This window comes from Coturnix japonica, chromosome 3 (genome assembly GCF_001577835.2).
Source record: "Coturnix japonica isolate 7356 chromosome 3, Coturnix japonica 2.1, whole genome shotgun sequence".
NCBI classification, from domain to species: Eukaryota; Metazoa; Chordata; class Aves; order Galliformes; family Phasianidae; genus Coturnix; species Coturnix japonica.
This window is the reverse complement of record NC_029518.1, coordinates 85,517,335-85,589,051: the sequence shown is the minus strand read 5'-3', so window position 1 is coordinate 85,589,051 and position 71,717 is coordinate 85,517,335. Positions and strand designations below refer to the sequence as shown.

The 71,717-nt window shown below is 41.4% G+C and overlaps 3 protein-coding genes across 4 annotated transcripts; 1 reads left to right on the top strand and 2 right to left on the bottom strand.

Annotated features, from left to right (window-relative positions):
- Nucleotides 1–13,467: 13,467 nt before the first annotated feature.
- On the bottom strand, nt 13,468–51,617 carry COLEC11 (collectin subfamily member 11). 2 transcript variants are annotated; one of them, XM_032443521.1, is made up of 8 exons: nt 46,696–51,617; nt 46,061–46,270; nt 31,456–31,611; nt 24,879–24,950; nt 17,621–17,692; nt 16,961–17,014; nt 15,329–15,424; nt 13,468–15,176 (listed from the first exon to the last, which is right to left on the bottom strand). In XM_032443521.1, exons 3-8 carry the CDS (start codon nt 31,583–31,585, stop codon nt 14,767–14,769), a joined length of 834 nt encoding a protein of 277 aa, XP_032299412.1. In that variant the 5' UTR covers nt 31,586–31,611; nt 46,061–46,270; nt 46,696–51,617; the 3' UTR covers nt 13,468–14,766. The 2 variants fall into 2 exon arrangements, with proteins under 2 accessions (XP_032299412.1, XP_015714843.1); XM_015859357.2 differs by lacking the exon at nt 46,696–51,617 and having other exon boundaries at nt 13,468–15,158; nt 46,061–46,652.
- Nucleotides 51,618–54,780: 3,163 nt separating this feature from the next.
- Nucleotides 54,781–61,631, bottom strand: RPS7 (ribosomal protein S7). Its single transcript, XM_015859359.1, has 7 exons — nt 61,479–61,631; nt 60,803–60,884; nt 60,338–60,409; nt 58,730–58,873; nt 57,347–57,411; nt 55,493–55,643; nt 54,781–54,896 (listed from the first exon to the last, which is right to left on the bottom strand). The coding sequence occupies exons 2-7, from the start codon at nt 60,875–60,877 to the stop codon at nt 54,819–54,821; spliced, it is 585 nt and encodes a 194-aa protein (XP_015714845.1). The 5' UTR covers nt 60,878–60,884; nt 61,479–61,631; the 3' UTR covers nt 54,781–54,818.
- Nucleotides 61,632–64,960: 3,329 nt separating this feature from the next.
- On the top strand, nt 64,961–71,321 carry RNASEH1 (ribonuclease H1). The gene is made up of 8 exons (XM_015859378.2): nt 64,961–65,131; nt 65,237–65,361; nt 66,318–66,512; nt 66,905–67,004; nt 67,480–67,534; nt 68,587–68,671; nt 69,322–69,446; nt 70,818–71,321. The coding sequence occupies exons 1-8, from the start codon at nt 65,022–65,024 to the stop codon at nt 70,902–70,904; spliced, it is 882 nt and encodes a 293-aa protein (XP_015714864.1). The 5' UTR covers nt 64,961–65,021; the 3' UTR covers nt 70,905–71,321.
- The last annotated feature ends 396 nt before the right edge of the window (nt 71,322–71,717 follow it).

Here is a 71,717-nt window from a genome sequence, read left to right as displayed (position 1 = left end):
AGGCTTTGTAACGTTATTTATCCCATGATGAAAGAAAATAGTAATTGAGGCAGAAAATATCTCACTGAAATTATTTTCAACCATATAGTTATGACAGAGTTCTGATTACAGATCAGAGAATTTCAGAATCTGTTATTACAACAGCAGTGGAATTAAATCTGTAAGTAAAAAGCAGAAAGATGTGTAATAATAATCAAGCCTTTATACCTTCTTTCCCCATTGGAAAAACAGTGACATGTAGGTAGAAAAATGTCTTAGAAGTTATCTAAGCATTTTCATTAGGCTGTTCCCTGTAAATGTTACTTAACAGAGAATAAGAGAATCATAGAATCACGGAATTATTAGTGTTGGAAAAGATCTCCAAGATCATCTTGCCCAACCATCCACCTACCACCAATATGTGCCCACCAAACCGTGTCTCCAAGTATCACATCCACACATTTCCTGAACACCCCCAGGAGCAGTGACTCCACCATCTCTCTGTGCAACCAGAGCCCAACCACTCCTTTGGATAATTATTTTTTCCTAATATCTAACATGAACCTCCTCTGGCACAACTTAAGGTCATTCAACTATAGTCCTATCAAAAAGCTAATGAAAAACAAGGCTCTCTATTTTCAGACCTATTTTATATTGTGTATTATGAATTCTATGTATTTCAGCATTTCCATTGCTATGTGAAAAACAAAACAGGAGTGTTTCCTTTTTATTTTTATTTTTATTTTTTTGTAGGTTTGGAGATCATCAGAGATTATCAGCAGCAGTCAGAAAATAACAGACTTATTAGGTTTAAAACATTCAACAGGGACATGCCAATTATTGCCTACTCCAACCTCTGAGAAAAACAATTATTCATTTTTGGTCACTCCTCCTGCCACAAATCTCCTGAGTGCCTGGCTGCCAAAGCTCTTTATCTAGCCAGCTCCTAGTTGGTTTGGGTGGGGGGGGGTGAGTTTTGTCTTTTTTAATATGTCTAACTGGCAGAGTTCTTAGCCACTATCTAAGCTCAGAAAGGGTCTGGTAACGTTTATTGCTTCCCTGGGCAGCTGGTAATCAAGACAGTGGGACAGCAAAGGTAAACTCTCTACAGCCAGCTGGCATTGGCGCGCGGTCTCATTTTGTCTCCTCTGTTAAGTGGTGGCAATCTCTGCCAGAGAAACAGGGCAGACAGGGGCAGGAACATTTAAAATTGTTGCAGCTACATCTGACAGTGTGATTTCATTGAATATAGATTTCTAGCCTGAGGTCCCAATGCCACAAGCTTGTTTTCTCATGGTTGTCAGCTTATTATATATGCAATGCAACTCCCACTTCTAATGCTTTCTGTTATTCCTCATGACATTTACTAGCAGTTCAATTCCAAAATACTTATCTGTCTATAACAGTAGCCACCTGGCCTTTCCGTGGCAGGTAACAGCTAGTTTGAGTTCTCTCTCTTCCGAATCATGAATGGCTCAGTAACTCACCGTAAAAACAATCTTTTATTTACAGCTGTAAAGAATACAGTCTCCCCTGTGTCATGCAAGGGGACATAAGCATGAGGTTTCACAACACAAAGCAATTCAGAGGGTATTATTTCCTTTTCCATTGATAATATATCCTACTTACATTACATAGCTCGTTTTACTCCAAAAACACCCCAAAAAACAGATTATCCTACCATTCTATAGCAAAAAGTAACTCCCTTTTCATGACGTCTGCAGTAAAGAGTAAAGGCCCATCCTCAGCTGACTGGAATCTTACATCTGGGTTTTCAAAAGATGCAATATATATACTTAAATGAGTTATGTTAGCAGAATTTCAACCTAAACATCTACTAAAACTCCTGAGAACCACTGCTCATACAAAGGATCTTCAATTAGAGCAGAGGAATTGGCATTGGTTTTATTTTGATCTCTATCACAGGTTTGCAGTGATGCAGTTCATAACTGATTTCTTTGTGACTAGTCTGTACCACATGTAAAAGTTGATTATTACCTGGCATGCAGAAATGTTGAGAAACTCAGCTTTCAGAGTCTGTAAATTTGTTTTTGATCTTTACCTAGGAACAGAAGCTTGCTTATCCTCTATTTTCACATGTTAAATCAGACAAATACTCATTTTTTTATTCTTTGAGAAAAGATGTATCATGGGGAGTTCTCCTAGAAAGGGGGGGAAATTGACTCTTAGATGCTTCTGACATCCATGTATCAGATGGGAAACTGGTTATGGAGATATCCATACTGCTTCTGGAATAAACAACAGGAAAAGAGAAACAGGGAGTGTTCCTTGCAGTGCAAGGATGACTGTGGGACTCCAGTGAGGGAACACGGAATACACTGCAATGGAGGGAGAAAAGGAAGAGAGGGATCTTGAGTCAGACATGGGGGAAGGTAAAGAAGGAAGGCTGGGAAGCACCAATAGCTTTAAGAGTCAGGAAGAGGATCTGACCTTGAAAGATGTCATGATACCTCTGTACTAATCAATGCTTTGCTTATATCCTGAATACTGGATGCTGTTCTGGTCGAAGATACAGAAAGGATTGAAGTTACTCCATATGAAAAAGTGAATGAACTGGAAAGAAAGAGAAGTTACAGTGGATACTGTAGAGGTCTGTGGATTTGTGTACTACAAACAGTACTGGAAGAGACAACTCTTGCCCAGAAGGGTTGTGGATGCTCCCATTCTAGAGGCATTCAAGTCCAAGTCCAAGGTGCTTTGAGCAACCCTGCTTAGAGCAGGGGGGTTGGAACTAGATCATAATGTTCCCTTCCAACCCAAATCATTCTATGATTGTAAGATCGTCTTCACAATCTCCCTCTCTCTTTCCATAATAGTACCAACAGCTATCAGAAGAAGCTAGCTGGAGTCATGCTCAGTACAAGCAACTAACACCAATACTGTGAAACACTACTTGTAAAATTTATAAGGTTTCTTAAAATTGCTGTAGAAAGTAAATATATAAGTTATGGCAATTAATTTCAGTGGAAATACCCTCACATTTGTGTGAAATGTAACTTACATTCTCAAAAATATTGTTCTAGAGATACTTTAAGAGGTCAGTGTTGGGAAAAGATTATAGAGAAACCAATGCAAAAGTGTACATCTGAACAGCTAGCAATAACTGGACCTCACATTTATTCTAAGAAGTGAAACATAACAATTTTCTTTCCTTATTTTGGAATGATATTGCATTACCGTGGCTGTATTTCTTTTTGCATTGAAAATAAGTATGGCTATTTATATCTTATTATTACAGTAGTTAGCCTGATAGGCACACAGCAGGATTTCATTTGGGACACATTTTCCTGGCTGTTTGGACTGTGTTGTGCCATGGCAGGAGCACTGGATAGCACCAGTGCTTGCCTTACCAGCCACTGGAGACTCCGTTACTATATGATTTGCCTTTGGTGCTGAGCCAGTTCAAAGGTGTAAGAGCTACAAACAAGAGCTGCAAGGCATTTGGATAGGAAATCAATACAGTCCTTGCAGCTACTGGAAGTCATGCAACATAATTGCACATCCTTAATGCTGGGCAGACATGGGTACAGCAGGCCAAGGAGAATGCTCAAAACCCTTTCTTCACAGTTTTTCATCGCACTCATTATTTAGCACTCAGTGTCTACACCATAGTATCATAGTGTCATTAAGGTTGAAAAAGACCACTAAGATCATCTGGTCCAGCTATTAGTCCATGCCTAGACCATGTCACTCAGTGCCCTTTTCTTGAACATCTCCAGGGACAATGACTCAGTCTCCCTCTGGGCAGCCTGTTCCAGTGTCTCACAACTCTCTCAGAGAAGAAACTTTGCTTGCTATCCAGCCTGAACCTCCTCTGGTGCAATTTAAGGCCATTACCTCTCATCCTATTACTGTTACATGGAAAAAGAGGCCAACACCCACCTCACCACAACCTCATTTCAGGTAGTTGTAGGGAGCTATAAGGTCTCCCTCGAGACTCTTCTTCTCCAGACTAAACGATCCCAGTTCCCTCAGATGCTCCAGTCTCTTCACAGCCTTGTTTCCCTTCTCTGCACATGCTCCAGGGCCTTGATGCCTTTCTTGTAGTGAGGGGCCCAGATCTGAAGACTCACCAGAGCTGAGTACAGGGGGATAATCACTTCCCTTGTCCCACTGCCTGCACTATTTCTGATACAAGCCAGGATGCTGTTGGCCCTCTTGCCCCCTGGGTACCTGCTGGCTCACATTCAGCCAGCTGCCAGATAACCCTCTCTGATTTTTTCCTCCATACACTCTTTCAGGAAAAGCAGTCATAGCATGGCAGCACAGAAAATTGGACCCAGAAGGAACCAGGAGAAGATACTTTGCCCAGTGGCATTCAGTGGAAGGTGTGATGACAATCTCATACAGGGCTTTCACGTTCCCAGCCACCTCTACTGGAACTGGCAATTACATAGCAAGCAGAAGACAGCAGCAATGCAGACTGACCTTTGGAAGACAGGACAAGGACAGCTGCTGGGAAACAGGCAGGGTAGCAGCTGGAGTCAGACATGGTGGGACAGGGAGGAGGAAAGAGCCAAAGGGTGGTTTAGCTTTAGTGCTGTCAGGAATCACTAGTCCATCACACTGCACACAGGAAGAAAATAAAGTTTACCTTGTTTTTAAAACAAGCTTAACAGAATTTTGTGAAACTGATGTGGAAGTATTTCCAGTGAACACAGAAATACTTCTAATGAAAAATATATCATTGCTTTCCTAGGAAGCCAGTTTTAGAGCTCAGCTATGTCTTCTGTTAGATTTCTCCTAGTATCCAAACCTTGCTGGCTTCACAGTTAGCCTGTGGGGTGTTGGGTTTTTTTTCATACCATAGTATTAGTGGGCATTGGAAGTGATCTGTTTTCATCTTTTATAAAGAACTTGCATCATACACTTCTTAACTCTTGTAGATGAAATTCAGCTCTTAGTCACAGAACCACAGAATTCTTCACAGATCATGGTTTCCAAATGTTGCACATTTTTATTGCTTCATTTTTGGATTCCCAACACTGCGTCCACATCTTCTGCTCAGAAGTGAACCCAGTGTTCCACCTCCACAAGGGAAGAGAAAATAGCTCCTTTCCATGCATTTATATAGGAGTATATTCCAGTATATCCCACGTATCTGAATTAAATGTCTTATGTGACAAACCATCAAATCTTCAAGTCTTTTGCAGTTTAGAAATAAGCCTGAACTTAAAATTTCCCAAACTTTTCCACTTATGTATATGTTTGTGTATTTTGTCGCTTTTTCTTATGTACTCTCCTTTTACCTTTCTGTTATTCTATTTCATTTTTTTTAATATCAGGCACTTTTCTATTGAGTAAATCTTAGAATCAAATATTGGTTGAAAAGACCTCTAAGATCACATAGTCCAACTGTCCACTTACCACCAATGTTGTCTACTAAATCATGTACCACATCTACACATTTCTTGAACACAGCCACGGACAATAACTCCATCACCTTCCTGGGCAGCCTGTTCCAGTGCCCGACCACTCTTTTAGAGAAGAAGCTTTTCCCAGTGAAATTTAAAACATATATATATATGGAGAATATATATATATTCTCCACTATATCATTAAACTAAGCTGAGTAGGATGGTTCCCAGGACAAATACCACATAGCTCTGACCAGAAATGCCTTCCTGGTGACCCAAAAGCACTGATAATATTTCTCTGGCAGCAATTTTACAAGCAGCGCACCCATGTTCTTAATCAAAGTTGTTGGTTATTTGGCACTTGTGCACATTGCCTGGGATCACATCAAGAAACAATTCATAGTTTCAAAGAAAAAAGTTGTCAAAAATAGAAAGGTGGGTTTAACATACCTTGTTCTGGAGAAATCCACAACAGTATACGTGACTTTGTTATTAACTTGATGGCTTAACCTAATTGTTCAACCATTTTTTTTGGTACTTCAGTTAACCTGCTCAACATGATATTTTTTTCCCTGTTTGTTAAATACAGGTGCAATGTGAAAGCTTCTCTACACCCTTGTGACATCTTGATTCTCCATAAGCACCTGAACATAATCACTGACAGTTCAGCAATTGCTTCAGCAACTTTCTTAAGTATTCTGCACCAAATTTCACCTGACACTGCTGACTAGAACTTTCCTAATTCAGTTTAATATTCTTTAACCTGCTCTTTCTCTATCCTGGCCTTCAATTCTCTCCCCTTGTTAAAATTAATTGCAGCAGAGATCTGATTGCAATTAACCTTGAGACAGTAAATCTTTCAGCATTTCCTATTTCATCACAACAGACAAAAGCTTTTTCCATCAAATTAAAAAGAAATACGTTGCCTATAGACTACCGGCACCTCAGTAAAGCATTTTCATGATACATCACCAGCCATTTGTTCTCTGGGTAGTATAGATGCAGCTGTGCTTTCTGATGATGCTGATTTGCAGATCTGAGCCCTCTCTCTGTTGATTAGCACTGGCTGCTGGGCCAGGACCATGTGGTGCCTCCATGTCCCTCTATGATGGCATTTCTTCCTGGCAGATGCACAAAAGGGCAGAGATACTACACATATGGCAGCCTAAACTCTCTTAGAAAGGCCGCCAAACTCAGACTCCTCTTTAAAAAATTAATTAATTAATTAATTAATTAAAAGTCTTATTTATGTTAAAACATTGTTTGTGTTATGAAAACAAGTTTATGCTCTGAAGATTTTATGGAGAATGTGGTAAGGAAGGTCCTTCTTGGATCTTCCTGTCCAAAGCAAACAGCATTACCCTTGCAAGACTTTCTGCTATGAGCACCTCACAGCTCTTCCAAAGAACTTTTGGGTAGCATTCTTCCTTTCTCTGATCCTAAGAGCTTCAGGACTACCCTCAGATTTTCCCATCTCTCCAGTGCTCCTATGTCTTCCTTGTCTTGCACTATCCATGCAAAAGGAATTCTTTTATAGTTTTGCCTCCTGGCTCACAGATTAGATGAGGGGTTGAAAACCTGCTTGTAAAACCCATCACACCACCCATTTTTAATACATTCAATGTGGTATATTCCCATCTGGGTGTATTGAATACACCCACAGTGCTTCTCTGCCAAGCTTTTGCTACTGAAACTAGTCAAGCAAGACACCCTGTGCATGGGAGTTTCTGAAATTGTCTCTGCCATGGCTATGTTTGCAGCTTATTTTTTCTGCTTCTCATCGTATCTCCTAAAGCTGCTGCTTATTGCATTGCAGCACAGCCAGGAAAAGAACCAGTGAATTCCCACACATCCTCAGAGGCAGAGAAGAAGCAAGGGAACTGTTATTCTCTCAGGCAAGAAGAGCAGTAAGAAGAAATTCCACTTGTCTCTAACATCATGATCATAATTGCCAGCCTGGAAAGGGAAAAAGGAGAGCTATTTTCTGCAGGCAGATAACTGATTTTCTCCTGAGTGTGAATCATGAGTCACTACAACATTGGGCTGCGTGATAGAAGGCATCTGGATCTGCCATGTGACAAACAAACCACCTGTGCAAAGTCATGCACTTCTAGCAGAGGTCAGCCTGATTTGGCTGATTTGCCAACCTCTTTGGCAGCCTCAGATAGCCTCTCTTCATAACCTTACTCAACAAACACAGCTGGTCAGCCAGGGGAACATCTGAGTGGCAGCTCCATATAATGGGAAGTGTGAGGTGAAAGCTCTTGAGATCTGGTGGGTGGGATTCATATGATCAGGCAGATGTCTGTATTTTAGCTCATCACCTCGGTCTTACCTTAGGGCAATGGAAAGAAATAAGCAAGCAGAAAAAGGAATGTTCCCATCCTAATTTAGACATCTAAAATAGGACAGATGAATCATACCCTGAATGCACTTATTTCTCCCCACAAACTATAAAGAGAGCTGGTGTGACTAGCTCCAGTGTGATATCTACAGTGCTGGTGTTTAAAATTAGAGGAAGAAAATCCCACCCAGAGAATACAAGCCAAGGGATCTGGCAAACCAGAAGCAGTGGGGAGACCTCAGGGATCTGAACACTGCCATGTAAAAGTCTCTATTTAGGTGGTTGGCCTATGTGCATGAAGCATAAACTTGCAGAGGCAGCAGAGACCTCCTGTCAATTAGTGATAATTAATAGAGGGACACAATGATGTTTGTGAGAGTCGTGCAGGCTCTTCCTGCAGTTAAGACTGCATAGAGATGGCCTCCAAGATCATAGAATCATAGAGTTATTAAAGTTGGAAAAGACCACTAAAGTCATTTAGTCCAGCCATTAACTCATCCATACCATGGCCACTAAGCCACATCCCTCAGTGCCACATCTACCCATTGAAGATGTTTGGCAAGATATGAGTTCACACCACAGCTATCTCTTCAGCAGGGACAGAGGGAAACCATAGAATAGTAGATATCCCAGATTGGAAGGGATCCACAAGGGTCATTGAGACCAACTCCAGGCTCCACATAAGACCACACAAAACTCAAACCCTATTTCTGACACTACTAGCCAAATGCTTCCTGTACTCCTGCTGACTTGGTGCCACTCACTGTCCATTTACATCTTCATGCAAAATATTTAGAAACTTACTATCTCTGAGACCTTCTGATGTACCCGGTGGAAAATGGCTAATGTATTCAAATGTTGTTAGAAGGAAAAGCAGCATGTGATCACGTTAGCCTTGATCTTAGAAAACTAATCTAAAGCTGATGACAGAACAAGCACCAAAGTTTTGTCTGTCTTTACCATTCCATTCATACTAAAGAATGAAGCAAGAGCAAGATTGGATTTGTGGCTCTTTAAATATGTAACAAATCTTTTCTTCACTAGATGGCACCCTTCTATTCTTATGAATCAACATTGTGCATGGCAAAAGAACCACAAGTTTCGTTTTCACAGAACATGAAGTCATAGAGGATCTATTCTTTACGCTGAATGTTTTTACTCTTTCTTTGTCTTCTGTGTCAAGCTCTTGCTGTACTCTCAAGGGTAAGGTTTTACAACGTGCATCTGTTTCAACTGTTAGGTTCAATATTTGTGTCACATCTGACCATAGCTGAGAAATTTCTGAGAGATGTATGCCTTACAGGAGATCAGACTTTGAATAACAATGATCAAAATAATTTATACAGCTCAAAATACTTCTCTTTCTTTCTGAAATAAGTGTATGTCTACAGTTTGTAAAGAATCTGTGCCAAACCCTCAGCAGGTATAGATCTATTTGGCTTCAATGATGTTGATTGATGTCAGGTGAGGATCTGCACCTGCATTTAGATGCTGACCTGCAAAGCACAGCTTGACTTGTTTTCTTTTTCTTAACTCCAAGGCATGATCGTTGAGCTCACTTGAGCACAATTCTCACTTCTTAGTCAAAACTGTACCTCAGCATTTATATTGGACTCAAAATCAGCACGCATCTGATAAAAATCAAAACAATCATTTCACAAAGAACAAATCTGACTAAAACCTTCAAAGCTGGGAAATCAGTCGTTTGATACCACATTAGTGGTTGAATTCAATATAACAGAAACTGATGCAAGCAGAAGCAAACAACAGTTCCTCTCATTTTATATTTATTTTCCTTTTACGGCCACTAGATGATAGTATGGTAACACACGGATATCTCAGCAGCATGCCAGGTCTTAAGTAGCTGAATTCTTGATGGAATTCATACTTATATACATAAAGAATACACAGAAGGCATCAATACTACACAGCTAGCCTTTCAGTAGCAGTGCTTAATTTAATCCCCATTGACTTTATACATTAATATATCCAAAGAGTAGTAAATATGATTGGCAATAGACTCAAACTGGGCTTTATTTAGGCACAGACATCATGTTGAATTGGTTACCTCCCTCTATTTTTGTAGATACTTATCTGGAGCTATGGCGAGACACAGATAGAAAAGGGCAGGATAATTACGTTTCCCTTCCAGGAAGCACAAGAACGGCTGGTGGTAACATTTACATTCTCCTCATGGGCAGTTCTCTCTCTTCTGGTTCTGCACATCTGCTTTCTGCTTCTCCCACCTTTTCCATTTCATGCTCTCCACCCTCAAGAGGACTCAGCTCCTCCTCCAGCTAAGAAGCTCCAGGCTAGGAGACATGCAGCCAGAACAACTCCTCCAGCACGCAGCTATCTTCTTCACAAAACCTTTCTCTCTCAGTTCACATGCTTTGTTCTTTCTTAATGCAGCAAAACTAAAAACAAACTGTTCTCTCTTTCAAGCTCCTCTGTAAATAGCCAAAACTCTCCACTGCTCCATTTTTTTCCCTAAGTAAATCTTAAGATTCCACAATAACAAGGTCAGTTCTCCTTTCAGTAAGCTAGTTTGCATCTCCTCAGCCCAGAATATGCACCCCAGGGAATGGGAGAGCATCTGGCTCCAGTGCTGCATATTAAATTTCAGGTCACAGGCAGTTTCACAGTTGCAGTTACGTTTCCAGATGTCACAGCAGACAAAAGAATATCTCCCAGTCCATAACCTGTGGCATGCAGGTTGAGTGACTAGAGTCTGCTGGCACCACAAGACAAACGAAAATGGAAGGGCAGAACCCTCAGTGACAACATACTGACTCTTGGGAAGTACTCATGCAAATGTTTATATAGAGAGCTAAGTGAGCAGAATATCTGAAAACAAAAGCTAAAGGGAAGCTGCCCAAAAAGTGTAAGGAGTAGAGCAGTATCAAATCAACAGGCTGTAGGCCACTGTGTTTACTCAAAGATTTAATTCAGTCAGCAATAGCACAAGTCACTGGCTTTTTCATCAAAACTGGAGATGGACATAGGTGTAGGAGAAACCTGGAATCTCAATTTTCCTGCATATTTGGTTACTTTGACATCATTTTGTTTTCATTCAAGATGAAGGTAAATTTGTGAGATTTTTATATTTAAAATACTTCTACGAATTCTACGTTAATTTAATGAATAGATATTTGTAATATAGGGCGTAAGCTGCTAGTTACACGGTATAACACTGAAATGAGTCATTTTCGTTATTATAAGAACATCCACTTAATGCTGATTGAGCAATGTATTGCTTTGTATTCAGAGTAGAGTGTTTACTGTGCCACATCAGTTCCTGGAGAAACTGATCCGATCCAAGCATCAACCTCTTTCAGTAAGACAAACAAGAGAACTTAGAAAGATAACTTGTTCCAATTGGAAACTAAGACATAAAGAATAAAGTAAAATATTTCAGCCGTTACACTGAGTACTTTAACTGACATGGTGTAAAACAGCTTAACAGTGGTGTAAAAGTCAAATCCTTTTACAGGTCAAAGTGAAGCTTCAGAACTCAGAACTGGAACTCCTAAAGGAAATGTCTGCCTTGAAATTTCTTAGTCCATGCTGAAATTTCATCTTATTTTACACTAAAAACATATTTAATCTCACTTTTCATTTAAAAAAAAAAAAAAGAAAAGAAAAAAAAAAAGCTTAATAATAACGAAAACATAAACATCTACTATTTCATAATTCACATCTGAGCTGGCATATCCAGAGCTTCTGTAAAATGATGCAGCCCATTTTCCTTGTAGCAATATGGATGGTCTGTATCTCATGTATAAATACTAAATTTTACAGTTCTGCTCTGTGACTTAAGACAGTGTAAAAACAACAGCCAGGCAGGAGTTCTGTGGCTACTTTCTGCAACCTGTCATGAAATAATGTTTTCAGAGATGATACTCACATAAGCTGTCAGTGTGCAGTGAGGACTAGCTGATCCATGGGGGATGACAGATTGGGAGCTGAGCGTGCTAAGGAAGACGAGGAATGGTCTCAAGTTGCACCACGGTCTCCAGATGCCGGATGAGGAACTGGCTGCATGATTACACTCAGAGCTGCAATAAACTGCTCAAGGTCCAAGTGGAGACCAGTGACATGTGGTGTTCCTCAGGCTTCAGTGCTGGGACCAAGTGCAAGGTCCTGAACCTGCGCCAGGCAAGCACAAATAAAAACTGGGCAGAGAATGGCTTGAGAGCAGCCAAGAGAGGAGAAAGATCTGGGGGGTGTTGGCTGATGACTCAACATGAGCCATCAAAGCGCACTTGCAGCCCAGAAGGCTGACATGCATCAAGAGAAGCATGAACTCGAGGTCGAAGGAGGTGATTCTGCCACTCTTCTCTGCTCCTGTGAGACCCCACCTGGAGTACAGTGTTCAGTACTGTGTGAGACACTGGAACTGGTTGCCCGGTGAGGCTGTGGATGTCCCCTCCCTGGAAGCATTCAAAGCCAGGCTGGATGGGGCTGTGAGCAACATGATCTAGAGGAAGGTGTCTCTGCCTATAGCAGGGGGCTTGGAACCAGATTTTCTTAAAGGTCCTTTCCAACCCAAATGAATCTATGATTCTATGATCAGGGTGAGGCACTATCTGGTGATCTGCTGGGAAGACAACAGAGACAAGGCAGACTGATGAATGCTTTGCTAAGGTAGCTCTTAGAAGAGGGATGTACTCCTGGCTATTACATCAGAAAACAGCACAACCTTAGCATTTAAGCATTTGGACTATAGGTGAAGAAAATACGTATTTTATGTGAAAAAGTCATTCAAGACCCTGAATGGGTGACTGTATATGTATTTTTAAAAGCTTTTATTGTTGCTTTCCTAAGAAGTGCCAACTTGTCCATTAATATAAACTAAAATACATTTGGGCTATAGGCAAACTTTTAGGACAAGAAATTGAGAATGTAGACTGAGAGTCGCACTAATCATTGATTTCTCCCTCCAGCAAGGGCCTGCCTATGCGGGTCAGCAACTGGAAGGTGAAAGAAATGATCAAGGGCTCCATCACTTCCAAGCTCTCCTTTCTTGCCCAGTTCCACACAGAGATAAGTATCAGATTTGTCGTCTTTGCTTCTTGCAGGATAGCTAGAGATCTTATGTATCAGCCTTGCTCCCCTACCCAAACAGTGAAACCAGAACTGTAGCAGCCAAGAGAATAAAAGAACATACAAGTCTCTAACAACTGATTTCCTTTCCATCTCATGTTTCAATAATTGCAAAAACATATCCTGGTGAACATAAGAGCTGAGGGAAACACCACCCCAAAAGGCCTCTTTTGATGTTTCTAAGGAAAGCAAATGTAACTGTAGAAAATTGCAAAACCTGAATGTAAAACAAGTAGCATCTTCAGTATGTGCATAATAAGGGAATTCCAGAGGCTTAGATGTTTTAATATAGATGCAATGATTTGACAGAAATACACTTGAGATTTGAAGGGGTCCTGAGGATTCTATAGCAGACAGGAAGTAACCATGATATTCAAAAGACTACTCTAACCAACTATTTTTTTCCACTGTAAATTCTGTAAAGGGTCTTGAGCACTGGCAAAACATATCCACATTAATAGATTTCAATACACAATGTGAAGAAAGCCTAATGTATAGGAGTTATGCCTATCTTCATAAGAAAGAAGGTGAAACAGTCAAAGGACCATCTGTTTCTTTGAATGGCTGCTCTGGAGCTGGGATATTCTATAGGATTTTCCTACTGGATCTTCAACGCTAGTATCATACATATGTATAATAGATTCAAATTCACAGAGTAAATACATCAGACAAAATAGCTTGTTTTATTATGTATTTAATAATAGCATCACATCAAATATTGTTAGACTGTGGATATGAACAGAATTGCCTGATCTCTGGTTATGTACCATGGCACCGTAGTTGATTTCAGTGAGAATTAGATGTTATGCAACTGGCTTCTAGGAAGATTCAAAGTAATTTATCTTTTTTTTTTTTTTGCGAAATTATGTTCTTGACTTCTTAAAATATACATCACATTTTCCATCATATGCAATTGTAAATTGAGTTACATAAATTATTTGTGCAAAATGACATTATTGCTATATACATAAACAGGAGAATCTTGGACAATTTTGCTGCTTTTCAGGTCACTCCCACAGTCCGAGTAACCATGCAGGCTGTTGTCCTGCCAAAACGATTAGCTAAACCACTTCTGTAAGATTTGTTGTCTACTTACGTAGTCTGCCTTACACTGTGAAGGGTCAGTATTTTGTTTGTTTTGTAACACGACATACCAAAATTATCTTTAACAAATGGGAAACACTTTCACTTAAAAAAAATTATTTGGGGCCTTAAGTAGTTCATTCACTGAATCATTTCCAACTAAAGATAGCAAAATACCTAAATCTTACTTTTACCTTTACCCAACCCCAGTGCTCTCATCTGGCATGGATCCCTCTTTCAGTATTGAATCCTCTGCCAGCACTAAAACTCTTCATGATATATATTTTAATAAACAAGCTGTACAAAATTGGTGGGACTCTTGATTTCTTAACTAGGCTTGGCTATTAAAAAAAAAAAAAAAAAAAGAAATAGACTTGTAACACCTTTACATCCAAAAAAAACTTACAGTAATATTTGTGCTAATTAAATGGAGTATACAAATTATTCACCTTTTTGCTGGAATATCCCTGTAGTGCTACAAGCAATTAACATCTATAACTATTAAATTTGCTAAGATAAAAGAATACTAAGAATCCATTCCTTCAGAAATAATCACTCTAAAAACTAAAAGCCAAATTCTGCCTTCCCTTACAGTCATGCAATCGCGTGTTAAACACTTTGAGGGTAGAATTTAGCCCCAAACAACAGTTTTCTCTAAGTACGTACATTCTCCTACAGAAAAAAAACAACCTATATCTTACTCATCAGTGCTCTTCCCTTCTGAAGGGTAAATAACGATATTTGAAATACCTAAGTTATATTTACAGCTGTACAACACTGATATGACTTACGTGTAAAATATTATTTGTACTCTATGAACATGGGCTAACTTATACAACCTGCTTAAAAACTTCTTACAATAAAGAGCGGACAAGCTTACACATTTTCTTTATCGAATTCACACACAAAATACATGGTAATATGACATGCAACATCATTCCACCCTCCAGATGCCACCATCTCCACACAGTCCTCCTCATCATAGGCATTGTTGGGCTCCCCACTGCGCCACTTGTTGAAGGTCTGCATGGGTGAACGGTCAGAATAGACATAATTTCCCTCTTTCTCTAGGTCATTAATCCCAATGAAAACTCTGGTGAGCCCGGCTTGGTTGATGTACGAGGCGATCAGATTGTTGGCATTCTCATCCTTGGGCATGCTCAGCGTCCCTCCTCTTCCATGGCAGTAGAGCTGGGCTTCCTTGTATCTTTTTTCTTCCTTTACCAGCAGGTAAATCTTATTGTCTGTCTCACGCACACCAGCAACAGCTGCGGGGGAGGGCAGTGCTGAAAAGTGAGCACTCGCATTTCTATAAACCAACTTACTGTACACCCCAAAATAGCTTTACAAATCCATTGCAAGATGGTGATACTCTCTATGAGCAACTCCACCATTAAAATGTGGCAATGAGAAAGGAAAATGTATAAAGTTAGCCTACCATTTTTTATGAATTTTAGTTCTGTTGTCAGCTGGGCCACTTGGATATCCATTTCACCAATAGCCTTCCTTAGCTGGCTACACTCACAGGGGATGCCTATGAAATGAAACAGAGAGCTTTTTGACTTCAGCACGTCTAAATTCAATTATTATCCACATAACTTCATGAAAAAGCCCATCAGGCAGCCCTGAGACACATCTGTTTCATAAGTAATGGCCCAAAACTTGTAGCCTTTCCTAATATTTCCTTTGTACCAGAAGAGATTTAGACTAGGACATAAGAAGGAACTTCTCTCAGAGAGTGGTCAGGCACTGGAATGGCTGCCCAGGGAGGTGGTGTAGTCGCTGTTCCTGGCAGTGTTCAAGAGGCGCCTGGATGAGGAGCTACAAGATCTGGTTTAGTCGTTTTCTGTAGGTACAGTAATGAGATGGTTAGACTAGATGATCTTGTAGGTCCCTTCCAACCTTGTGATTCTATGATTCTATGAATATGTGCCATAATGGTTCTCACAGTTGTCTGAACCTAACCATAACACCTCCTTTCCTCTGAAGCTTCAGTCCTGTGTAACTGGGGCTAACCTGAACTCAGAGAGATATCCCCTGTCAAAAAAATAAAATAAAAAAAAATAACACTAAAAATGTTTATCAAAATGTCACATTTGGATGAAATTATCATCTTCAGTCTTTTCCAAAAAGCACTTTTTCCAGAGCAAAAATCTACAGTTTCTTGTTCACCTGTTCCTCACAAGGAATCTAAAACAGGAGATCAAAAAGGCTAATGTTCCAACCACGTAATGCACATCATTAGCTGTAAAATGCAATTCCACGCTTTTCAAATACAGAAGTTACTGTACATCTTCCATTCAAAGAATAGGAAGACATCTATTATGCCAAACTGATATTGATTTGAATATCTGAATGAGAATGCTAAAAGTATAATTGTTACTTCTATGAGTTCAAATCTCAAAAAGAGAATCAATTATGGCTTCCAGTTCTGAGTGTAATTATTCAAATCTGCATTTGACTATCCAGTTACTCAGCACAGATATCTAATCCTAAGTACCAAGTAGTTGGACTACAAGACAGTGCCTGGCTCAAGAATTGAGTGACAAATTATGTTCTCATAAGAAAACTAATTGATGCAACTTTAGTGCACTCCACTAGGAAGGAACAAAAATGGGCAAAATCAGAAGCCATTTTTCTAAGGCTTACATTTCTTTTGCCAGACTTCCACCTTTTCTTCTGGAGTATATATATTCTTTTTAAGTTCCTGCAATGACACCTGATCCTTTGAGTTGTCTGGAATCCTGAGCAAGCTATACAGAGATGTCCTTTTCTATCAGTGGTGAATGTTACTGACAGTTGCACTTCATTTCCCACTGTATTCATCAAACCTGTAAGTAACTCTGAGACGCCATTTGAACAAATACACTGCACGTCCACCAACTACTGCAGCTTCAACATATGTATTTTTTAACATTACTTGAAAATATCACTAGTGGCTATGAGGAGTATCTATCTAAATATTTATTTATCATTATTTTTCTCAGTATTTTAAAAGACACATCTTTGGTGATGATGGCTGCATCTTCTAAAATCCTTCACGTTATAGACAAAGCATGTCATAGATTACCTGGGTCACCATTAGGACCTGGTGGTCCTATGTCACCGTTATCTCCCTTTTCACCTAAAAATACGAAAAAGAATATAAATTTAGGGAATCCCAAGGAAGAATAAAAACGTTTCTGCCCCAGTTGATACACAAAAAAAAAAAAAAAAAAAGAAAAAAAAAGAAAGGCAAACCAAAGTTATGAAACTTGAATGCAAAGAATATGTACCAACACATTTCTTTTTTTGTGAACTTCATAGAAGCAGTAAACATGGATCTTGTAGACAAAAAGGGCTATATACTGCAATCTAAATCTAGATTCATAATCCAGATGCTTAAGTAAATGTGGTTGGTCAAAAATGACCAAGCCTGCAGCATACACAAGATTAGAATTCAAGTACTGCAGTTTCTAGAAAGATGCCAAAATACAGTGTGTCTTCCCATCTAATTCTCTTAACTATCCACACTTACCTGTTAGGATGCAAAATTCTTTATTTAACGATTAACCAGTACTCTCAGATCTCAGTGCTGAGCAAAAAGTAAATGGTTTACAGAACTCAGTCAATAGGGAGTACCTCATACTGCAGTCAGCCAACTATGAAGTCTGAGAGCAGCTAACCAAATACAAATGATAACAGTTTTTCATCTGAAACACAAATGGAGAAGCAATTGCACTAAGCATACCTTTTGAACCAATAGGACCAATTTTTCCATGCCTCCCCATGCTGCCTTTCTGTCCTTTGTCTCCCATTTCTCCTATATGTACCGAAAGACAAAACATATTAACAGTGTATTCTGATTAATTCAGATTCCAGCATATTTGCAATACTAGTTTTTTCAGTGAAGAAATGTACTCGCAATACTCATAGAACTTCAGAAGTTCAATTTATTCCTTGTGAGGAGGAATTATGATTTGAACTTTACAAAGCAAGTGACATTAAAGCAGTATGCAGGGTCAAATGAAGACAGATCCTGTCTGAGATCCACTGGAAAAACTTTTTGCAAACTTCTGCCACATGATCATGCCTAAATAATGTTGACAGTAAGGGAGGATCCCATCAAAACATATGGATCAATGCATCATGGAGCTGAGAAGACCTAAGGGATCCAAGCACGACTAATAGCTTCATCTAACACAGTGGCCCCACTGCAGCTGAGTTATAGTAAGGCTGAATTTGGGCTCTGTTAATTATTTTTACAGTAGCAACCACATCTTCATTCTTTCTTCTTACAAAGGCTATATTAAAGAAAAATGAAAATGAATGGAAGCCATATTTGAACACAGACACACGCAGATGCTTGTACAAATGCTGAATGTTACTAATTTTAAAGGTGGTTCAGTAGGAAACTTCAAGCAGCAGCTATAGCAAAAAAAAAAATGCCATTCAAAAAATCACTTTCCTTAGTTTTAACAAATTAAAAGCAACCACCCACCTCTTAAGATGAACTGAAATTGTCAGCATATTGGCTTGAACCAGTCACTGCCATCTATCTGTATATATCCCTGACATACAGACAGTAATCTGGTGTAAGACAGCTTGACTCACTTACTTTGCCTGACTTTAGACTCTTTTCAACTAATTGTACTTTCTTATGCAATAAAGAGCAAATATTAGAATGACTTCAGGAGAAACAGAATATTCAGTGGAACAGTTTCTTTGCCATCACTGTCTTAACAAAGCAAGCAGAAGCACTGTTACCAATAAAATATGTACCACAGACCAAGTATTGATGTAACTGAGCTGAGCTCCTCCAGACCTCAAATAATAAAACTGATGAAACCTGCCTCTTACATCATCTTCCCTCTTTCTCATAAATACTGCTCAGAAAATGAACAACTTATGGAGTAATAACCAGTAAGAACTACGCGATCTGCTTAGAAGTAAAAAGTGTGCTACCTCAAACAACAAAGACATACATTAAGTCCCCTGTGCTCATTAAGGAGCTATTTGGATTAGTTTTTCTCTTACAGTGAGTAACCCCCGCTTCTACTCCAGGGGCTTGCTTATTCTGCTTCTTCTGCAGAATAAATCAGATAGCTTCAAGAGAGACCCAACTGCCTTGAGGGTTTCAAAGTTTTAAAACCTTTCAAAAAGTCCTTTTCAGTGGCCCTATGATTGCCAAAAATGGAGCCTGAAGAGTCTTAATGAAATCAGGAAGTGAGAGCTGGAAAGAAATGAGGACAATGAAAGAAATTAAGTCTCCATAGACCAAAAGTAGGAAACTTAACTGAGTGTTTGAATGGAGAATACGAAGCAAGTCACCTGTCATCTCCCAGATGAAGGTGATATACATAGGAACCAATTATAGAAGACTTAAAGGATTTTATGGGGAACTGAGGAGAAAGGAATTCTAATTGATCTTCTTGTTGGCCTTTTCAGGCTCACAAACAAGAGAAGAAATAATAACCAGAGATGAATGGTGGGCTTCACAACCGGTGAAAAGATGAGGGCTTTGGCTCTGTGCAACACTGTAAAAGGGGGTGTTCAGATAGTATGGCCAATTTCTTTAGACAGAACTAATTGGAACAGAAAAGAGGGCATAAAACTACCTTTAAAAAAGAAGGTGCCTAAAAGACAAATCCGGTAGAAACTCAAATTCACCATTTCACAGCCACATCAAATTGAGTCGTGTCAAAGGGAAAAAGAGAACAGTAGTTTACTTCCCAAACTTGAGGAATGAATTCTTTATGATTTGATATAATGGATATCACAGAGATCTACTTTGCAATATAAGCAGAAGTGTCCCAAGCCAGACCAAAAGTCTGCCAGCTCCAGTGCCATCTTTGACAGCAGCCAGCAGAGGATACTTACAAAAAGAATACAGAATAAAAAGAACAAATAAAATATAGAATAACTAAAAAAAAAAAAAAAAGGATAAAAGATACAGACATACTGCACAATATCTTCCACAGCACATTTTCTTAGTCTTGCAGCCAGTATTCCCAGTGTAAATATTTAGCTTGACTTAAATGAGGATTAAATGTATTTTTAAAGGATATAACAATTTTATTCAAGACCCTCCCCCCTTTAGAACTACTGACAACCAGAAATCCAAGAATTCTGAATACATCAGTGGAATTTTACATGTCTGGGACAAATGCATTTTACCCAGCATTAGCCACCTGAAGGTTTGGTTTTTAAGCTATTTATCTAAGTTCCTCTTGCGAGCAATGGAGAAATAAACATCTCTTAGCAATGATCCACCATGTGAGACAGGTAGTTCAGTGACAAAGTGCATCTTTAAAAGCTCCACTGAATAAATGTAGGTGGAGGAAGAGGAAACTGTTAACAGCTACCTATGCTGACAAGAGATCAGAAAGACTAGAAAATTTGTAAAGGAAGATAAAAATAGTACAACAAAATACAGTGTAGGAAAGCAGTGGAAAAGTCATAATCATTTTAAAGTACTGCTGCTAAGGATTTCAGAGTAGCATTTGAGTTTTAAGCAGCAGTTCTATTGTTTGGCATCTTGTAAGTATAAATTAAATGATGTATCCCTAAGGTCCCTGTTCTAGATATTTACTTACACTGAAGCCTATACTGAAGCCTTTTTTGTCCACTCCATTTAGCATAAGTTTTCTTAAAATCCTACTGAGTTCAGTTGGATTTGGAAGATAGTTTTGAATTAGATACCCACTCTGTGAATCCACAGCTGCCAATGTCAGGACTTTCATATGGAATTCTGCCTGCAGCACTCCTTAGCGAGCAATAAATTCCTGTAAAAGTTGACTCCAGAATGTAAGAGATTGATTGATTACATATTAATGAGCAATCAGTAATATTAAAATATAAATTAAGACATTATTACCTCTCTTTAGAATTTGATTATACAAATGACTGAGCACTCTGGCTCCAATCCAGTTAAATTAATGACTCTTCTCTCATACTTAGAGGCTATGTCAGTACTAGTAAACTAAATGCCTGGGACTCCTCCCTAGCACTGGGAACCAGCTGGCCAAGAATGGTGTACTCCATAATCCTAAATCATCTTTCTCTTTAAACTAAGGTAATCAGTTGCAAGCTGTTCATTTTGTTAGTTCCCAGAACACGCCTGAGAACTGCCTAGGAAAGCATTAGCTGACAGAAGCTGAAAAACAGCCTGGAGAATACCACCCCACGAGGAAAGGCTGCATAACCTGGGTCTGTTCAGCCTGGGGAAAAGAGGAGGGAGAAGGGATCTGATCAAAGTCCATAAATATCTAATGGGAGGCAAATGGATGAAGCCAGGCTCTTCTTGGTGGTGCACTGTGATAGGATAAGGAGCAATGTGGCCTCATACCTGAACACAGGAAGTTCCATACAAATATACAGAAGAACTCTACAGTAAAAGTGATGGAGCACTGGAACAGAATGTCCAGAGAGGTTGTGGAGTCTCCTATGGAGGTACTCAATACCCATCCAGGTGTCTACCTGTGCAACTTGTTGTAAGGTACCTGTTTTAGGAGAGGGGTTGGACTTGATGATTTTGAGGTCCCTTCCAACCCCTGCAATTCTGTGACTCTGTGAAGTCAAATCAGAGGCTGCACTAACACTGCAAAGGTAGAGACTGTTTGGTCCCATCCCAAGAATATCATACGACTGTACTTAACATTTTATTTGATCCAGCGCTCTACACTTTACATAAGGCCAACAAAGTTTTAAATTCTGCTGACATGCTATGCATCATAATTGACCTATACAATTAATTAAAAGTAATGGCAAAAGTAAGTGTAATTTAACCTTAATCAGTGCCCAAAGACATTAGGATGTCTGATGTCACCCTGAAACATCAGGACACTCAGAAACAGATTTATTTCAAGAAAGTACCAGAAAGTTTCAATGTTTATGAGCGTCTGAATTACTAAAACATGTCAATATTATGAAGAAAGAATGATGAAAACATTTGCAGCACTTTCTAATTCTGAGGTGTTCATTTCAGGTCAAACATACCTTAAAAAACCCTTTCTTACATACATTATTATTATTATAAATTAACACCAAAACAGAAGAATTATAATCTTTCCCTTGTGTAAACCAGCACTTATTCAAATAGCAGTGATATACAATGAAATGTAGCAGTTTCTATCCATAGAAGGAGACAAATACCAACCCAATAAGACATCAATTATCAAGCCTCTATAAAAATGTGCTTAAAAACTACAGGGGGCCATATGTGTTAACATAGAGACTGCAGTTTAACAGTGTACTGAACAGAAACAGAGCTTCTGTGAGCATCTAAGTGTACTCATAGAATGGGGCAAATGGAATGTGAGACAACATTATTCAGTAAGCTATGTGTTGGGTACCCGGATCACAAGTCTAAGCTTTAGACCAACTGAGATTTTAAAATAGTTGGACAAGACTATCAAGGGCATTAGTGTTACATGCCCAAGAGATCAAAAAAATTGCGCTAAAAGGCAAAGCCAATAGCAGATCACAAATGGATATTAGGTAATCTGTTCAGGAACAGATGCTGAACTGGTTATTTCTGAGAAAATCATTGTGAAATTTCTTACTATAACAGAAGGAAGGATTTACTAAACATCACAAAACTATATACATGTCAAGTCAAATTTGGATACACAAAAGGAAAGCAGAAAGGAAATGTTGCTACAGAAACAGTAAGAGATTTTGCACTGAAAGCACTGCCTGGATAAATATGATATAGAATGCATAAATATTAAATTTTCTTTCATCTCTTTTCAGTTTCACGTACATTTCTCTTGCAATGAATGTTCTTTTCAATGTTTCTTCATCCAGTCACATCCATGTTTTGGACATATTGACACATGAAAAACTGAAAAACTGTTCTAATTATTAGAACTGAGCTTCTCTTAGGATGATTTTCCAAGTAAATGCAATATTACATATAAATCTACACAAATGAAAAGTTACATCATGGAATTCATTCAACAAAATGCAAAGCTCAAAGAAAGACATAAGACTGTGCAATGGGAGAGACTCCCCAGCTCCCCATGAAAAGGTGATATGACCACTTGCCCATCTTATGACCACTAGACCATAAATGGTCATATCCTGGGAAACAAACAGGAGGAACTAGGAGTCTATTTAATGATATCAGCCACCCAGATATGATGGGGCAACAAGCACAGTGTAAGTACGCACATGAGGCTGGGCACAGAGAGAGGCTAATAAAGGACAGAATGGAAGTATTCCCTAGGTATTCATGGATGAAGTAAGGAAAGAAAAAGTTCAGCTGAAGTTTATCTTGGCTGGGTATATGAAAATAGCATGAAAAAGCAGTAAAAAGGAAAAAAACAGGAAAAGCAGCAGTAAAAATTGGACTGAGGACTAACATGGGCACTCCGATTGGAAGGAAGGAAACAATGATACAGATAGACAGTGCTGAGATACTTGATACCTTCTTTGCCTTTGTTTTTACTGGCAAAGTGTTCTACTGGGTCTTCGCTCCTGGTGACAGAACACAGGGAGGAGATGCTACCTATGTTAGAGGACAATTGAGTATACTTAAGTTGAACACACATCCATAGCATTGGTGAGAAAGCATCCAAGGGTGCTGAGAAATTCAGCTGAGCTGCTGCAAGGCTGACAAAATCTAATCAGTAGCTGATTATGAGTGCCATCCCTCAGGATGCAGTCCTGGGACCAATAGTGTTTAAAATCTTCATCAGTGACAGGAAGGAGCACAGAGCAGCCTCTGTGAGTCTGCTCACAACCTCGGGAGCAGTTGGTGTGCTGGAGAGTAGGGATGCCAGTCCCTTGATTGGCCCTAAGGAAAGCATATTTCACAATGAGACCGGAGAGCAAGCCAATCAAAAAGATTATGGAATCTACATCCTTAGAGATTTTCAGAAGTCCACCAGACAAAACCTTGAGCAGCCTGATCTAAATTTTAAGCCTGTCCTGCTTTAAGTAGGAGACTGGACTAGAGACCTCTATATGACCTAACCAAAGTTATTCAGAAGTACTTTCACTTCTCTTCATGCTGCATTACCTTGTGGGAGTTAAAATTCTAGTTTCCAAATTTTTCTTTTTATGACAGTTGTCCTTGAAGGCTACATCTCCATAAGGAAAGTACACAGACCGAACACACACACACCTCAAGGGAGTTGTAAGCTTCTCAATGAATTCTAGGGTATGAGCTCTACCCATGATTCTTGGTCTCAAGGGAAAAAGCAGAAATAAGACTTCCATATCTGCCCAAAAGTACTATGTAACAGAATACGTGTCACTGTAAGAAAGTATAAATTACCACTGTGATGGCTTCAAAATGAAGCTGGCAAATTCAGTCTGGTAAAAACTCCAATGTTCTAATGATGGGGATGTCAAATATTTCATTTTAGTATTGAAATAAAAGGCTCTGACTAAACCTAGTGTGATTTTTTTCAGAATATGCATCTCCTGGAAAACATTCAAAGGTCAGCTTTCCTTTCTTCCGAAGGAGAACAAACGCGAAAAGACAGAATTTCCTGTAGGACAGAAATGTTGTTTCTCCTAGCTCTATAACTGAATGCTGTTGAACTCTATTCCTCTCAGGAGCTCAAAATATTTTGTGAACTACAACACAGTTTTAATACCATCTTCCCATAAGCATCACTGAACTGTGATCTAAGAAATACAGAATCAATGACGGCCATCTCTGCCTATTACAGCTTAATGCCTTCCCACAATGGTTTTAATTAAGGCACTGAGAACATTCACATATACAAACAAAAGGAAACAAGGAATGCAAACCTCATGATTTCTCCCCTCTTCCCTACAAAAAAAAAAAAAAAAAAAAAAAATGACACCATTTTCTTGAAGACTTTCTGGACCTGAAAGCAAAATCTAGTTTACAAATAAGCATATAAGGTACATGGAAACATCTAAGAATGGTTTAGTTATCCAGCAAACAGAGGATTCCCATCATCAGTGCTTCACAAGAAAAGGCAGCATTAGGCAAGGAATTACTTTCAAAATATCTTCTTTAACAAAGTTACCTTTTTCTCCTGGAGGGCCAACTCTACCTGGACGACCCGGAGCACCTTTCTCCCCCTTTTCTCCAGCCTCTCCTATTGACATAAAAAGGAGAACAACATTAAAACAGAACTATTTTCTACTGGTATCAGTGACAATAGTGTCATTTTCTATACTGAAAATACAAGCTTACTAAAGAGGGAAAAAATAAAAGCAAGCAAAACATAGCTTGAGAGCTCTGAAGCACAGAGAATAACTTTCCCGCAGTGAACACAGTTACCAACAAAACTGAAGTCAATATGTTACTGAACCCTCACAGCTTTAGTCAACACAGCACAACAATACCACTATTTAGTTAAGCAGAAGCCTCAGAATAAGGCGTCAACTCAACACATAGCCTTCTATCTTCACATTCACCAAACACATCTTGAGTATCTAGCAAACACTGCCTCTTCACAGCAAAGCATAACAGGATACATGTTTAAGATTCTAGGATCACATGGGAAAGCTTCACCAAGGAAGAGTCTCCAAAGAGAGATAATTCCCCAGTGGCAGTCAGCCCTTAAATGGGGTCTAAGAGATGTGCAGCCAGACTCCACCCCCTTCCAGTCACACAGATGAATTGCCTTCACCTGTACTCCCAGGACTGACCAGGTCCTTTCCTCAGGTGACCAATCAGTGTTTCAGGCCAGAACCCAACAATTCCCATACAGTGTGCCTACCTGGCATCTTTCATTGGAGTCACTTAAATTGTTTTGTTCCCTACTGTTGTTGTTTTCTATTAATATAAATTTAAAAATCTCTCAGGCAAATAGAATTTTAAAGAATGATTGATGTGATTTGAACTGGCAGGTGGCTCATCACCACAAAGTTATCTGCTCACTCATTCCTTCCCAGTGGAAAAGGGGAGGGAAGTGGGAACAAAAAAAAAACAGAGTAGAACTTGTGTGTTGACATAAACCTATTTACTAAGATAGAGAAAAGGATAATAATTATGACTACATACATATGTTTATGCAAACGTATACAGCATTGCTCATCATTGCACAACTGATCCTGAGCTACCCACCTGAGCAGCACAAGAGAAAAAGATGAACTCCCACTCCTTTCAATACTCCTTCTGTGTGAAGGAATGGAATCCATACACATGGAATATGTGTATGGGATATCTCTACGGCCAGTTGAAATCAGCTGTCCTAATTCTGTCCCCTGCCAGCAATTTGGACCCTTTGCTGAATGGCCTCAGCTCTGTAGAACTCTGCTTAGCAGCAGCTATAACCACCAGTGTCTTATCAACATTCTTTTTCTTCTAAAACCAGAATCACACCAGGCAGTCTGAAGGAAACAATTCTGTTCCAGTTGAAAATAAGACAATTTAAATAACCACCTTTATTAAATAAATGTATGTGAAAAAAAAACGCAAACTTCTACAGCTTCCATGGAAAAGAAAATATTAAGATAAAAAATCTATAGCTAGCACAGCAGGCTTGATGCCTCAGCTCTGTAATGCAGGAGAGGAGAGTGAGCAACAGCTGTCCTTGAGGAAGATAAAGTAAGCACCATAACAGGAAGGTCAGTGGTTCTCTTGTTCCCCTCAAGCTCTCTGTCATAACTGGAAGGTACATTTTAGAGAAGGACTACAGAAGTAACACATAAAAACAAGCCAAAATTGCACATTTCAGATTTGCAGCCTCCAGCTCACACTCCTTATAGACATAGGTGGCTCAGCCCTCAACCTGTTTCCTTCTTCAGGCTGCCAGCAAGCTCCAGACCACCTCTCCTGCCTTCAGACATGCAAAAATAGGCCATTCTCTGACCTTAATGAGGACAAACTCCACATAATCCCCAGTGAATAATACTGTTAGTGTGGAACAGGCTATTATTTGGCACATTTGGGAACACCGCTTCTTTATTACCAAGTAACCAATAGGTTCTGTATGATTGTCTTTCCCTCCTCAGGGCTGGTTATGAGTTCTTTGCTTCCCAAAGATAAATCCTGACAATGACTTTTCCCTGCTCTCTGGAGGCTCAGAGCAGGCTATTACAGCCTATTGCTTTACACGTTCTTCAGAGTGAAAGCTGCACATTAGGGATCAGTAAAATAGATCACTCTTGCTTCAGGCCATTACACTTGCCTGTATTTATTCCTATAATAAGATGACACCACATTCCTTAGTGAGTGTTTAAGAAACTTTCCCTATGAGGAGATTACCCCATTACAGGTCCTGCTACAGATCACTTAGCAAGTTTTTGTTATCAGCTGTTCTAAGCAGCAAGACCTTTGCTATCAGGAACTGAGCAGTGGCCAGTTTAGCTTTGCAGTTCTTATGCCCTTGTTTCTGCTGTATGTGCACTGAGCACTGGGAAGGTGTCATGGGCCAAAAAATAAATAAATAAAATAAAATAAAATAATATAAATAATTTTAGACAAGAAATGATTTATCAGTGACTAACATCAACTGATTTAGGTAAATAAATAAATAATTGTTATTTGAGAAAGATACCTAGTCTTTCCAGTCCCTTTTTTGGGTAGTCCCTGTCCCTTCAGTGCAAGAGGCTGCAGTCATGCAATTGTGCTTCCTGCTCAGCAGCTGCAGTGTGGCCTCTTTCTCCAGCTGCAGCCATTCCACCCACTTAGCATCTTCCTTACTCCTGTCCTCTGTGCCCCAACCCTGCTATACAAATACACATCTCATTTCCCAGTGCTTTGCAGTAACAGAACAAAATGCCCAGCAATGCTGCATGGTATTGTGATGCCCCACAATCCCAGAAGAAATCTAGCCCTAGTACTGAGTGTAGCTACTAGGTAGAGTAGCAGCACCTAGGTAGCAGATACAAACCTGATACTGCACCATACTGTCACCTCTGGGAGTGATCTCTGATAGTTCATAGAATAAATCTATTGCTGTTATTTTGCTTGTGTGAATTCACTGGGAAGGGTTTGTCTCTGATTCTGTTTGCATTCTTCCTACTTTGAGTGATACAATCTACTGTAATAAAAATAGCACACCAAATATTAACTGCATGAACTGTTAAGTATTCCTTGGCTGATGATAACTGCCTTCAGTTACTTCTGTTTGAGCAGAATCAGTATCATCAAGTAAGGGTGTAAAAAAAGAGTACTGTTTTTATTTATGTAACATTAACTTTTTATGTGTTGTATGTCACTGAGTAAGACAATTATCATAGAATGGCTTAGGCTGGAAGGGATCTTAAGAACCATGTAGCCCCAACCTCGCTGTTGTGGGCTGGTTGCCACCCACCAGATCAGGCTGCCCAGGGCCCCATTCAGCCTGGCCTTGTATGCCTCCAGGGATGGGGCATCCACAGCTTCTCTTGACAGCCTGTGCTTGGGTCTCACCGCTCTTTGAGTGAAAAATTTCTTCTTAACATCTAAACTAAATCTCCGCTCCTTTAGTTTAAAACCATTCCCTCTTGTTCTATCACTATCAGACAGCGTAAAAGTTTGGTCCTCCTCCTGTTTATAAGCTCCATTCAAGAAGGCCACACGAGGTCTCCTCAGAGTCTTCTCTGAACTAAACAAGCCCAGCTCCCTCAGTTGTCCTTCACAGAAGAGATGCTCCAGTCCTTTAATTGTCTTTGTGACCTTTCTTTAGATCTACTCCAACAGCTCCTCATTATACTTTGTGCTGGGGGATCCAGGCCTGGACACAGTACTCCAAGTGGAACCTCACAGAGGCAGAGTAAAGGGGGACAATCACCTCCCTCTCTGTTGGCCACCCGTCTTGATCATCAGCATTCTGGGCTGCAAGAGCACACTGCTGGCTCATGTCCAGCTTTTCATCCATCGGGATCTCCCAAGTCCTTCCCTACAGGAGTGCTCTCAACGAGTTCTCCCTGTACTCATATCTGGGATTCCTTGGCTCAAGTGTAACTGTTTCCACATGACCTTGTTGAACCTCACTAGGTTCATGTGGGCCCATTTTTCAAGCCTGTCCAAGTCCCTCTCAATGGCATCCCTTCCTTCTGTTGTGTCAACTGAACTACGCAGCTTGGTGTTATCAGCATACTTGCTAAGGGTACATTCATTCCTACTGTTTATGTCATTGATAAAGATTTTGAAGACTACTGTTCCCAGGATGGATCTATGGGGGATACCAGTTGTGACCAGACTCCAGCAGGACATAGAACCCTTGACAACAACCCTCTGGCTATGACCATCTAACCAACATTTTATCCACCAAACAGTCGAGCCTTCAAATTCATATTTCTTCAATTTAGAGACAATTCCTGCCTTAGATTATGGACAGGAGACAAAACAAGATGGCAAAACAAACAAAAAAAGCTTTGAAGGATTATTCTGTGTAATGTTTTTTTTCTTTACAGTGTAGTGAGCAATACAGTAGAACACTGCTATCCTCTTCACACAAAATGCACTTTCCCATTATTAATATTATTGGTTTTCTAAAACACAGATAATTCTGTTGTCTGGAATCTCAGAGCCATGGTACATTTCCCTCCTTCATTTCATTTTTCTCCTTTATACAGGTGAGGTTTTGGGGGGTGGGAGGGAATAAAAGAAAGAAAAAAAAAATCAGTCCCAGACCTAAGCTGCTGACCTTACTCTCATTTGTGCCTTTTTTCTATTCTGGGCGTCTTCACTGGCTTTCTTCATCTTCCATTTCCACCTCCATTCTCATCTCATCCCCCTTCCAATATCCTTTGTTCTGTAGGGTCCTAATTGGCTTTGTGTTATTTTCTTAAGACTTTATTTTTTTCTCCAGTTTCCAGTCTCTCTGCTCATTCTCATTCTCTGTGCCCTTCCTCTCTTTTTCCCTTTATCTCTTCCCGTTCTTCTAAAATTTCTTCATTTCACTCCCCTACTTTGGATGCTTTTTCCTGGAGTCTTTCTCCCTCAGCTGCCAATTGGGCTCCACTCTCTGCATCGCCACCACCTTCTCCTTTTTCCTTTCACACATTCCATAGTCTCCATCATTTCTTCCACGTGTTCCCAGTATCTTCTTTCTCTCAAGTCCTGCCTAGCTCATGCCTAGCAGCGGAGCAGGTTTCTGTTGCTCCGTCTCTGTAGATCTTGCTCAGCCATGGAGGAGCAGGGGCAAATCTAACAACCGCAGTGAGAAAACCCCATTGTGTGGGAGCTGAAATTTGGGCACACAGCCACATCAACGTTCAGTTGTAAGGAAGGTTTGGCCACTGAAATGGCTTGGAGTTGTGCCAAGGGGGGGACAGCAGTATCTCATTAACAATGCTCAGAGCCAGGCCCCCTGACAGTATAGCTGGAGCACTGATAGCTTTTTAGAGACTTCACATCAACTGGGGCTGCATCAGGCCATTTTGTGCTTCACTGAATTTGTACATCAATCTTTCTCACTTCTGCAGTGCCTTCAATACATGAAGCAGAGTGAAATCATTGGCATATGATGGTTTCCAGCCTTCTTTGTTGTTTCCTGGCTCAGGTTTGCCTTTTGGAAAAGGGCCAAGATTATTATTATACTGCTTAAACATTCTAAAAAAGACTGTGCTACATATAATAGCAATAATGGTCCCTTCATAAAAATCATAGCTAAAGCTGTTAATTTTGACAGATTACAGAAGTAGGGAAACTAAGGCAAAGAAGTCACAAAACTTGACAAAGCCTCACAACTTCTCTGACCTGAGAAACCATTTCAAAGACTAAGGTTCCCATTGCTGTGGTTACTGTTTGAGTGATCTCCATAACTCTGGGCAACACCTTTACCTTGGTTGTATTGTTCTTTGTGAATTATATAAAGATTTTATTACTTTATGCCTATTTCACAGCAAATATCTTAGTGGAACTAATTCATTCAAGGCTTAGTCATACCTCAGAAGACTTAGATGTAACAGACCAGCTCTGTTCTTCTCAAATGGAACATTACGCTTCAGTAGAAACACCATAGCCTCCATGATGGACATCTCTCTTATTAACTATCTAATAACGCAGCTGGGATTTCACACCATAGTGGACACTGTTGCAGATGTTGATTTCCTACCTAAGGTACTTTAATACATGCTTTATTGCAGGAGGATCAATGGTTTATAATACCATATTTTTGAGGGAATATTTTGGAAAAATTCTGCTTCAGTCCCCTCAGAAAATATAAAAATTCCAAAACCTAACTTTAATTTTTTTTTTTTTACTTCTTCTAAAAGGTAATCCGGCATTTAAAACCAATAGAAATTTAGCCCAAAGGAAGACAAGCATAAAAGCAGAACGTACAAAATACTTCCCATTAGGACTTTGCAAAATGGCAATGAAAATATCTCGAGGCATAATGTATGGCCTGACTTTACAGTCTTCTTCTATCAGTCATGAGTATAAACACAGAGAAAACAAATAGGCCATGTATATCAGAAAAGCGAGCATTAATGATCAGGAGCAAGTATGGGAAATTTTGGCATGCATTCTCTATACCATTTTAATTTTAACAGACTTTAATTAATCTTAAGAACCTTAAAACTTCACATACAAGGAGGCTACAAAATGGACAAAGAGAAAAAGTACCTTTTTTTTTGTCTCTGTTAGAAAATACCAGTGGTGCAGATAAGCCCGTTAGAAAGCAAGTATTAGCATTTGAATGAAGTAGACTTCCACATTACCTTTGAGGCCTGGGACAAGAATCTGAACAGAGCAGGACTCCTCTGCAATATGTTGAGGATATCCAGACCTTAGCAGTGACAGGAAGGCAAGGCTAATTAGAGTCACCAAGAAAACCAGATCTCTCTTCATAATGAGCACTTACAGGTCACTGACTCCTAAACAAAAGAATGAATAAACAATTATGAGAATTCCACAGACTTTCAACAGTTTCTGAACATATGCAACATCCTCCTATGAATACAATATATTTTTGCATGCTATAACCCACACAGCATGAGAAGGATTTGTCAGGTCCTCCAAGCAGGTTGCACATAACACAGGCATACGTGAAATATGTAGCATCACATTCAGCAGTTTGTTCCGGTGCTAGAGTGGGTAAGATAAAGCTCAGGATGAATTTAGTCAAGAAAGAGATAGAGAGAAGTAAAGTCAATGGCAGGCAACTCCACGTTCACTATTTCTCACTGTAGGCAGGAAAAGGTCAAAGGAGAAAATCTAGTACATGGGCTTGCACTGAAAAATGTCAGCACTTAGCTGCCACTTAGGAGTGCATACTGCTCTTAAGAAGCAATTCAGTAGGTGATAAGACCAACCTGAAGGCCTGGAATTTCACATCCCATCTGCCTGCACACTGAAATTATGCCCAGTAAACTGTCTGACACAATAGAATCATAGAATGGCCTGGGCTGAAAAGGAGGACTACAATGATCATCAAGTTTCAACCCCCTAGTTTCAATATCCCTCACATAACTCAGTGAGAGTGGGAGGGAGATGGTGTTTCACTATATCATACAGCAAAGTTAAATAAGAGCCTTCAATAAATCCCCAGAAGATTCACATTTGAAACATACCCTCGCCTAAGCTTACATGTGAAATGGCTTTCCTGGTATTAGGCTGTGAAGAAATCTCTTGAAAACAACAGTATAGAAATGGAATTTGTGTGAAAAGACCATCAAAAGCTGATATTTAGGAGGTCTTTAGAAACATTCTTTGACAAAAGTGTTATTTATGTACTTCTGGCATGTTTTTCCACTCCTTCTTTCACCAAGGCTTTCTACTACACAAACAAGCTGAAAGTCATATCAGGGTTTCAAGAGAAAGCATTCATATATCACTTTTTATAGCCCTAACACAGCTGCATGCATTTTACATCTAGAACAGGAAGACTGCCCTATGTTACTCCCTACACTCTCATTTTCTTCAGAAATAAGCATTGCAGAGCTGGGCACAGGCGCAGGGTCAGTACGCAGGTCTGTGTCCCAACCTGGAAGGGTCTAAGAGGGTGGATCTGTTATTTTGGAGATAACCTGAAATAAAAGTGCCCTCCAGCAGGGACAGAACTTCGGGGTAAGAATGAGCTGGTGAAGCAGACACCAAAGCTTAAGACATAGAGAAAGAGAAGAGCAAGTTGCCCTCCAAGTGCAGCTTTATGGGTCAGCTTTCCTTTTCCAGTTATTCCCCAGCTTTCTTTCCAAAGCAAGTCACAAGAGAAAGAGCATGCCTGGAAAAGATAAGGGTATGTTCTTGGACCTGGGAAGAGCTCATAGAGCCATTAAGGTCAGAAAAGGACACTAGATCATCTAGTCCAACCATCAACCCATCAACTTCGTGTCCTCTAAGCCATGGATCTCAGTGCCACATCTCCATGATTCTTCAACACCCTCAGGGAGACAGTGACTCCACCACTGCCCTGAGCAGCCTGTTCCAATACGTTATCAACCTCTCTGAGAAAAAAAAAACAAACTCCTTATTTCCAATATTTCAGCCTAAGGCCAGAAAAGAGATACCAACTCTACCCCCATCTGAGCTGTCACAGATATAGTTACAGTTAGCAATGAAGAGCTGCTTCCCTAGGATTAAACTCATGTTCATGATAAGATTGCCACATAGCAGAACCTTATTTCCCTCATAATGAAAAATTTAAAACACTACATAGGATTAACTAATGTGATAGTTTTATTGAGATAAAGAGAGATGCTAACATTGGCGTTTTCATGTGGATGAAGAGATTCAGGAGTATATGGACCAGAAAATAAAAGATTCCACTAATCTGTAGAGCAACAGTTTTATTTTTAAACTCTCTTTCTCAATTCTGTATTATCTATAATCTTGCAGACTGCAATGCAGGCAATCTTACTAGAGATACACGTCATAACCTCACAACACTCTGCTCAGATTGCCAAGTACTAATGTCATCTGCAGAAGTCTCCTCTCATAACTTAAGGTGCTGATTCTGGAGGGACAACACTCACACATATGCAGACGTTAATAGCGTTAGTGTTAAGCTTACAGAATTTTGCCATATGCTGCCATAACGAGGATGACTGCAGTTCATGCATACATGTCTGAATCAGCATTAAAATACCTAGCTCAGGTATTGCTGGGAGCACACAAATCTCAGCAGGGGCTACTCGAATACTTAGGCCACAATAAGTTTTGTCACAGCTGCAGCAGCAGCACTTGAGGGTTCTCCAGAGTGCAGGCAAAACTGAATTTTTCTGCCCCATGAATGAGGAAGCAGGGATGGAAGAGAAAGTATATCATAAAGGTAGACATGAGAACAGAAATAGCAGAAGGTGGTGAAAGTATCAAAAGTAACAGAAATTTGTATATTGGATGGAAAGCCCTACAGAAGTAGCAACGAGCACAGTTCCCCAGGTCTCTGACTGATAAAATCAGCAGAAAAACATTTGCTGTGCTGTTGTTCTCAGCTGTCTCAGACCATTGCCTGCTTTTCCCATGCACAGAGCCAGACTTGACTGCCAGAAGCCAGGTCAGACATGGCTTATAGCACATCAGAGCACTATGACAGCAACCTTCTCCCAACTGCCTAAATTGTTTCACATACATTAAGCTGGAATCCAACCACATTTCCCCTAGAGGAAATTCCCAGCCACAGAGTAGAAGGCACTAAATCCTTATGAACCTGGCATCCCAGAGGAGCTCTTAGTATCCACAGTGGATGGCCTTGCTTTTTTTTGACAAGCCCACAGTCCAAGTCACAACAGACAGCAAGTGAAATAGGGAGCAATAAAACACAGTGAGGTGAGGTGAGGCAAATTCAGTTGGAAGGAATCTTCAGAGATCATCAATTTCAATTGCCTGATCACACAAGGACTAACTAAAAGTTAAAGCATACTATTGAGGGAATTGTTCAAACGCTTCTTAAACACTGACAGGCATGGGGCAGGAGGACATGGCAGAGGCTTGTGCCTGGAAACACAGCACCTGAACATAGGTGTTTAACTATCAGCAACATCAGCAGGAAGAGAAGAAATGGGTCCTGCCTGAGCCCGCAGCTACAGCTCCACAGCCAGGGATTGGAAAGGACCTAAAGGGATCAAGTCCAACCACCCTCCCAAAGCAGGTTTCCTACAATAGGTTACACTGGTAGGAATCCATATGGGTCTGGAATATCTCCATAGCAGGAAACTCCACAACCTCTCTGGCCAACCTGTTCCAGTGCTCCATCACCCTTACTGTAAAGAAGTTCTTCCACATGTTTGTATGGAACTTCCTATGTTCAAGTTTTAGGTCACTGCTCCTTGTTCTATCACACACATCACCAAGAAGAGCCTGGCCTCATCCAAGTGACTCCCACCTCCCCTTTGATATTTATAAACATTTATCAGATCCTCTTCTCAGCCTTCTTTTCTCCAGGCTGAACAGACCCAGGTTACTCAGCCTTTCCTCATAAAGGAGATGCTCCAGGCCCTTTATCATCTTTGTTGCCCTCTGCTGGACTCCTTCTAGGAGATTCCTGTCTTTTTTGAACTGGGAAGCCCAGAACTGGACAATGTATTCTAAATGTGGCCTCGGCAAGGCAGAGTAAAGGGGGAGGATCATCTCCCTCAGCCTGCTGGCCATGCTTTTTTTCATGCATCCCCAATTCATCCAGAAGATCAAAGAAAGGCTTGTAAACCAAGTGGTTCAGATACCCAGTAGAAAGCCTGCAAATCCAAGAAGTTTCAGCATGAGCATCCAGCACCCTGGTGACGAAGATCGTCAGTGATGAATTGCAGAATGAAATGAAAAACCTAAGATGGAAGGAATTGAAATGAGGAAGGTGCTCCAGTCTCTGCATTGGTGAATATAAAGGCAGCACTACCACTGCTGGTTTCTTTTTATGTGGCTTTTGACATATCCAGACTACAACCAGAAGATCAAAGTCTGGGGATATGTTAAATATTCATCTCCCTTTACAAACTCCCACTCAGGCATAGGACAGGCTCTGTCAGGGCTGCTTGGTGGCTCTGCTCAGCAGCCAGAAAAGAAGGATTCTCTCACCACTTGAAATATCCCATTCACCACTGCCTGCTGCTGCACAGCTTACAGGCCTCAGGGATGCAGCTCATGCTGCCTCATGACAGCTTACCTGGCACAGAAATTGGGCTGTCAGACCATGACCTTAGGGGAATCATAGCAGAGAGCAGAGCTCCTAGGTTTCAAGCAGGTCACAATATCCAGGCCCCTTGTGAATGCTTGGGAAATTACCTCAGTCTGAGAATAGCCAGTAACAGAGGAAATCTCCGAAGAGGTTGTAGATAAAGCTATAATGTCTGCTGCTGCAGTAAAGGAACAAATTAATCGTAGAAATCTGACCAGAAACACTGTGGATATCACTTTCTCCACCTTTTCCTGTTATAAAATAAAACCCCTCTTCTGCAGCTAAAATGATCTTATGTGATTGAAGTAGCAGTTTCATCTCCAGGTATTTACTACAGAAATACCTTTCATTTTAAAACCCTGGAAAGTTCCTTGCCTTTCTGACCTATCCTTAAGGCCTTTCACATCCAGATTCATACAGGCATTTAGAAAATTAAATTACACTGAAAACATTCCTCAGAAAAGGATGCCAGTGTATCTTCCAAATTCCATGTTAGTCCTTGGTCTGGGGGTAACTTCAGTGTTAAAATAACCAATGCCAGTGAGAAACCTATAGATGTTCAGCACTTGCAGAAGTACAAGTACTTCCTATTAAGCTCTCTATGCAAGGGTTATGAGTCAAATTTGTTGTACCTACAATGGCCAGTACGTCACAGCAGGTTGAAAGCTTTGAAATGAATGAAAGGAGGAAGAAGAGAAAGGATTTGCATGATTTTCCCTTAAAAACAAACAAAACAACAACAAAACAAAAGAAAAAAAAAAAAAAAAGCAAAAACATCCCTAAGCATAATAATGTCAAATCAACTGTTGAGCTCTGTGATCTCTAGGGAGTCTGCCTGGGCTGCTAAGAGATGAGGTTTACAAATCCAGGTTTCAAGTGACAAACCCCAGCAAAGTCACTGGGAAGCCCAGGGGCAGAGCACACCTCAGGCTGGCTGGGAACAGCTCAGGGCAGCCAGGCCAGCTGGCACCAGGCACTCTTGAACCACCCTGCTGCAAGTGGAAAGCCTGGAGCTCACTTCCAGCTAATGGCTCAAATACAGGGACTCTGCAAGTGCCAGCAGCTGCTCTACAAGGGCCAATGGCTTAGTCGCTCTTTTGGACCTAAAAGCAAAATGATGGGTGACCTGCCTTGTTGAATACAAATCAATGGAAAATGCAGAAGGAAAATGATACTTGCTGGCATTAATGTCCAGCCAGTCAATAACCAAAGAAACAAGAGCCCTCTATAATCCTACATGATTCTTCTTTGAGGTTACAATTCTAGCTCCTCTTTGAGATGTCTTTATTTTACTGACTTATTTTCATTCTTAGGTAATTAAAAAAATAAAGCTAAAGATCTGTAATCATACTTCACTCTCAGTGCTATCTGAATTCTCAGAATTATCTGTATGCTGAACTGCCTGCATTCCTGGTACAGAGAGATCTGCAGAGGCAGCCCACAGCTGGAAGCAGTACAATGCATTTGGGGGGTGAATTCCCCAAGCAGGTTTGAGTCAGCAGTACAGACACATCAGCACCTTTATACAGTTTTCACTTCCCTGACTTCTCAAGTCTTCGTCACCTGCACCCCAGTCCTGGAAGGTGTTACCTGGCAGCTTGTGTACCCTCAAATACCCAAACAGACTGGAAGCCACATCCCAAGGGATTCAATTTGTACCCACAAAGCAATGCCATTGAAATGCCAGGCTATAACACAGACTTCACACTTATTTCAAACACTTTGAAGAGATAAAAAGCAGAATACAGAGTCAGAAGGGTGGTACCAGGTCCCAGCACAGCCTAGGGATAAGTTTCTGGGATAAGCAGTGCCCAGAGGCTATGGATTATTCCCTGGAAGGGAAGTCTTTCATACTAGAGATGTGCCACTGACCTTCCCTTTCCCCATTACAGCACTGCTGATAATCCTAACCTACAGACGTCTTGTGTTGTTCTGTTTTTTCCTTATCTAAGCATTCTCTCATTCGTCCTCCCAGCTCCCCCATGCGTTACCTTGGATAATCAAGAGTTCTCCATTTAGGCAAAATACAAAATCAGAATCAGTGATAAGGATGTTAAAACATTCAGTGATAATTTTAGCACTTCACGTTAAAGCACTGAAATGTTGCAGAACTGTTGATTTAAAGGTTAAAGCAACAAGCTTGAAAGAGAAAATAATAATAATAAAAAAAAAGAATACCCAAATGTTAATGATATTAGAATTGTAAAAACAGGGATTGTAAGTGCTGTGGTTATGAAGTCTCTGTGAAATCTATGGCGCATGGAGAGGCATAAAGCAGCAACATAATGCATTTCAGGTCCTGATGATGCTGAAGAACAGTGAGGTTTGCCTCAGAGGACAAAAGAGTGAGTCTGAGCTGATGAGAAGCAAACGTTAACTAAAAGGCTAGCTGATGGGAAGTCATTGGTTACTCCCCAAAGTGCATTTAATTCTGGCTCAATAGAGCCATTTCCTCAGCCGATGTTTGTGAGGTATGAGGGACTATTAGCTCTGACTGTACCATGTAGGTGCCCTTGTCATGGGCAGGAATAGTTGCTTTGCTTTTCACTGAAAATAATGTCTTTAAAAATTGTGAGACAAATTTCTGCCTGATGCAGCTCTGCAGAAGTCAATGAGTTTGAGGCAGTGTTAACGTACCATCATCCATGCTGAAAATATAAAATCGGGGCTTCAGCAAGGGTGTGAGAAAGACTGGGTACAGAAAGAGGTAAGTATTCTTTCATAACACACAGCCAGATAGAGAGGGGACCCTCCTGATTTCTTGCACTGAGTGCCAGATATCTCACAGTGGCTCCGTGTGGTGGTTTTAGATGGTAAAGCAACATTCAGGGAGAATCTTAGCTTTGTATTGGTCAGAAGAAAAACAAGAAATTAATGCCTCCATCAAATGACAATCTCTCTGCCAAAGCCTTATTTGCAGCTGTAACTTGCAGAAATACTTTGTGATTTTTGGTGCTGTACTTGTAATATGTCAGAAACACTGAAAATTGGATCAAATTGCCCCCAAATCCAAAATATGGGGTTCCCATGAGGAAAATATTATTTGAGGGTTACAGAGCACTGAAACAGGCTAAGCAGAGAGATGGTGGAGTCTCCTTCCCTAGAGATGATCAGTCTTGATGCTATGCCCCACATGTTTCTACAAAACACCAAGGAGTCACCAATCAGGCACTGGAATGGACTGCCCAGGGAGGTGGTGGAGTCACCAACCCTGGGGGTGTTCAAGGAACGATTGGATGTTGTGTTGAGGGACATGGTTTAGTGGGAGCTATTGGTAATAAGTGAACAGTTGGACTGGATGATCTTCTAGGCCTTTTCCAACCTCGGTGATTCTATAATTCTATGATTCTAAGAGACAGTGAATACCTGGAGAACGCTATGGGAAAGATTTCTGTACATAAATGAATACATATTGTTGACATACGTGATTTTCATCTTATTTCTGAAGCTTTAGGGCACTATTTTTCAACTCTCCACATTCATATATGCTTAGGACTGACTGAACAAGTTGGCATATTTGTGCAGTATCTGAGTATTTAGTGCCTATTCAGTCAACTTCTGCTTTCCAATGTGTTCTTGGTGTCCAGACACCTAGAGGTTTTCCAGGAGGGCCTGATAGTTGTCTTCTTGAGGACACTGAAGAGATTGATAAGGAAAACTTAATCTGGGGAGCATGGTCCCAGTTCCCCAGATAAACTCTGAGGTGCAGAGACCAGGCAGAAAGACCCCTCCATCATCCCAACGCATCCACAGCAGTGAGTGCCTTCTTCACAACAGAAATACCACTTGTGTATTGATCCACAAATGAGAAATACCAGTTCTGGAACTGTCTTAACTGAAAAAGATGTGAGCTCACAGCTCCTCAAGAGAGGAACTGCCCCCAGGAGATGGATGCTATATATGAAGGTAGCATAAGCTCAGGCACAACAGATTAAAAGATAAGAAGCAAGGGAAGAAGAAGCATGGTGAAGAAGCCAAATCAAGCCAAGCAATCAGATACTGGAGAGGAGGGAGGGGGGAAATAAGAGGAAAAAAAGGAAAAAGAAAAAAGAAAAATGAGTGCTTTCTCTTTTCAAAATTGAATTGCGTTAACTCAGGTTAGAACAGAAGGCACCACCCTGGAGCACATGTGGACATAAGAAAGGTTTCCTTTCAGTTGCTCCAGCATCCTACCCCTCAGTCCTCATTGAGGAGAAAGAACACAGCAGGGGAAAATAGATTTTGCCTCCATTTTCTCATGTATTTGACACTGCATCAGCTGAATTTAGATGAGGGTCTAGGAACAAAAGAAAGCTACTTGACTGCTGCTCAGTCTTTCTGAAAGCAGCATGTACAGCACCTCAGAAAAGTGAGCTAGGAGATAGAACACAGCTGGCATTAAGGGATGCCTATTTATCAGGATCATTTTGCTGCCAGACCTCAACCCAGCAGAAGTTACAGACAGACCCTTGGGTGGGATTCAGTCACTCTGGCTGAATTTCTGAGTCTGAGAAAAATCATGATGAACTCACTGTATAATCAAGTCAGGGAAAAGCACCTTTCTGTGACAATTAATTTCACCCTAAAACAGATCGTATAATTGGCTCTCTAGAGGCGTGCATTCATCTCCCAGCATTGTAGGTATGTGAAGCTGGGTGAGGGAAGCCCCCCCATCACTACTAGCTAAGTCTGTCTATATGAGGGCTAACAGCAGCCTGACTCCCCTGCTGCAGGTACACATTACCCTCTCCTTCATGCTGTCACCAATCGCCATCTGATCCCATACTGAGCTAGCACGGGTAGCTAAGCCAGCAGAAAACCATTCCTCTTTTTGCAGTGTTATTTTTCAGTTGATTTAGTTGCTTGGCTCCTGGAGAGGGAAAAATGGCCATCCATTCCTGTGAAAAAACATTGCCAGCCCTTGGCAGGAGCCAAGATAGCCTTCAGCATGTTATAAAACCGTGCCCTCACATGCCAGAGGCATACAGAAAAAAAAATACATATAAGTGAAAGAAATAACAGGACTAAATTCACAAAAATGTGGGGGGAAAAAAAAAAAAGAGTGGGTACATAACTAAAGATTGGGATCTAAAAGTAGGAAAGATATGGCAACATACCAGGCTGCAGTGGAAAATGATATCCAGCACAAGATATGGAGCATTTCAGATACAGCAGAATGAGATATTTTGCAACAGTATTCAAGCCAGAGTCATGGAAATGATCCAAGAATATTATCCTCAAATGACAAGGACATGCTTCACAGAATGATATCCTCAATATAACAAATCACCACAGTACAAAATTTTGCATTCGAACTGGGGCAGCAGCATCAATGTAATTTCAACAAGAGATTGTTTTTATTCTCAAACTGAGAATCTACAGGAATCAAATAACATTTGACATGCGAATCTATGCTGATACTTTCATAATCAGTTGGGATTTCATAATCCCAGATGCTTGGGAATGGTGGGAAATAAATTATACTGGTGATTCAAGGACTAAAAGCACCTTCAGTAAAACAGCCAAGTCTCTACATAGGAGAAAAAGCATCATGGGAAAAAGCAAGCCTCACAGGGAATACAGCTAAATATCTGCACTGAAAAACAGACAGGCGGATAAACAGACAAGGATAAACTTAATAACAATAGTGCTGTTCAATAGGTTTTCACCTTTAAGATTTCTGAAACAATTTTCCAAGTGCAGGTGCAGGAAAGAAAACAGAGGAAAGGGAAGCCTACCAAAACAGCTCCCCACATTAAGTAAAAGAAGTGATTTGTACACTGAAATAATTGTAGAAACAAAAAAATAATGGGGGGAAAAATAAAGTGCAAATCTAATGTGTCCTCATAAAAGCATATGCTAAATAATGCTGTTCCTGCAGATGACTACACATTTATGAAGATCTAAGAAGATAATAGCATTCTTACACTAGGATGCTACAGCAGACTTTGGCCAATCAGTCTCCATCTTTGCCAACAGACATGATCCTGTTTAGAAGACACATCAAATGGAAGCCAACTGAAAGATCCTCAGTGGTAAACAGTTCGCAGTGCAGCTCTTACACGACAGCAATTGCACTTAAAGCCCTCTGCCACACACAAAGATTTAAAGAATTAGAATCCAAATAGATTGCATTCAGGCTAGGGGTGCTTTTGATGATCTGGTCTCATTTTGTAAAAGAAATGTGAATTCAGAAAGATATAGATAGAACGTGTAAAAAAATATTGCAAATAAGGCCATTTAAACTGAAGGTGTTACTTCCCTTACCCATATGCCAGGATGCTTCTTCTGCCAAGAGATTCCTGAATATGACAACTCCCTTTGGGAATTTCTTATTAAATTCCTTTCATCTAACCAACCGCCCTGAGAGATTCCTCTCTATTAATAAGTATGTTTCTAGGGAGGAATATAACAACTCATGCTAAGTAAGTGATAACTACTGGCATTTCTACCTGCTTTTGAGTTCAGCACATTCTCTAACAATAGCCATAGATGCATCTTCACACAGTCAGAACATGACCAGAGGCCATTCGTGTGCACATTACAAAAGTGCATGTTGGCTATTATCACTTGGACCTGCAGATACCTCCTTTGTGTATGTGTTCAGCATCTATGGGGCATTTATAACAGCAGAAACTAATGCCAGAGCTCTGATTATGCAGCAACCAGCAAAAGAAAAGGCTTCAGAGGAGGTGTTAAAGGCAGCATGAACCTTGTCCTGGCTGAAATCCCAAAGACTTGCCACAAAATTAATCAGTGCTGCCAAAGGGGTTGAAGGATCAACTCTGAACGTATCATATCCATGTATCCAGTGCTGCAATGGTGACAGTTAGCATCATCATTCCTAAAATCAAGGAACAATGTGATGTAATCACACATAAACTCAGTCTAGATGGACAAACATGTTTAAAGAGGGTTGCTTAGAAGACAGAGTAAAGATTATTACCAGACTCGACAGGCCAGCATGGACACGTGTTGTTGGAGCTGAGACAGTAATGTTCATACTCACTTCAGAATCACAGAATCACAGAATTGTAGGGGTTGGAAGGGACCTCTAGAGATCATCGAGTCCAACCCCCCTGCCAAAGCAGGCTCCCTACACCACATCACACAGGAAGGCATCCAGGTGGGTCTTGAATATCTCCAGAGAAGGAGACTCCACCACCCCCCTGGGCAGCCTGTTCCAGTGCTCTGTTACCTTCACTGTAATAAGTTCTTCCGCACATTCATGCGGAACTTCCTATGCTGTACTTTCATCCCATTACCCCTAGTCCTGTCCCCACGCACTACTGAAAAGAGACCAGACTCACCACTATGGCTCCCACACCTCAGGTATTTATAAACCTGGATCAAATCCCCTCTCAGCCTTCTTTTCTCAAGGCTAAACAGACCCAGTTCCCTAAGTCTCTCCTCATAGGGGAGATGCTCCAGGCCCTTCACCATCTTAGTGGCCCTCCGCTGGACTCTTTCCAAGAGATCCCTGTCTTTTTTGTACTGGGGAGCCCAGAACTGGACACAATATTCCAGATGAGGCCTCACCAGGGCACAGTAGAGGGGGAGGATCACCTCCCTCGACCTGCTGGTATCCTTTCTTCTTAATACCATTCTGATGAGAGACCTCAGTGAGAGACATTCTTCTATGCAGACTTCTTTTTTTTTTTGCTTCCTATGCTAAGCCCTTTCGTTTTACATTCTTGTCCCATGATTTATTTTGACTAGTCCTAACTACTATGCCATCCAATAGTGCCAGTTACTTCATACACACATTATTTAACGTATTTATTTTAGGTATATATAATGAAGACCTTTGTTTTGAATCCCAAGCAAGAGGTGATATCATATAAACCCTTCTCTGATGACAAAGTTTCACCTACATTAAAATATCTTTAGAAATGAATGGTTTATGAACCCTTGTCTTGTAAAAGAAAGCATCACATACAGAGACAAGTACTACTTCAGACATGCTTTGTTGTTCAGCCTTTGCCATTTGGACACTACCAAAATGTGCCCAGCATTCAGATCAGATGGAGATGAAATCAACTTGTGATTTGAGGTCTTTTAGACCTCGAAGGAGTCCTCTAAGGACACTTATATGCACAACTTTTATGAGCAAGTTTCAACATCTGCTAAATTCCCCACTCCCATCAGTGGAGAATTTGAAGGAATAAACAATTAAGCTTGAAAATCAACCCAAAAATCTGAGAGAGCTATCTGGATGATTTCTTATTATTAGTGCTCATTCCATAATAACAGCATCGAGTCACAGAATCAAACAATCATCTTGGTTGGAAAAGGCCTTCAAAAATCAACAAGTTCAACTATCAGTCTAACCTACTGAGTCACTCAGCTACATCCCTTAGTGCCACATCCACACATCTCAAATGTCTCCAAGGATGGGGACTCCACCACAGCCCTGGATAGCCCCTTCTGCTGTTTGATCACACTTTTAATGAAGAAATTCTTCTTAAGGTCCAATCTAAACCTCTCCTGAAGCAACCTGACACTGTTTCATAGAATCATAGAATCACAAGGTTGGAAAGGACCTACAAGATCATCTAGTCCAACTGTCCTCCCATTATCACTGCTACCACAAGCCACCAAATCATATCTTGTATCTTTCCTCACATCCATGCTTAAAACCAGGCAAAGAAAGATGGGCACCTGGAACCTAAGCAGAACTATGGACACAGCTTCATTCCTAATGGTCCCCACCCAAAAACAGGAAGAGCTGAAGCAGATGTTCTTTCTACTTTCTTTCTTTCTTTATCTATTCTTCTTCTTCATCTCAGAAGTCCCAGATGAGATCTGATCAACTCAACACTGGCAATGCTACTAATGAGGCAGATCCTCTAATCCACAGCAAATAGGGTGCTATGAAGCTCATACACAACTAGAAGAAAGCATTCAAATTTTAAACTTGCCGTTGCCTACTAGTAACTGGGGGAGCTTTTCCTGTGCTTAATTCCCTATGAGCCCAGCCTGTGTCCCTTCCACTGCACTGCATCTGACAAAACACAGCACATTGCTCCTTGCACCAAGGGGCATCACAACAGCTAGTCCCTGTGCACAGGGCCTATGGGAAGCATGGTTCAACCATAAAGCCCAGCCAGTAGTGAAAAGCAATGCAAAGCACTACAGCTCCCTGGAGACTCTGTGAGTATATTTTTGGCTAAACTCTTCTGGTTTTCAGCCAAAATACTTTGAAAAAAAGAACTAAACCACTCTGAAAAATTGACACTCCTCTTCAAAAAGCTGCTTTGTCAAAAGCCTTCCCACTTCAAAATGAATCTAGCTCAAGTTTTGGGCAGCCCTTAAGCTGACTAAATGGAGCTCTTGAAATGGTGTAAAATCTCTCAAAAGTAATCAGAAAAATAGCCCTCAACTTGATGTACAATCTGTAAACTACACTGCGCAATTCCCTGCCAGCTGCAGGACTACGCCATATTTAAAATGCCATTTTAACTATGACTTTAAGTTACATATTCTGTCTCCTTATCCCAGTTTGCACAAGACTGAAAAGCAAGTATGTGGCCCTCTGGTTACTAAACTATTGCTTATTATCACAGTTGAGCTCTTTAGACCAACATTTTATATCTTTTCACATTCTTAATCTTCATTTAGGATTCTTTTACACCACTGCCACCAACCTGATCTGGTTTTAACTGTATTAACTCTTAATTACAGTGATGTAGTACTTACTGAATCCACTGTCATCTGCTTCATTTCAGCAATGTCAGTCTTTATTCCCTGCCTTGCAGATGTATTAAAAATTCACTTTTTAAAGTGGAAAATAACCAGCTGCTGGGAAGTAAAACTCCAAGGATGAAGAAAAGTACTGAGTATTTCCAAAAGTTAAACTGAGATAGCAGTTATCTGTTATCAGAAACGTTAACAACCCCTTAATAAACTGCAATAAGTTTTAGTTAGATGAAAAACTGAAACACACTGCTTCATCCTTTGTTGCTTAAAGAAAGGAATTAACTCTTGCAGTGGCATTTTTGTATTTTCAATAGAAACACTGATCAGGAATTCCGTGCTCTAACCCACATGGGTGCTTCTGAACAGAAAGGTCCAACATTAAAAGCCTGCTGTGTTCTAGCAGATATTTCCCTTACCTTCCCCTGCTGCGTGGCCATTGCCAGTCATGTTTTGCTGCTTACAAGACAGCCAGCTAACAAACACCCAAACTTTTTTCCTTCACGTTTTTTCTAAAGAATGAAAGTATAAAAGCCACTTACCTTACGGTTGCTGAGAAGATGGGAACTGCAGAACACTCTGTGCCTGCAGGGACACTGCACAGATGAACCTCATTGCTGCTGTTTACAGAAGTCTGACAGTTTTTAATTTGAAAGAGGTTGCCGTTTGCTTTTCGACAGTTCAACAAATCAGACAACACAGTTGCAAGTGTTATCTGTAAACAGCTTCCTGTTTGAAATAGATCAGCTGTCCTGCAGGACGATAATTAGGAAAGAAGTGTGGGAAAGCTGAAGAGGTCCATGATGTAAGCTTTTTATTTTGGGAATGTACTTTTTTGGGAATGCACTCTTACTCTCCCCTCCTCCTCTCTAGCAGAGAACCCCTTTTTAACCATTTAGATCTATGCAGCTCTAAGCTATGCATGCACACTGCGCTTTTACAGTACTTTCCCTCCTTGGCTTAATTCCTAATAACTGATAGTAAAAACACACAACATGCAGCACTGAATATGATCGCATTATGTGGATAATTGACATATTTTCCTTAGTGAAACTGTACCTAATTTTGCAGTTGGCTGCAGCATTCTCGACTTGTTGAGTAAAAAACATGCAACTTTCAGAGCCCACTCAACACTCCACAACATTAACATTGCTACCCATGTTTTTTCTACAAATACCTTTTGATATCATTTGGTGTCAGCGTGAAAAGAAGAAAAACATGATCAGAAATCCTTCATTAAAGCTTCTAAACACTTGTACAACTATTTTTCCTCTTAATCAGCTGAACCACCTCATACATTCCCCAAAATAGAAATCAGAACATCAGAAAGATTTTCAACTGTGGAACTAGAGAAAGCTCTGATAGCATCATGTGTGTGTTTGTTGGCTTTCTTATTTGCTCTCAGAGAGGTACAGGCCCTCTCCATTGAGGATTTCATGCTGTGGTGCAGGTTGCAACCCCAGTCGATACGCCCTCTCCCTCTCATGGAAGATCCCTCCCAGGACTCCTCTCCTAGCCCTGGGGTATGCAGCTTCCTTCCCACCAGGGCTCCCATTTCAAGCTCCACCACTTCATCAGCAACTTTGTTGATGAGGGAAGAGTGCTATTAACAGAGCAATCCTTTGCTCTTCTGGAGGAGAAAATTTGTTCAACCAGCACATCCCCACCTCCACGGAGGCTGTAGCTCAACAGGCAGCAAGGGCACAAACAAGATGGCAGTACTGTTACAGCAGCACAGAGGTAGCAGTACCTCACATTCAGGAAATGCCTTAGTAAGGGCAGAGCCTCTCCTACACCACCCTGTTGTCAGTTTGGGCTGGAACCTGGCTAACTTTCCTCCATCACTATCAGCTTCTGCATTTTAACAACACCAAACAGTCACAAGATGTTAAGAGCTGATGTTCACTTCCAGATGACATCAATAAAAATGAGAAAATTGTAGAACAAACGTAACTATGTAAGCACTGCACAACTCAAACTTGAAAGCAGTTTCATGTGTACAAGCACTGTTAGTCGAGCAGGATCAGAAGGCAATCACCAGGACTGGGCCCTTGCAGCACTCTGTTGGCAGCAGCTTGCTGAGAGAAATGTTTGATGTAAAGAATGCAGCCAAGTGACTGCAGTCCAAGCCTTTGAAGATCATATTACGATGGCAAAGGCAACAGCCATTTACATACATATCTACTCTCCCTATATAAACAGGCAAATAACTGAGGCCAGAAACAGAATTCAAGGGAGAAAGAGCCATTTCAGGGAAAGTTAGAATGTAGAATTGAAATGTAGAATTAAACACCATGCGAACAGAAGTGAAGAATAAACATAAATGCTCAGAGTTCAAAAGTGAAGGCCAAACACTATAGATGTAATGAAGTGTATTTGTCAAAAAAATAAAAAATAAAATAAAATTAAAAAAATCAGAAAATAAATGTGCTGTTTCAACTAGGAGAATAAGAGAGGTGCACTCCTCTATACTACTGGATAATGGTATCCCTCAGCCACAGAAAGCCGACCAGAGGCTGCACAGCCATGATAAGACCTCACCTGAACTATGACTGCTATGGGCAGTTTAGGGTGCTGCTGCTCAGGCTATGCCAGAGCAGCTTAAGCGTTTACCTTCCATCTTCTGCATCTAGCTCTGTCCCTTTCCATAGCTTAGCCAACCCAACAACAGCTATTCAGCCTCAGGAGGTCTCAGTAGTTGTTGGCAGCTGACCAAACATTAACAGCCCAGCCTGTACACTGTGGCAGTTCAAGAGCTGGTTCACAAGTTTTTCAGCCACCCTTGCTGGTAAAGGGACAACCCTCGGGCTTGCATGAAACATAGATCAGCTATCTCAGCTCAGTCCACAACCAGACATTCATTCAGCCATGTTGACACAGTAATGAGAATATCTGGATTCAAATAGTTCCCCCCCTCCAAAAAAAAAAGGCTTTTTTTTTGTTTTTTTTCTTGAAACAACGGGGAAAAATGCATTTGTACATTCTCTGAGCCTTCAGGCAGATTCTTCTGCTCTCTCCACAGCGAATTTGCATTATCCCTGTCTGTAAGAGGATTAAATAGAATATTCATTGAAAAACACGATATCCATTTAAAAATATTGTTTTGGAAAGACAAAGGCCTAGAATTCTCTCCTCAGTTTGGAAAAACATCCAATAGCATCAAAGAGTCACAGAACAGCTGAGAATGGAGCAGATCTCTGGAGGCGTTCTTGTTCAACCCCTGCTCAAACAAGACAAGGGACATTCTAGTTCAGAATTTTAGGGATGGAAATAGCCCATATCCAAAGTCTTTAATAAGTCAAAAATTCAAATCCAATTGCTGGATTTAAGCACATCACAAGTTGTGTCACAAATGCTGTTCCACTCCTTGAAAACAAGAGCAGCCTCGCTAACCAGCCTTTGCTAAGACTCACAGGGCAGACTCCAAAGAGAGGCAAGAAAATGCAGCAGATCCACCTCCCACGGTACAGATGTGCACATCAGAGTGCTGTGTGGACTCCCTTCTTTACTCCTTACAACCAAGTGAAGTTTCCTTTTTCCCTTGGCTTCACCCAACAACCACTTAACTAAGAAAATAGAAAACAATTTTATTACATGTAAAAAAAAATGGGAATTAAAAAAGTCTGCACTGCTGCCCCTGTGAAGATATCCATACATACCTCATTCCATTAATGGAGCCAGGAAGGGCAGACACCACCACTCTAGTCTGATGAACAGGAAAGAAGAGAAACCATCATCCTTAATGTCTTCTCAGATATGGGTGGGAAAGTTTAGCACGAAAGCAGCAACACTGGGTTGTTTGGGTTTTTTTTATACAACAGTGTAAAATCTAGCTTTCTAAGCAGCATTCACTGTAGAAGTTGCAAGACTGCATTCTGTTGTTTCCCATCTCTTAATCTGAAAGCATCTCTCCAATGCCTGGCTCTACTTTTCTCCTTGTCTGTCCAGAGGAAAGATCTCATCTGAACCAGAAATGTAAACAAAGACCAAGTTTGTGATCACCAGAGGAATCTGAACATCCATAAGTCTACTGGTCCCAGTGAGATGCACCTGAGAGCCTGGAGGGAACAGGCTGATGCAGTTGCCAAGCCACTCTTGATATCTGAAAGGTTATGGCAGTCAGGTAAGGTCCCTGGTGACAAGAAAATAAGCAATATTTTACCCAGTTTTAAGAATGGTAGAAAGGATGACCCAGGGAACTACCTGTCAGCCTCAGCCTGGTGTCTGGGAAGATAACTGATCTGTCCTAGTTACGCTTAGACACATTGAAGATGATCAAAGACAACAAGCATGGCTCCACCAAGGGCAAGTTCTCCCTGACCAAGCTAGTGGCTTTCCACAGTGGCATAATGTCATCAGTGGACAAGAACCACTGCCACCTATCCAAACTTCAGTAAGGCCTTCAACATGGTCCCCCACAGCATCTTTGTCCCAAATTGGAAATCCATGGATTTGATGAGTGGACTGTGATGGACAAGGAACTGACTGCAACACTGCACTAAGAGTGTGATGGTCAAGAACTCAATGTCCAGATGGAGGGAAGGGACAGGTGATGTCCATCAGGGATCAGTTCTTGGACAGAAGCTCTTTAATATCTTCATCAATTACATCAACGGTGGTATCAAGCACACTCTCCCCAAGTTTGCAGATATCAAGCTATATGGTGTGGTCAACATGCCCGAGGGACAGGATGCCATCCAGAGATCATCTCAAGTAGTAGGCCCAGGAGAAGTTCATGAGGTTCAGGAAATCCACGTGAAAAGGTCTTGCACCTGGGTCATGGCAACTCTTCCATCAGTACAAGGTGAGGACAAAAGGATTGAGCACACCTTAAAATGACCTGGGGGTACCAGTGGATGGGAAGCTGGACATGAGAAAGACCAGACCAGAAAGCCAACCACATCCTGGGCTGCCTCAAAAGAAGTGTTATCAGCAGGTTGAGGGATGTGATCCTGCCTCTCTGTGCTGGTGAGACCTCACGTATGTCCAGACGGGGAATCATTAGTACAGTAGAAATATGGATCTGTTGGACAGCATCCAGAGGAGGGGCACAAAAACAATCAAACATATGGAATGCCTCACAGGCTGTTTTTTTTTTACAGTAAGCACAGTGAAGCATTGGAACAGGATCCCTCAGAGGTGGTAGATGCTACATCCCAAGAAACAGAGTCAAGCTGGACAGGGCTCTGAGCAACTGGATCTAGAGGTACCACCCCTGTTTATTACAGGGGGGTTAGACTAGATGGCCTTTAAAGGTCACTTTCACCTCAAACAATTCTACGTCAGCACAAAAATTCAAGCTGTTAATATTATGTGGCCCATTAGCTGTTAACTATTTAACAACACCTAGCTGTTAACTATTTAACAACACTGCCGTAAGCTTAAGAATGATTTTCCTGGAAAACAGAAAGAATAGCAGTAATTGATGGGTAGAGGATGCAACATCTGTACTTGCAACCTGTAACAAAGCCAAAGACTTTCTCCTCTTGATCACTAGAAATAAGATCAAGTACGTGCAATTTTCTGTAGGGAACATTGACTCATAGTGAATTTAAGTTTTTAACACACACACACAAGGCCAGCAATAAGAATCACAGCAAAACCACTTACAGAGGGATCAACAATTTGCACTGATCGATGCTGCAGTCAAGCTTGTATAGTGGAAAGAGACTCATTCCCCTAGTCTAGCCATAATACTTCCTTTTCTGTGACTGTATGGCTTTCCATAATCTAAAGGTTTTTTTTCCTATCATTCTGATACAGCTATAGAAACCTAGAAAGCCCATACCACAGAAGATCAAAGACAGTCTGGGGGCTTGGGGGTGTTTTTATTGGTATTGCTCTTTAGATGTAACTCAAAATTGGACTAAAGCTTCCTGCTTAGAAGTTTTAGGAAATGTGAAAGCACAAGAAAAAGATTCTTGAAGCTCATAATGCAACAGTATTTCTTTTAACGCTGTTTGAAGGCTGAGAGAGCTTGGGTTGTTTTCAGATTAGAGAAGGCTTTGCGGTGACCTCAGAGTGGCTTTTCAGTATCTAAAGGGGGACTGTAGAGAAAGAAGGGGATGGACTGTGATTCTGTGATTCTGTGACTCTTTATCAGGGTCTGCTGAGGCAGGACAAGGGGAAATGGTTTCAAGCTGAGATTTAGATTGGATACAAGGTAGAAAGGCTTTTTTTTTTTTGTTTTTGTTTGTGTTTCCACAAGGGTGGCAAGGCACTGGAACAGGTTGTCCAGGACATTAGTGGATGCCCCATACCTGAAGACACCTAAGGTCAGGCTGGATGGGGATCTGAGCACCTGACTGAGCTGTAGGTGTCCCTGTCCATTGCAGGGGCATTGGACTAGATAACTTTTAAGGGTCGCTTTCGGCTCAAACATTTCAATGATTCTGCAATAACGGTAGTATTAAAACTTGCCAGATACTCCTACTTAAATTCAAGAGGAGCTTATGAGACATGCTATCATGAATCAAAGTAACACATCAATAAAAGACAAGTCAAGCACTCCAAATGTAGTCTCTCAAAGTAGACCACTAACACATCTATACACCTATTCCAATGGACATCAACCAGAAGCAACTTTCCTCACAGACAGAAATATCTGAAGATATCTGCAAAATTCATATGCAGAGTCTTCTTACAAGGTTCAAGTCTTAAGAGCACCTAATGTCTTTGTTATTCATTTTGCTTGATTGGGCTACTCTAGGCAAGCATCAGTTTTTCTATACTTATAAGAATGCAATCTGTCTCTCTACATTGACATTGTCCACACACAGTTGCTGCACAGGCCTTCATGCAGAATGCCTCATCACTTTTTCACAAAGACCAATAATAAACTCCTGAGAAACCATGCTTTCAGAGTTCAAATGTGACAGCACATGAAAGGTACAGGGAAAGTCTAGCATCATCTCATTTGGAGGCTCCTTTAGGTTAAAGTAACATTTGACATTAGTATTCCATCAGCCTCATTAGCACTTGACCAGATGGCATCAACTGACTTTCCAGATTGCAGGCATTCATTTGATGCACTTGTCAAGGGAGAAAGGGAATTGTCTGACTGTATCACTGACACTAAGACACAAGGGAGTCCATGAATGAAGGTAAACTAGGACAAAAGTCTTTTGCTGAGCATGCAGCCTGGTATTTTTATGCTACAAAAATTCACCTTTACTTGTAGCTTAGTTTATGTAAAAAAAAAATTGTTTTGTGTGTTATCATTTCAAAGAATTTGCTTATAGGACCAGCATGGGCCTCTGCATTTCATGTAGTTCAAAGGGCTTATAATGACAGCCAAGAAATAAATTCTACAGCCAGCTGGCAATGCCTGCAAACATTAGCAATCTTCGTGTTCAGTATACTTGATTTCCACCCCAAGCCCCCCAGAGCTTCAAAACTCGAACTGCTACTGACATTTTTATTACTAAGAGAGCAAGCCTGTTTCACCATGGAAAAAGAAATACGGCCTATTGAAGATTGCTGTCTGAACATCACTTCTACTTGCAGATGTTACACAGCCCCAGTAGGCTCACGACTTCTACCTAAATGTAGATAACATCTGCTAAGTCTCCATACAGTCCCCTAACTGCTCCTTCCAACCCACGCTAGCATGTAACTATTTGCAAAGGATATCATCTGTGACTGTTGCAAAGAAAGTTCAGTAACATCTGACTTGAGAGCAGATTTCCTTCCCAAACCCCTTGTCATCAACCTGACAAATGCCCATTTTACTGATGAAAATCTGAATTCTATTACTCCACCCAAACAGACAGAATTCAAGAGTATACTCCAGAGACAGGAGAGAGAAAAGGGCCTTAAAATGAGAAAATTTCTTCAAATTACAGCCTGTTTTGTACATAATCGAGCCTTCTCAGTAAGTAGCTCTAAACTAGCTACTAATTACAACAGGGCATATGTATTTTCTTTATTCTCTTTGTATTGACTACATCAAAAACAGCCACCTACTACTACCTGCGCTGTACTTTCAACAGAAACTACAACACAACTCAAATAGCTTCACTCCTAAAGAGAGCTATAAAATAGGAAGCCAACAGAACCACAGTAAATAAGAAAGTAAAGGTACAAAGACTCACAGTAAGTGACACTTGCCTTCCCTCTAGGGGAAAAATGCAAGCTATTAGGAACTCCTGGTATATGGCCTGTTACTTATTTATCTCTCCATTAGGCTCTCTCTCTAAAGGGGTGGCTTTTATTGTATTATCCACTTCGTCATAAGCAGAATAGTCAGTTCAGCAGCGCTAAGTACTAAATTAATATAAATTGCTCAGAACATTTACACACAAGTCCAGAGAGTCACTCTGCCATGAGCTGGAAATAATGGTACTGCAGGCGATTCCAGTCATAGCTACAGATGCCAACTATGCACAGCTTTTGGAGCACTGTCACAGCTGCTATCATACAGCTAGTCCTTCCCCACCTCTCCCCATATGGCCAAGTATATATGGAATTATGGTAGAACACCATACAGAGATACCATTCCAAAAGGCACTTCTTCACCATAGCCTGTCTATCCCTGCCTTAAGTTATTAGAGATGGCATGCCTACCTAAGTTACTCCAATACTAATATACATACTTGCTAATACATGGAAACAAAAATCCATGACTTCTGAAAGCAAGATCAACTACTATAAAACCGTAATTTCCAGCCAGCAAGATGGTCGATCCCTCAGATAGGAAAATGGCTTCCCATTTTATTCTTCTGGGAACAGGAAGCCTCAGTAATTGCTTTTAGCTAAGAGCCAGTAACATAGTCCTGCCACTTCATAAAAGCATGGAAGTTACCTCAAATTCAGCCTCTGTCTTCCCAACCATTTTGCAAAATATCAGCTCCTTTTTCAGGTATGTCATTGCTCTATGTTTAAAGGTCAACATCTGCTTTGTAGAACACTACTAACATCAGGAACACATGAATCTCCAACTGACAGTCTTACATGCAAAACTCAGGAGTACAACTACTCTAAGGTAAGCCTTCACATTCTCTCCAGAAAAGCAAATATCAACATTTTTCTTGATGCTTTTCTAAACTGATTCTCTGTGCAGACTACACTCTTTCCCCCATAGCAGTGCTTTGACAGTGTCACAAATAACCTAAGAAGGCCTTGGGAAGCACTGGCACCTAAGTACATAGTACTTAGTATTTTGGTACACAAATGCCACTCATTCTGAAAGTAGAGAAGTCCCATGAACCAGTTAATTCCCACCTAGGTTCATGGAACTGGAACTTTAAATGAGATTACTCCGTTATATGAACAGTTGTTTATTCAGCCATCTTTTATACTTTACAGCTGGAATTCAGGAAACTCAAACACCACATCTTTGCCTGTAAGCTTCTTGTAGACACCAGAAAATGTTTCCACCTGTGAAGACAGACAACCATGTTTATATACAGTGTATAGAAAGATAAAATCAATGTTAACATAGTTCAGATACTACATCTTTTTTGCCCACTGTACCATTGCTATTAACTGAATTCACAGGCTGATTAATTTCTTTATTTCTATCTTCAGATAAAGATTACTGAGCATTTACATAGAACACAAACATTCTCTGAAAATATTTAGTCTCCCTGATTTGGAAGCAATGGAGATCCATAAGTTAAGCTACCTAAATGCATTCCCTCAAAAAACAAAAAACAAAACAAAAATACAAAGTGATTGGGAGCTTCAGGTCATACAAAACAAATCAGTTAAAGATCAAAACTGGACTCTCCACTCTAAATCCAAACCCCCCATGATGAAGCCAATATAGCTACTTTGAAATCAGGTTCTGGCAAGCTGAGCTAGACCTTCAGTTGAAAACTGCCTTGCCAAATCTTTAGCACCTTATTCCAATACTGCTAACAAGAACATCTCCATTGCCACTAGCCCTAAAGCACTCTTTTTCTGCATTACTTAATAAAGTTAGCCAAATCAGAACGCCACCCCATCTTGAATAGTAACGTAAATTTGTTTACCTTGTGTTCAACATTATTCTGTTGTGCTTTGTCCAAATGGACTTTTATGAGCCTGCTGCCATCCAGTTTTACGCGGATTCTCTTGCCCACAATTTCACTTGGGAAGACCAGATCTTCAAGAATGGCATCGTGCACTGCAGTAAGCGTACGGCTGAAATGCCACATTTGTATCATTAAAATACATCCTTTGGCCAAATTTTCTTGTCTGCTAAATTTTCTAGTCAAAAAAGGCTTCAACCTTCCCTACTATGCCTCCACTGAAACTTGAGTGAAGTGCTTCATTTGTTTGGTAAACACTGCAATTCCATCTCTTCACAGGTCATTGGAAAGAATAGAAGCTTAACTTCTGCAAGCTGTGTAGGCCTTGACAAGAGCATGAGGAAAAAATATGTAGACAGGTTTTTGACCTATGAGATCACATACTGCTCTGCCAAACAACACTGAAGCAGTCTAACTCTACACATTTAAGGACTATTTGATGTACTTCAGAACTAACTTGTCCCACCTGCAATTTCACCAGAAGAGTCTAAGTGTGCAAGCATATAAACTACACAGAACACATTCATAGGAGAGAGTTTGGAAAACACCGCTTTCTCCATCTTCCTAAATCTAAGTGGTTTACAGTGTATTGCAGGAAAAGTCTACTTGGTGAGTAGCCCTTCCTCAGAAAATATGGACTACAATTGTGTTCTTGCCCTTAAACTGTCTGAAAGTGAACCAAAATTAGAAAAATGAATCCAGGTCATTTTGTTTATGAGTAGATGGCTACTAATAAAATTACAAGCTTTCCTACCTGTGTTTTCAAGGCAGTATCACTAATAACAAAGACCACTGTCTACAACTGCATTTCAAACTTGCAAAAATTAGCATAGATACGACAAGACATACATCCATCAAGTTTCTGTAATTTGCAATACATATGTCATAGTTTTACTACCCTATTAGTCTGACCTAGCATCAGGCTTTGAAAGGACAGTCCCTGCACACTCTCCTTCCCTCTCGCTAAGTACACAAGTATTGCTGATTGGGTACATGGATACAACTTCTCTACCCATGGTGCAACACAAGTTATAAGGTAACAGAGGCAAAGTCTTCCAAGGGCAGGACTGCAGGTAAGTTAATTAATATGAAATTGCAACTTTAAAATCATTGCTTGAAAACCTCAAGATACAATTTAGGCAGGACACAAGCATAGCGCCAAGACTAAAAGTAGTTACAGGATCACGCTACCTGGGCTACATGCTGACAAAGTAAGATACAGAACAGCACAGACAAGGCACTGACACACTAGCACTGTCTATCTAGCAATACCTCAGGGAGATCAAACAAGCAGGGATGCCATTTAACACAAGTCACTACTGCTGTTGAAATTACATCCAGGGAGAAGTACTTATACCCTGCTTCAGTCACTCCGCCACTCACTGCATTGCTTCAGCATCACAGCCCTGCCTTTTGTATGGTCTACCACGCAATGCAACTCTTCATACAATTAAAAACAAAGTCATAAAAATTCTTGTCAGCACGTTGTGCTAACAGTCAGCTGGACAGGTCACTGAAATCACTACTGCTAGCTACAAACTGGCTAGAGCTTTATTGAGAAATATAGATGAGTCTTTTGGGTTTTTTCCTAAGAAATGCAATACACTGTACAAAGACTGTCTATTTACTGCACCCTTTAACACTGAAGTGGCAAATACTACTTCACCACTATTAAGCAGTAAGAGGAAGGATGAGACCATCCAATCATTTAAGTCATTTCTCAAGGAAAAAAAAAAAAAAAGGAATAAATTTGACTAGATGTTACTTGAATGAGCTACCAAGCTCTGACATCCTGCATTATTCTAATTTACTTACCTCCTGGGACGTTTTTGCTTGTTTTTTGTGCGGCTTTTTCTCGTTGGTTTGGGCAGAATCCTTCTCTGTTGAAAAAAATAAAAAAGGATGTAACTTCATAGTATGTAGCATTTATACCACCATGCTTGGTTTTTCTTGCTTGGGCTGATGTGACTCGTCCTGCTTCAAACTAAACAATACCTAAATGCCACATACAGGTAGATGACATCTTAGAAGCACTAGTATATGAGGCATATATCACAGAATCACAGAATTGTAGGGGTTGGAAGGGACCTCTAGAGATCATCGAGTCCAACCCCTCTGCCAAAGCAGGTTCCCTACACCACGATATAATATACAGTCCCCTAATTTAAAAGTATTCTGATCCAAGAGCAGCACCTACAGATATTTATAAGAGCTTAGGTTAGTAAAAGTTATTTTCTACTTCTCTGTCTTCAAGAGTAAATACATTAAAACCCTGAATTGTAGATGCACTTGAAGCCATCTGCAGTATTTTCCACCAACACATTACAGCTTCTCCATGACTGTATTCATGGGGTGGTACTATAATCCACACTGTTGTGTCACGTTCAAAAACATTACTTTCAGCAGAACTGCACGCTGCCTTTTACAATATGGATTACTACAATGACGGTGAGCCAGAAGCACTCCATCAGAAAAAGACTTCTTGCAAACAAAGATTCAGGGTAAGGTAATCTGACTGTCTTAAAATTACATTACAAACAATTTTTGCTGAAGAGGTACAGCCTAGAAAGTAGCTAACTGTCCACCCTGCAGACAGACTTCTAAGTCTGTTTTCCCCCTAGCACTCCACACAGATCCATCCATCACCTTTTGTGGCATAGCTTCTTCCCTAAATTCAGAACTGTGATTAAGTCACTAGATCCAGATCTTTTTTCTCTCCCATTAATCATTAAGTGCTTAGCTTTTGTAACTGTAGTAAGACTACCGTTAATATTAGCCCTATTTTCAAGCTTTGCTTCTCAAACTTTGAAAGGAGTAAAAGAGGCCAGAACAAGAAAATTATATCACCATCCTCAAAAAACCTTCACATCTCACATAAAAAAAGTTTACATAGCCTTGGCTGTTAGCCGTAATCATTTCAGTTTACATTCACAGAGGGACTACACTACATACTGTTGGTACAAAAAATACACACTGTATTGCTGTTATCTTGAATGGAGGAAACAAGAAGTGTAGTGGAACACCACAAGAGACTACATAGAGACACTGTGGAATCTCAGTATTTGATTCTCCCCTAGACAAAACCACTGCTCACCTGACCTAACACTGGAAACAGTCCTGTCTCGTACAAGAGACTGGACTACATCACCTCTAGGAATCCCTTCAAATCAATACTCCCATGACTTCCAAGTGTTTTACCTGAGCAATGAACACCACATGCTTTCCGCTGAATTTCTTTTCCAGCTCTCGAACTAGCCGCACCTGAATCTTCTGGAAAGATTTCAGCTGAGGAACTGGTACGAAGATAATGATGGCTTTCCTGCCACCACCTACTTCAATTTCCTGAAAGAGAAGTAGAAACTAAACATCACCTAGGGATTGAGAAGGAACATTCACTTTGATCATCAATACCCTGAATAGGGACATTTGAAATCCTTACTTACAACTTTCTAAGAAATGAGCACCAGGAGGTACCTATTTTAACACATTTATGAACAAGAATTAAACAGAAAAACCTCTGTCAGAGCATTTGTTGTAAGTATATGCATTACAGCAAAACAAGATGAAACTCATGAGTGAGAATCCTAACCATACTGAATGCTTACCATCACACCTGAAACGTTACCCACATGCTGATACCAAGTTTCTAATGCAGACAAAGATTACAGCAATAACTGCTGGGTTTTGAGCAACCACTTCATGGCATCACCTTCTATCCACTATTTACCAAGGCATGCATCACTACTCAAAACACTTCCTCTTCACCTCCAATAAACAGGCTTGCATCATACCTACAGATTATTCTTCTCCTTGTATTTTTTTTCTTCAGCAGTTATTCAAAACGTAAGGAAATTGCAGAAGTTTACAAGGCACTTACCCCTGTGGTTAGGTCCATAGGAGATGCTCATTCTCCAACAGAGCAGAAAGCTGAGTTGTGTTTCACCAGCTATGCTCCCACATAAGTTAATTCAAATGCCCACAAAAGTGTCACCATAAGTAACACCACGTAGCTATAGTAGGCTTAGTAAATTAAAACATTGTTTAAAAACTCACTACAGACAGTGTGCACTGGACTTCAGCAGCAGAACAGATCTTCTGAAGGGCCCCTTCAGTGAAGTGAACTTATATACCAAGCTGACCCCTGCATTCTCACACCCTAACTCAGCTCTGTGATCTTTCTGCCTTTACACCTACATGTATGTCAGTGGGCTTGGGCAAGAACAAAAAAGCACCCTGCTTAACTCTGGCTACAGCAATCAGCCTCAGAAGTCCTATCCAGTCTCCTTGCCTGACAAATTCTATAGATTTTTTTCCTACTCTACGGATTCAGTTGGCTCTACAAACTAAACTTTAAACAAAACCAACCCACATCACATCATCAAGTCAGTCAACTTCAATGACCCACCACTGATCCATTGTTTGTTGTCTAAAACAGCATTTACTATAAGCTAACTCTACCAGAATTATTACTGTTTATGCCCCTGACCAACACGAGATATGTCAAACATACCTACTAAGCAAATATCCACACAAAAAAGCCATTTTCAGACCCCAAGTCCAGGTTGCAGAAACACAAGTTACTCATTCTAAACATGCTTACTTGAATGACAGTTTGACGTTTTAAGTTCTAGTGACTTTTCAAACCGACTCCTAAACAAGAAGCTATTACAGAATGCTCTGCATTGATAGCAAGTATAAGATATACTACAACAGCACATAGTGAAACAACCATAGCACGATAACATCTGCAAAAATGAACAGAGAGCAAGCTGCATAGCAATACTTTGCCAAGAACACCTGGCCTACCTTAGCTGCTGTGATGTTCAACTCCCGCAGCTGAGCCTTTAAGTCAGAGTTCATCTCCAACTCCAGGAGAGCCTAAAAAAAAAGGAAAGTTGCAGAAAAATCCATTCAGTTCAATTCATAAATAACCCTTGAGAATAAAGCACAATCAGTGACGTAGATGTTCTTTCCCTGCAGGCCACGCTGACATATGCAACAACACTCAACTGGTGGGAAACATGATCTAGTGGATGACAACCCTGCCCCTGGCAGGGGGGTGGAACAGAATGGGCTTTAAGGTCCCCTTCAACCCAAGCCATTCTACAACATCCCATAATTCCAAGAACACAAGGCAGACTAACAGGGTAGTAAGAAAAGAAATGCATTTAGAAAGCAGCAGCCTTAAAGTTTAAGCTTTAGAGAGTTGTCAACACACTAATTTGACAACCCGTACAGGGTTACTGAACAACAGAAGGAAAACACACATACCTGGGATATACCAGACTCGAACTCATCTGGCTTTTCACCATTAGGCTTCACAATCTTTGCACTTGAGCTGAACATGGCCTTTCTGCAATGCAAAAGAACGTCTCAATTGCCACTGGGAACGTGTCCACCACTACAAGTAGAGTAACGTGCTGGATTTCAACCACACGCTTTAAAACGAAATCAAGGACAATCTCAGGGGCTGTGCAAACCCCTCACAACACTGCAGGGTAAGCTGACCGCTGCAAGGCCAAAACCTGACGGGTAAGGAGGGACGGGTAGAGCACACTGCGGCACCCGCGTGTGCTCTACGCTCCAGCAAGATCCCAAGAGCGCTCACGGAGCCCACGCGCCAGCAAGTAAGGCGTCCTTCCCGGCACCGAGGATCCGCACCTCAGCCCCAGCCCCAGCCCCCCGCTCCAGCCCCGCGCCCCGCCGCTCCGCCGTCACGGCCTCCTCCAGGGCGCGACCAGAGCAGGGAGGCGGAGAACCCCGCCAGTTTCCTTCCCCAAGATCCAAGAGCCCCGCGACCATCGGGCCTCAGGCAGGCGCTAATCCGAAGCATCCCCCTCCGACGAGGCCCAGGGAGCCGCCGCTGGGCAGCCTGAGCCGTATTGCCCCGGCGGCTGGGGAAAAACAAGCACCGGCAACCAGGCCCCAGAGAGGCCCGAGCTCCTACCTCGCTCAGCGCCGGCCTAGGAAGAGGGAGAGCTCTCGCGAGAGCGCCTCAGATCGCGGCCCGGGAGGCGCTCGCAACGCCCACCGCGAGGTGAAGCCGAAGTAGGAAGTAGGGCAGAGAGAATCGTTCGGAGCAATGCTGATTCTGGATGGCTTCCGGCACCGTGATGCCACAAAGGGCTCTCTCTCCAAGTACTGGCGTGGCGCCTGCTGATGAGGTCATCATCAGCTGCTGGACGGCGAGGAAAGGGGGGAGGCTGGGGATTGGGCTCGGTCACAGGGCGGCCATGGTTGGAAGGGAGCTCAGTCAGCATGCCCCGTCCTTGGAGGTGTTCAAGGCCAGGTTGGACGGGGCCCTGGGCAACCTGATCTAGTAAAGGTGTATGTTTGGTGGCACTGCCAGGCAGGAGGGTTGGAACTACATGATCCTTCTGTGGGAATCAAATGTTGTTTCTGCATTTAGAATAAGATAAGAATATTTTATTTCAAGGTCTCATTATATAAGTAAAGGAATTTGTAGTTATTAGGTAGAAATCACAGCTACAAAGACTGCAGCTCCTGTCTGTCCAGCTGTCTGAAATAGACACTACTGGTTTTTGGTGCTGGACAAATAAGACCTGAGTAATAAAGGATCCAAAGAGGAGAAGTTAAAATAATTAACAATATGCCTGTATAAACTAGCAACAATGTATGTATTAATGTTTTATTGTACAAAAATACAAGTCGTGACATACCTAAGGATGTGCCTGAAGAGATATCGGGAAGGACTGGAATCTTTGTTTAACAAAGGCATCTGGGACAAAATGGAAGAAGCTTTGAAGGGAATCAACATATCAATACGATAAGAGTACCGAGACATCTTGGAAACAGAAACAGCAGGATGGCGACTGACAAGATAGCAAGTGAACTAACAAATTTCAGAATGTAATTAACAAATGCAAACCTCGGGTAAAATTGTAACTTGTAATACCCAACCAAAGGGGAGAGGGGAGGGGAAAACATATGGGAGAAAAGGTATAAAAACTGTAACATCATGTCCATAGGTGTGCTTCTGCCATCAGGGCGCCCGCCATTGCAATCGCAAATAAAAACTGCTTTTATCAGAGATACTGTCCTGACCAAAAATTATTGAGAATATTTCCAACAACACCTCCAGGGACAGGGCATCCACAGCCTAAATGATGTTCAGCCCTCATATCCTTGATGATAACATGAGTGTTATCTGCTGCATTCAGGTGCTACCTCAGGATGTGAGTTCTGGGCTCTGTGTTCTCTCATCGCTGGAACCCCGTTCATATATTCACACAAAGGCAGCACTGCTATGTTTCAGTTTCAGGTTGCTAAAAACAGAGCCACAGAATACCCTGAGTTCAGAAGGACCCACAAACATCACTGAATCCACCTCCTGGTTCCACACAGGACCACCAAAAATTCTAACCCTGTGTCTGAAAGTGGTGCCCAAGTGCTCCTTGAACAGGCTGTGCCCGCTGCCCTGGGAAGCCTCTTCCATGCCCACCATCCTCTCTGGTGATGAGCCTTTGACCTTCCCACAGTATCAGCTGGCTTTTCTCCCCACAACAGCAAACAGCATCTCTGTGGTCTTCCCATGTCACCTGACTTTGTTTCCTGTGGCCATGCACATTCTTTTCCCACCTAAGCTCCAGAATAAGATCCCTGCTCAGCCAAGCCAGCTTTTTGGCCCACCTGAATGAGTTCAGATACTTTGAAATTGCCTGTGCCCATGCTCTTAACAGATAGTACTTAAAAAAAAGACCATTCAATCTGATCAAGAGATCTCTCTTAGCACACTCCCACGACATCCACTCGAGAAAGGTCTGTTTCAAACTACAGTCTACTCTTGACTTACATGTTGATCCATGTGAAGGTGCCTGGCTGTGAACCTGAAAGGAAGCTGAGACCTTGCATTATGGGATCTGAGTACCCCAAGTGTGATCCCACTCATAACAGTTCTCTGTTGGTGAATTTAGACAGGTTCACTACCAAGGGCAAGTCCCACACTGGTGTAGGTGTGCGACTCAGAGCAGTGTGGGTCAGAGCATTGGTTCAGTGCTCAGATTCCACAAATAAGCCTATCAACAGACAATTTTAACTTGTAATATCACATTCACTATCATCTATTACTTAAGTAAATTCTGGTAGTGGAGTGATGAGCTCCAGTTGTAAACAAAGCATTGCCAAGAATCACCCCACTCTAATCGTACAAATCATCTGCAAAAGACAGCCTATCATATTTTCTATTATTTGTAAGCTTTTTGCTAAACTTATAATAGTCAGAAAATCAGATTGCTCAGCTACCATTTTTCCTTGCAGTCTTTATTCCTTGCATGAATTTCCATGACATCCTTATAACAAAGCTGAGGAAGTGTGGGATAGATGAGTGGAAGGTGAGTTGGGCTGAGAACTGTCTGACTGGCAGAGCACAGAGGGTCATCACTGGTGGTGCAGGGTCCTGTTGGAGACCTGTAACTAGTGGTGTTCCCCAAGGGTCAGTGCTGGGTCCAGTCTTGTTCAGCATGTTCATCAATGACCTTGACAAGAGGATAGTGACCACCCTCAGCAAGTTTGCTGGTGATACGAAGCTGGGAGGATTGGCTGACATGCCTGAAGGCTGTGCTGCCATTCAGTGAGACCTGGACAGGCTGGAGAGCTGGGCAGTAAGAAACCGGATGAGGTTTAACAAATGCAAGTGAGGAGTCTTGCACCTAGGGAGAAATAATTGCATGCACCGGTACAGGCTGGGGGAAGACCTGCTGGAGAGGAGCTCTGCAGAGAGGGACCTGGGCATCCTGGTGGATGACAGATTGACCATGAGCCAGCAGTGTGCCCTTGTAGCCAAAAAAGCCAATGGCATACTGGGGTGTATTAAAAAGAGCGTGTCCAGCAGGTCGAGGGAGGTGATCCTCCCCCTCTACTCTGCCCTGGTAAGGCCTCATCTGGAATATTGTGTCCAGTTCTGGCCCACAAAGATAGCGAAGGGCCTGGAGCATCTCCCTTATGAAGAAAGGCTAAGTGAGCTGCGTCTGTTTAGCCTTGAGAAAAGAAGCCTGAGAGGAGACCTGATCCAGGTCTATAAATATCTGAGGTGCGGGGGGCAGGGTCACACAGCAGGGTGCACAGCATCAGGTCCAGGCAGCTTCTGAAGATCCCCAAGGAGGAGACCCCGCAGCCTCTTGGCAGCTCTGTCATCTGCACGGCACAGACCTCCTGCGTTCCAATCTGTATCTATTGTCCTGGCACTGGGCACCTCTGAAACGAGTCCGGCTTTGTCCTCTCTGCATCCTCACTCAAGACACTGTGAGATCCCTCTAAGCTTTCCCTACTCGAAACTGTGCAGTCCCCCTGTTCAACACCCTATACCCCGCTTCCCAATAAGTCTGACCCCAATCGCTGCCCGTAGCATGCGCTGAACGGGGCGGCGGGTGCAGCCGCTACGGCGCGTGTGCGGACGGCTGCGCAGTGCCGAGCGGCCGGGGCAGGGGCCGCGGGGCGGGGTGAGGGGTGCGGATGGCGGCGGGGCTGCGCTATGTTGCGTTGGCTCGTCGCGCTCCTCAGCCACTCTTGTTTTGTCTCCAAGGGCGGCGGCATGTTCTACGCGGTGCGCAAGGGCCGGCAGACGGGTGTCTACCGTACCTGGTAAGGCCCGAGCGCGGCCTCGATACCAGGGCTGCTCCGGGAAGCGCGCCGGGCCGCTCTCACTCCTCGCCCGGTCTCACTCCCCGCCCGCTCGCTGTGTTGCAGGGCGGAGTGCCAGCAGCAGGTGAACAGGTTTCCTTCCGCCAGCTTCAAGAAGTTCGCCACAGAGAAAGAAGCGTGGGCCTTCGTGGGCGCCGGGCCTCCGGGTGGGCAGCAATCCGCACCCGCAGGTAGGTGTGTGCTCAGCGTGGGGTGCCCGGTGTATCCCATCCTCATGTGCTACAGAGCATCATAGAATATCCCGAGATATCGCTGTACTGTCCCCCAGTACAGGCTGGGGGAAGACCTGCTGGAGAGGAGCTCTGCAGAGAGGGACCTGGGCGTCCTGGTGGATGACAGATTAACCATGAGCCAGCAGTTTGCTTGTAGCCATAAAAGCCAATGGCATACTGGGGTGTATTAAAAAGAGAGCGTGTCCGGCAGGTCGAAGGAGGTGATCCTCCCCCTCTACTCTGCCCTGGTGAGGCCTCATCTGGAAATATTGTGTCCAGTTCTGGGCTCCCCAGTACAAAAAAGACAGGATCTCTTGGAAAGAGTCCAGCGGAGGGCCACTAAATGGTGAAGGGCCTGGAGCATCTCCCCTATGAGAAAGGACTTAGGGAACTGGTCTGTTTAGCCTTGAGAAAGAAGGCTGAGAGGGACTTGATCCAGGTTTATAAATACCTGAGGTGTGGGAGCCATAGTGGTGAGGCTGGTCTCTTTTCTGTAGTGCGTGGGACAGGACTAGGGGTAATGGATGAAAGTACAGCATAGGAAGTTCGCACGAATGTGCGGAAGAACTTCTTTACAGTGAGGGTGACGGAGCACTGGAACAGGCTGCCCAGGGAGGTGGTGGAGTCTCCTTCTCTGGAGATATTTAAGACCCACCTAGACGCATACCTGTGTGACAGGGTGTAGGGAGCCTGCTTTGGCAGGGGGGTTGGACTCGATCTCTAGAGGTCCCTTCCAACCCCTACAATTCTGTGATTCTGTGAGATAGAAGGGCCCATAAGGATCATCGAGTCCTATGGCTGTTTCTCTTACATTGAAAAGCTTTCTCCATCTACATGTTTCTTCTAGGGTTTATTTTGGATAAAACTTGACCTTGTGTACATAGCTGAACTTTCTTCTTTTCTGTTTTTGGCAGAGACACCTGGCGCTTCAGCTGTAACACAGGAAGATGGAAGCCAGAGAGAGGAGCCGGGGACAGATGTCGTGTGCTGCAATGCGTGCAAAAGGCCATATGAACAGCCTACAAATGAAGAACATACTGTAAAGCGTGCAAAGCACGATGAGGGGCACTCTACACCAATAGTCAGTGAAGATAAGTTTTCATATATGGGTAAGTTCTTTAGTTATTCCATTGATTTGAGTTCTTTGTCTTTTTCATGTAAAACAGTGTAATTATTAGAAAGCTTTTAGGGAGGTTTGCATATGAAAACACCAGGCCAAGTGTAACCTGTCGTTGTTAAACTGAGAATATGAAACTTGGCACAAAGATTCCTTGTGAGCCTGACTGATTTGGAAGCAGTGTAGGGGTGAAGGTGCAATGGGGCTTCTGCTGTTATGCATTACTAATTAAAATCAGTGATATCTCTAGATGATGGTGTTCTGAAGTGCTATCCAGGGGGGGAAGTTTAGGCATTAATCTGTTAGCAGGTGTTTCTTTCTGCTTAAAGAGCCTACGTTTGTGAAGGAGTCCTTGAATTTCTGCTTTTGCTAATTCTTTTGTAGGTGAATTTGCAGTTGTTTATACAGATGGCTGTTGCTCAGGTAATGGCCGTAACAGGGCACGCGCTGGAATAGGTGTCTACTGGGGACCAGGCCACCCCTTGTAAGTAATCCACTGGGTTATTTTCTTAGATATATATGCTGATGTTTGCATTGGGTGTGCTTCGCCATGCTGGCCTCTTTCTGAATGTGAGGCCTTGCTGTTGAAACTCATGTTAATAACGGTGCTATTGGAGTAACAACTAACTGAGGAAAAACAGAAATCAGCTTTTCTAGGAAGTAAAGGTTTGGGGAAAAAAAATGATTGAGAATAATGTTTTTAAGATGCTGAAGTGGATTCAAGGATTGAAGTGGATTCAAGGATTGCAGGAAGTGTGTGTGTGTACAAAAGGCAATTAGCTGTATGTTGATGGTGGGTCCAGATATGTGGGTTGTGCTGCGTGGGTGGAAGTTAGATCTCGAATCTCCATTCATTCTTCTTTATAAAAAGAAAATAATCTTTGCTTTATGGTTCTAACCTGCAGTCAATGTACAGCACTGGTAATTTTGAGTAACTACTGTTTTTTTTTTGGATATAGAAATATCAGTGAGAGGCTTCCTGGACGACAAACTAATCAACGAGCTGAAATACACGTAAGTAGCAAATGTCTTAAAATACTTCCACATGTAGGAAACATCGTTAAGGTCGAGTATTTCAACTCTGACCTTCAGAAGGGAGTTACGGAGCTGTGATGGACATACACATAATACCAGGAGTATTGATTTCTTTAGGTTTTATTGTTCTTTGTTGCTTTCAAATAGGCAATAACTCCATCTTGAGAATTCCCAGATGTCATCAGGCCAAGCACCGATATTTAAAACTGCTTTGCATTAGGAAAACCCTATTCTCAAACCTTTGTATTTTTTTTATGTCTATGTCTCAGACCTCAGGGAAAGGGCTACTTTTATTGTAGCTAAGAGGACGATTACCTTCTTACTGTGATAGGGTCAGAATGTCATCTTTCTTTGACTATACATAATAAATAATTCCAGGAGTAACTTTTCTTACTTTGGACATAAACTTCCAACAGCCAATTTAGGCTTCCTTCTCACCTGATCTTAATTCTGGTACTGCAGTTTCCCTGCACTGCATCTTTGGAGGTAAAATGAGATGGGAAGCTGACCTGCTTAAAAACTGCAAGGAATTCCTTACAGTGAGGCACAAGCAGGGGCAATGGTGGTATGTCAGAGGAAGGACTTGCTGCTGGAAAGCTTTTCAGCATGAAGTTGAAGCCATGCCACTCATCTCTCTCTCTAATTATTATATTTCGTGGCACCACTAAAGAACAATTGGAAGCGTTTCCAAACAGTTGGAGCTGATGTGAGTCTTTGCTCTCCAAAGTTATGGAGAAGTTGCCTGGAAGTTGATGTGCTGTAAAGAGCTGTGGAGAGCTGAGCAAACAGGCAGAGAGCTGCTCCTGCATTGAAGAACTGAACAACAGATTTTACTTTATTTAACACATGGGACACTTACGTTGCTCACTCTGATTCATCTCCATTCTAAAGCATCTTTGTACTCACTGATGGAGTGACTTCAATAATATTCTTTTTAGTTCTTCTGTATTAACATCAGGTACTTTGCTGATATTTTAGTTATGTGTTCAAAATACTGTACTGAACTGTGTTTCTGTTGAAATGTTCTTAAGGCAGCCTGCAAAGCAATTGAGCAAGCAAAGAGTCAAAACATCAAGAAATTAATTATCTACACTGACAGCAAGTTCACTATTAATGGTAAGTTTATTTTAGAGTTTCTGGTTCTTGAAGACACTTGGAGATACACTGAACACAATGTCATTATGTAAGACACACAGAACATACTGGGGTTTGTGGAGACATTATAAGAGAACATGTAACACAACTCAATTAGTCAAGACTGCTTGGTGAAGAACTTGCAGAATATTGCAAGGATTACCTTCTGTCTGTATGAGATACGGTTAGAGACATATTGCCTGTAACAGTGAATGACAGAAGTAAGTAAAGGATTTTTGTCCACCACCTCCCTGGGCAGTGCATTCCAATGCCTGACTACCCTTTCCGAGAAGTAATACTCCCTAATGTCCAGCCTGGAATCTCCCCTGGCACAGCTTAAAAACATTCCCTCTAGTTCTATCACTGATTACACGAGAGAAGAGGCCAACCCCCAGCTCACTACAACCTCCCTTCAGGAAGTTATAGAGAGCTATAAGGTCTCCCCTGAGCCTCCTCTTCTCCAGGCTGAACAATGCTAGCTCCCTCAGCCTTTTTAATAATGGGAAACTAATCCTGAAGACCAAATAAGAATATTTTCTGTGATGTTTTTGCCTGAGACTTTATATGGAATTAATGTATTGAAACAGTTGTTCTTTCATAGCATGTTTTATGGTAATGCTCCCTTTGCGTAGGTATTACGAGCTGGGTTGAAAACTGGAAAACAAATGGCTGGAGAACAAGTTCAGGAGGAAGCGTGATAAATAAAGAAGACTTTCAGAAACTTGATAGTCTATCACAAGGCATAGAAATTCAGTGGGTGAGCACCTTGTTTCTTCTTCCTAATGACATCCTAAATACTCTTGTAAATTCTTATCAAGTAGGACCATAGCAATGAGTTTTATAGGGTATAAAGCTGTATGACTATAAATACAGTGAATCTGCTTGTTTTATTTAAAGCAAGTGATGTTATCGCTTCAGTGTAAGCTAGACTTTCGTAACCACTGTTGGATCTGTTGAAATGCTTGTTTGTTTTTTATTGTTCCTTATTACTGCATAGAAACTGTCTAATAATTATTTCAGTTTCTGGAAGTGTATCACAGAATCACAGAATGACCCGGGTTGGAAGGGACCTCAAGGATCATGTAGTTCCAACCCCCCTGCCTGGCAGGGCCACCAAACATACACATTTACTAGATCAGGTTGCCCAGGGCCCCGTCCAACCTGGTCTTGAGCACCTCCAAGGACGGGGCATCCACAACCTCCCTGGGCAGCCTGTTCCAGGGCCTAACCACTCTCCTAGTGAAGAACTTCCCCCTGACATCCAACCTAAATCTTCCCTCTTTTAACTTAAAACCATTTCCCCGTGTCCTGCTATTGTCAGCCCTTTCGAAGAGTTTTCTCCCCTCCTGGGTGTAAGTTCCCTTCAGATATTGAAAGGCTGCAATGAGGTCACCCCGCAACCTTCTCTTCTCCAGGCTGAACAAACCCAACTCCCTCAGTCTGTCCTCATAGGGGAGGTGCTCCAGCCCCCTGATCATCTTCGTGGCCCTAAGTGTAAATTTGGAACATAATAGTGTCTTTTTGAATTGTAACTTCCAGAGTTGCTTATCGTAGCTTTTAAGATATTGGTTCTTTTGTGTAATGGTAGTAATAAGACTACCTTAAACTGGGAAAACTAAGACTATAACCCCAAGTAAACTTAACTCTGGTTTTCTGTACCTTAGTGTTTTTTTCCAAGAAAACTGAGCACATAAGGGTCTTTAATGTGAAAAATGGATATTGAAGTGAGTGTTGTGGTTACACAGCTATTGGTTTTAATGGCATAGCTTTCTGGGAAAAGCTGGAGACTGAATGTCAGAGAGGTCTTTTCTTTCATCTGAAGGTAGAACTCTGAGTTAACAACTAAGTGTTAGTGCTGTTTTCTGCCTTTTTGTTTTTTAAAGGCTAGGTTAGGTGCTCCTTAGCCAGCTCACCTCTTGATGGTTTTCACAATCTGGCAATCCAGTTCTTGATCTTTGAAGTGAGGTTATAAAAATTACTGGGAAGAGAATGTGAGGACTTAATGTGGGCCCCTCTAAGGATTTGCTACTATGCTATGAATAGAAGGGCATTATTGCCTAAGTTTCATGTATGTGCTCTTTTTCTGGATTTCTTTGTGTGTAACACTCCTGTACTTTTGTCCTAACAGATGCATATTCCTGGTCACGCTGGTTTCCAAGGAAATGAAGAAGCTGACAGACTAGCAAGAGAAGGTGCTAGTAAACAAAAGTTGTGACATACCGGGACTAGAGACTGTTGCAGTTGGATGAAAAAGGACTCATGTAGCAGTGATAGTTTGAACTGCTGTTGCTTCAGAGTCGAACTTTGAACTGTGCTTATTTCTAGCTCAAAGTGCTAAATGCATAAACAGCCTCTGGGGAGAAAACACATTTTCATCTATGCTGTTTGTTTTACAATCAAGTCAGTATTTAGTTGATGATAAACTGCTTGCTTTTTTCTTGCATCTGACTGAAGTGCTGCTGTCAGTGTTTTTGAGCAGTCTCATAGACTTCTGAATTCATTGTAAAAACAGACTTCAGAAGAAATGATACTAAATCGTAAAAACAGACTTCAGAAGAAATGATACTAAATCTTTGTTTTCTTTTATTTCCTTCTGATGAAATAAATTATTATTTTTTGTTTGTTTGTTTGTTTTTGTACAGAAGTATGTATTAATGGTGCCAAATTGTTGAGGGGGGTGGAGTTGGTTGGATGATTTGATAAGAGATCAATGACATAGTATGGAGATGGTTATGAATAAGCTTTGGCATTCTGACAGTAGCATCGTCTGATGTCCCAAAGAAAATAATTGGCTGTTTTATCTGAGATGGAACTGGGAGATCTGGAGAAGCCGATCATCCACGTTGTCAAGCATCTGACTTCATTTTTTTTCTATACAATGATGAGATCAGTGGAATGGCTGATGTGCACTTGAATTAGAGAGTATATACTGCTGTTCAGTAAGTGTTATTTTTCTATGTATCTGTGTGGGAGAGGGAAGCATTTGCTACACTGTCAACTTTTTGTAAGGCACCTGAATACTATTGAA

Excerpts from the sequence above, each read along its gene's own strand:
- RPS7 (XM_015859359.1), bottom strand. The coding sequence starts at position 60,877 with ATGTTCAGCTCAAGTGCAAAGATTGTGAAGCCTAATGGTGAAAAGCCA. Across the intron at positions 58,874-60,337 it reads TGAACATCACAGCAGCTAAG|GAAATTGAAGTAGGTGGTGG; the intron begins GTAGGCCAGGTG and ends CTTCTCTTTCAG. Across the intron at positions 55,644-57,346 it reads AAGCAAAAACGTCCCAGGAG|CCGTACGCTTACTGCAGTGC; the intron begins GTAAGTAAATTA and ends GTGGCATTTCAG.
- RNASEH1 (XM_015859378.2), top strand. The coding sequence starts at position 65,022 with ATGTTGCGTTGGCTCGTCGCGCTCCTCAGCCACTCTTGTTTTGTCTCC. Across the intron at positions 65,132-65,236 it reads ACGGGTGTCTACCGTACCTG|GGCGGAGTGCCAGCAGCAGG; the intron begins GTAAGGCCCGAG and ends GCTGTGTTGCAG. Across the intron at positions 67,535-68,586 it reads ATCAACGAGCTGAAATACAC|GCAGCCTGCAAAGCAATTGA; the intron begins GTAAGTAGCAAA and ends AATGTTCTTAAG.
- COLEC11 (XM_032443521.1), bottom strand. The coding sequence starts at position 31,585 with ATGAAGAGAGATCTGGTTTTCTTGGTGACTCTAATTAGCCTTGCCTTC. Across the intron at positions 15,425-16,960 it reads AGGTCCTAATGGTGACCCAG|GCATCCCCTGTGAGTGTAGC; the intron begins GTAATCTATGAC and ends TTCATTTCATAG. Across the intron at positions 15,177-15,328 it reads ACTAAAATTCATAAAAAATG|CACTGCCCTCCCCCGCAGCT; the intron begins GTAGGCTAACTT and ends CTCACTTTTCAG.